General features: G+C 43.2%; 3 non-coding genes and 2 pseudogenes across 3 annotated transcripts; all 5 read left to right on the forward strand.

The window, feature by feature from the left end:
* The first annotated feature begins 28,067 nt into the window (after window positions 1-28,067).
* Window positions 28,068-28,177, forward strand: LOC139377751 (U5 spliceosomal RNA; annotated as a pseudogene).
* Window positions 28,178-33,729: 5,552 nt separating this feature from the next.
* LOC139377740 (U2 spliceosomal RNA) lies at window positions 33,730-33,903 on the forward strand (annotated as a pseudogene).
* A 294-nt stretch (window positions 33,904-34,197) lies between these two features.
* LOC139377752 (U5 spliceosomal RNA) lies at window positions 34,198-34,312 on the forward strand. Its single transcript, XR_011628225.1, has one exon. It is a non-coding gene; the product is annotated as a U5 spliceosomal RNA (small nuclear RNA).
* A 28,363-nt stretch (window positions 34,313-62,675) lies between these two features.
* On the forward strand, window positions 62,676-62,758 carry trnal-cag (transfer RNA leucine (anticodon CAG)). The gene has a single exon. It is a non-coding gene; the product is annotated as a tRNA-Leu (tRNA).
* Window positions 62,759-63,065: 307 nt separating this feature from the next.
* Window positions 63,066-63,147, forward strand: trnas-aga (transfer RNA serine (anticodon AGA)). Its single transcript has one exon. It is a non-coding gene; the product is annotated as a tRNA-Ser (tRNA).
* The last annotated feature ends 8,942 nt before the right edge of the window (window positions 63,148-72,089 follow it).

A 72,089-nucleotide genomic window follows, 5' to 3' on the forward strand; every position in this document is an offset into this window, starting at 1 on the left:
GAATAACTAGGCACCTCGGTTTAATAACCTTGCACGGCTTCTCTTTTTTAAGAGACCTACCGCAAGCGAATTCTACAAGTGAGTTTCCAGACAATACAAAACAGTCATTTAAAACCATTAGACCTTGGTAGTGACACAAATTCGTACTGTTCACATCATGCCACAAATACATCTGCACTTGGATGAGTGGACCGAATGAAAAAGAGCGAGTTCATGCAGACAAAATGTCTAATGGACGGGAGAGCACATTGTCAGATGTCCTCACCCAGCGGCAATGTTTGTTTTCTCCAGAGTTCAGTAAAGTCAGTGCACAAAGCAATACCACGAAAATTGTGATTTCCTCTGACAAATGTAAAAAATAGAGACCAAAGAAGGTAAGGACAGCTGTATGTGAGTATTTGCGCGTGAGTAGATTGGGTGTTGAGGTCGTAGGTACAACTGTAAGCAATTCCGTTCTCAAATGTCTGTTTAATGTGAGAAACAAAATGAAAAACACCTGTTAGACCATTACAATGCGGACTGTCATGCATTTTTACTATTACCAACAAGACAACGAAGTGATACGTGCCATGGAGACTTATAACACTTTCCAACACCAAAAGTTCCCACGCTGAGAGATATTGTTTACTACACTATTATGCATACAATCCAAGTCATACGTTTATTGTCATTCATACTCTTATTTTTAACCGAATATCTTTGCAAAAGTGTTCATTGTGTCAATTCAGAGCTCGGAAATATTGGAATAATGTGTTTAAGGGGACTGACATTCAAGGCGCACAACAGGAGAACACAACAACCACATTTTCAATTGACAATCATTGCTTTAAATGGATGTGGTCGATAGATTTGTATAGGCATATATAAACAATGTATTTAACTTGTAAACCAAGGTTGGATTAGTAGGTCTAACCAACATGCACCTGGATAATCGCGTTATGAATCAGGACGGGCTCCCACGTCCTCAAAAACACATTATGACATATTAAAGAGTTTAATCTTTCACAAATAAAATACATAGAAGCATACCCATTTATAAAGGTTCTACAAATTCCATTTCTCCATGGCAATAGAATGTAAACATTCTATTTTGCGCCAAACATCGCCTACAACTCAATTCTAAGTGCAGCATATTGGAGGACTCCACAGCCATTGATCATTCACGACATTCCTGTTATCTCTAGAGCATCCCGTATATCTATAGCGCTGCATTTCTTCCCCATCTTACCATGGATAGGGTCTGGTGCATTCCGGAGTTCACTTATGGTCCCACAAAGGTAATCTTAGGAGAAATGTATTTTAGCATACTGTAAATGCCGGTGCATAATGTGCATAACAAAGCATCATTATTTTCATCATCTTCAAAGGAATTCTGTAGAAGCAGCCTTTATTTTCAGACTCTGCAGGCCTGCCGGGAGGAAAATATTACAATAAACAGGTAAGATTCATCCCACAAAAACATAAACAACAGAAAGAGAGTTGTATTTCAAGACAGTTTAGAGAAGGTGATCATGAGAGTTCTTAATATCACTTGCAAATTGTGAGGCATGAGCAGTTGTGAAATGTTGCGTGAGGCCCTTCTGAAAGCACATGATATGGTATTTCATGGCACGGTCTCACACCTTACCTCATCTTGCAGAAGAAGCTCATGGTCCACTATCTGCTGCTCCAGAGTCAAGGCAAGATCCCGCCCCATGTCACAACGGAGCACATGAGCAACTGGCTGGTGTCTCAGGGCAAAAAATCCCTTAGGGAGAGGTGAGTACCACGTCAGCACTCACCTTCACTGCCATTCCCTGCCACCAGCAGCACTCCAGGAGGTGTGGGTAAAATAAACAACAGCAAAATCAGAAGCCAGGAAAGTTGAATTACTCTGTGTTTTATTTGAAGGGTGTGGAAGGAAACCCTGGAGGAAGGAAACAACCTCGCTCGGCTGGTAAGAGAATGAGAGTTAGAGACATACTACAAGTTAGTGAGCTCTTTACTAGCCTTTCAACAAGGAGTTAGCACAGCAGAAGACAGTGTTCTCTGTGAGCACATTGTTTAGCTTTGTCTTCTCCTTTTTGTTGATTTCAGCGATCCTAAGGTCCACAGCATCGTGGAAAGAGCTGTGAGGATTATTCTGGGCGAGCAGTCCAATGAGCCCCATAGCAACCTGCTCAGCCCATCTCAGGTGGTGGTGGAGGTGGTGCCCAGGCTCCTCCTGGCCCTGTGGCTTCAGCCAGAGGAAGGCCATTCAGAGCACCCAATCCTAATAAGCGGGATGGCCGTGGGCGTGGTGGCGGCCGTAGTGGAGAAGCTATCCTGCATGTTAAAGGACCCTTCCCCTCACATCCCTTTCTCCCGGGCTGCTGCTTATGACTCTGTGCGATCGATCCTCGGGAGAATCAGTCAGTCTTTCTCCACGGATGACCTGCAGAGCCCTTTTGATATGAGCTCTGTCTGTGCCTTTGTGGCGGACGAGGTGCAGAGCTGCTTCCAGCCCCCTGCAGCCACCCTACCAGTTCCCCCTGTCCTCGCGGTGGCCGTTTCCACCACACTACCAGCTGACATCCAAGCAAGTGAGTAGCAATGATAGAGAGCACTCTGACAGACGCCTGTTCTGATGACATCTTGCTGCCTTGTAGTAGTAGAGCTCATCAGGATTGTTGTTGTCACCCATAACACAGACCCGGCTTCTTCCCACCTGGAGGTTGTGGACATCACCCCTAACAGAGAGGCAGATCAGGATTCTTCCCAACTGAAGGTTGTAGACATCACCCCTAACACAGAGGCAGATCCGGCTTCTTTCCACCTGAATGTTGTAGACATCACCAGTAACACGGAGGCAGACCCGGGTTCTTCCCACCTGACAGTTGTGGACATCACCTCTAACACAGAGGCAGACCCGGCTTCTTCCCACCTCGAGGTTCAAGACATCACCCCTAACACAGAGGCAGATCCGCCGTCTTCCCACCTGAATGTTGTGGACATCACCCCTAATACAAAGGCAGAGTCCATCTCTTCCCTCTTGGAGGTTGTGGACGTCACACCTGAAGAAAGGACTCTCACGATGGACGTCTCCGCCACTCTGCCAGCTGACATCCAAGCAGGTGAGAAAAACTTAGAAAGCACTCTGACAGGTGCCGTTTGTCATGACATCTTAGTAGAACCTTTCAACTGGCCAGTGTTTAGAAGCTACGGTTTGCATTTGTTTACATTCTGGTCCTCTTTTTTCCCTTTCCAGAGGATGTTGCTGTGGTCATCCCGGATGTCACCCCACACGTCATCAAGGACGTGACACTGGATGTTCCATGCAGAGCTAGGAAAGGGGCAGTCCGGCGATTATTTTGCAGGCTTTGGAGGGCAGTGTGCTGCTGCGCCTGCCACAAGGAAGAGGAGGAACAAAATTAATTATTCATCAGACCTTCAGAAATGGGATTGAACCATAGACCATTAAATTATTCGCATTATAATTGGACTCAATTCTGCTTTTCTTCTGTTTACTACTTAATTTCAGAACTTTTTTTATAAACTTTCACTTTGCAAGTGTGGAGTATGTTGTGTAAATAAGTGGGAAACATCCCAATTTAATGCTTTCAATAATTTACTTTGTATATTTGAAAAAAAATATTATTTGACAACAAAAAAACAGAGGGCGCTCAACCAACGTTGAGTTGAGGTGCAACCAAAAATTTGAATCATCATAGAAAAGGAAAAAGCCCAACTCTTGCTCACTATAAAAATGCATTGTTTTATTCAGGCAAGGTTAAAAGATTAACGTTTCGGCCTAGTCTTTGACGATATGCAAGTTGTGTTTACCCAGTAAAAGGGTGACCCACACTCACCCTGGTTCTTGAGGGTTGAAGACAGTGAAAAAATGATCATTAAGTAAATGGGACTTTTCAATTCTTGAATAAAAATCTTTAATGAACATGAATTTAAATACAATTGACTTGAGGATCAGAGCAGGCAGGATGACTGGCTAGCCCTGAAGGCCCTCTGCCTCTACCTCTGTGTGGTTCATCTCAACCAAGAGGTTGTGGGTTGTCTTTCTCTCTGTGGGTGTGAATCACTATGACCTCTCCCTCTGCCTGCCATTTGGCTGATCAGAAGCCTTCTGCTCTTTCTTGCTCACATGAACAGGAGGAATGGCCTCTGGGGTAACCTCCTCTATCTAATGTCTCTTCCACCTCCTCTTTTTGACTGAGGTCACTCGTTCTCTCTCCCTGGGTGTTGGATAGTTCCTCCTCCTCTGTGTCTTTGTGAGTTTGGAGAGAGTTATCCTGTTCCGGCTCCCTCTAAAGGTGTGCACCGTAATCTCTTTTGTTGTGTTGAGGGGTTCAGTGGTTTTGGAGGGAGTCTGAAGTTCGATCTCTAGCGATGAGTGTGGGGGCTGTCCCGTGGTGGTGTCCCCCTCCCTCCTAAGGAGGAGCCACTGAGACATGTGATGAGGCCAAGGAAGATCCCTCTGCAAGGACACATCACAACACTGCTGCTCATTCATATTCAAACGCACCTCAGAGTACGGACACAAACATGGATGCCCCCCCACACACAATGAACTTACCTGTACATATCAGAATCATACATTCGACAGACACCTCAAACATGTTGAGTCAATTCCAGATGCTGGAATGCAGGTGCAGTAGGGTCGAGTATGTCATGATGTGATACCATGTGTACCCCATATTCTGTGTTTGTGTTGATGTTTTTTTTGTATTTTATTCAACTTTTATTTAAACATGGTTTAAGAGACACACTGAGATTAAACATTTATTTTACAAGAGTGCCCTGTAAAAGTTGAAGTCATATTGAACAACTACCAGAGAGAACCTACTCTACATAGGAATTGCATACCATATATTTTCCATACATCAAAATAATACTTTATTGTAAATCAGCAATTACTAACTTAGATAAGGCCTCAAGGCCCCAGTTAATGGTTGAAAATAACTTATGCATATCAAGCATTGATCAATGACACTCTTAGGGATTTGTTGGATCGGTTCGTCTTTGTTTACCTGGACGACATCCTGATCTTCTCCAAAAACCCTTCCCGGAACACATACGGCCCTGTCCCACCTCACTCAAGCAGGTTTTTGCAGGAATCCCGAGACAGACAGGGCATTCATAGAGCTCAAGGGACGTTTCACCTCCGGACCCATCCTCGTTCATCCTGATTCTACTCGCCCCTTTGTGGTACTGCACCCATGCGCCTTTCTCTCCAAACGGTTCTCGCCAGCGGAATGCAACTACGATGTAGGCAACCGGGAGCTCTTGGCAGTTAAGTGGGCCCTTGAGGGATGGAGACACTGGTTGGAACCACTGCTTCATCATCTGGTCTCTTCACTGCACCTGGGTCCAACCTTACCACGTCAAAGTTATAGCATCTCTTAATTAATCCCTTCTCTTAACATGTATGGCCTCAAAACATAATCAAGCAGCTGACCAATTACGCAAGACTTTAGTTCTAAGTTAACTGATAATAATCAACAACTGGATACATTTCTTAATTTCTAAAGTGAAACTATCCTCCGCATTGGAGTACCTCTACAAGTACAAGTTTAACCAGTATTTCAGTTGTTGAAGTGTGGCAGGCCTGTGAGGAAGGATCCTACAGCCATGAGGAAACAGCCCATAGCAGTGAGCCTGGGCCGGTGCAGCTTTGCCCCAAAATGGCTGACCACAGCCAGGAACAGCAGGTTACCTGCAAGAAACCACAACACTACAGTAGCCAGGAATCTCAAATTATAAACGCTGGGTTTTTTAAAACTATAAATGGCATATCAGTTTGGATACTAGGCTGCAACTGGGACAACATTTCGTTTTACAGGGGGGTGTATATTTAAGGGGCTTAATACAGTTGCATTCCAGCCACTAGGGCGTACTCTGGTGAAGCCCATGGGAAATAAATAAATATAGTTGAAGTGAATTGGGAAGAGTAAGAATGAAAGACTGTAAACGGCTGTTACCTGTGCTAACATGATTTAAAGTGAAGTAAACCATACTTTTCGCGTTGTAGTTTACATGATAAGCTCATTGGAAGGGTAACATATACAGGATGTACATAAATGGGCATAAACACGTGAAACAGATAATAAATATATTGACATTTAGGAAATCAAAATGCATCTAAATATAGTTTGTTCTGTCTATGAAAACCTTTTTTTTTTAATTGTTAAAAAAAAATATGTATAAAATATACTTGTCTGTACAGTAAGTAATTGTTGGAAATCCAAAACGCACAAAAATATGTTTTTGTGAAGTCTAAAATAAAATATTTGTGTATAATACACTGCTCAAAAAAATAAAGGGAACACTTAAACACAATGTAACTCCAAGTCAATCACACTTCTGTGAAATCAAACTGTCCACTTAGGAAGCAACACTGATTGACAATACATTTCGCATGCTGTTGTGCAAATGGAATAGACAACAGGTGGAAATTATAGGCATTTAGCAAGACACCCCCAATAAAGGAGTGGTTCTGCAGGTGGGGACCACAGACCACTTCTCAGTTCCTATGCTTCCTGGCTGATGTTTTGGTCACTTTTGAATGCTGGCGGTGCTTTCACTCTATTGGTAGCATGAGACGGAGTCTACAACCCACACAAGTGGCTCAGGTAGTGCAGCTCATCCAGGATGGCACATCAATGCGAGATGTGGCAAAAGGTTTGCTTTGTCTGTCAGCGTTGTGTCCAGAGCATGGAGGAGGCCGTAGGAGGGCAACAACCCAGCAGCAGGACCGCTACCTCCGCCTTTGTGCAAGGAGGAGCAGGAGGAGCACTGCCTGAGCCCTGCAAAATGACCTCCAGCAGGTCACAAATGTGCATGTGTCTCCTCAAACGGTCAGAAACAAACTCCATGAGGGTGGTATGACGTCCACAGGTGGGGGTTGTGCTTACAGCCCAACACCGTGCAGGACGTTTGGCATTTGCCAGAGAACACCAAGATTGGCAAATTCGCCACTGGCGCCCTGTGCTCTTCACAGATGAAAGCAGGTTCACACTGAGCACATGTGACAGATGTGACAGTCTGGAGACGCCCTGGAGAACGTTCTGCTGCCTGCAACATCCTCCAGCATGACCGGTTTGGCTGTGGGTCAGTCATGGTGTGGGGTGGCATTTCTTTGGGGGGCCGCACAGCCCTCCATGTGCTCGCCAGAGGTAGCCTGACTGCCATTAGGTACCGAGATGAGATCCTCAGACCCCCTGTGAGACCATATGCTGGTGTGGTTGGCCCTGGGTTCCTCCTAATGCAAGACAATGCTAGACCTCATGTGGCTGGAGTGTGTCAGCAGTTCCTGCAAGAGGAAGGCATTGATGCTATGGACTGGCCCACCTGTTCCCCAGACCTGAATCCAATTGAGCACATCTGGGACATCATGTCTCGCTCCATCCACCAACGCCACGTTGCACCACAGACTGTCCAGGAGTTGGCGGATGCTTTAGTCCAGGTCTGGGAGGAGATCCCTCAGGAGACCATCCGCCACCTCATCAGGAGCATGCCCAGGCATTGTAGGGAGGTCATACAGGCACGTGGAGGCCACACACACTACTGAGCCTTATTTTGACTTGTTTTAAGGACATTACATCAAAGTTGGATCAGCCTGTAGTGTGGTTTTCCACTTTAATTTTGAGTGTGACTCTAAATCCAGACCTCCATGGGTTGATAAATTTGATTTCCATTGATCATTTTTGTGTGGTTTTGTTGTCAGCACATTCAACTATGTAAAGAAAAAAGTATTTAATAAGAATATTTCATTCATTCAGATCTAGGATGTGTTATTTTAGTGTTCCCTTTATTTTTTTGAGCAGTGTATATACTTGTCTGTAACGTTGATAGAACACATCAAATTAATGTGAACATGAGGACACAAAGGAGAGATTCATTGAAAGATCATCTTTTAATACATTTTTAATGCTGAAGTTTCTAATGCTGAAAAAATCAATGTATTGCAAATCCAATCTGGGCAAATGGCCTGTTGGACAAAAATAAAAATTAGATAACATCCTTGCTACTTCAGTCATTTGCTATGTTAAAGTAAAATCTCATTTAATGATGAATGTTTACAATTTGGAAGGATTTTCCAGAGTCATACCTCAGTAGGGTAGAGTGTCAAGTGGTACAACCATTGGTGCCATGAGGTCAAAGTGTGAAGGAGGGAGCAAGCCAGAGAGCTGTCTAGGAAGCAGTCCAGGCCCACGGCTTTGAGGCTTTGAGTTGGTCCCATCATTGTAATGCATTGTAGGGTATCTGCTGCCCCATAGACCTGCTGGTAGTGGGAAAGGTGTTAGCAGGAGACCACCAGGGACATCTATGATCGGCTGACACGGTCTTGGTTAAAGCAATATTCACTTGCTTTCATAGAGTAAGGATTCACTCCTTTGGGGACACTGCCAGTGATATCCATATGTCCCCATTCGTGGAGGTGGTTGTACACACTTGTTCTGTAAAACACATCAACACATTTTCCAAATTGTTAGTAATATTATCAGTTGAAATACAATGGTTGTTCACTGTTTTTAATTTCATTGAATTTAAGTGTGTACCTCAGTCTTGGGCTCAGTTTTGTTAACCCATCTGTGCAGAGTTGGATCCCAGACAATCTGAGGAAGAAGATATTAGCAATTTTTTAGATTTGAATCCTCTCAATTGTCTCTACATAGAATATAGTGTTAATAACCAGTTCCTTACAGATCTGTCTTTGTCCTCAGGTAGATGAACCTCCTTCTTATTAACTATTCCACTCCCAAAGACCCAGCCTCCACTGTTATTGTGAACAGCAGGGGTCTCGGGCTCGTCCACCGGCCGGCTGCCAGTCTGGCACTGAGGGTTGGCCTCGGAGTGTTCCGGCTTGGTGATGGACATCATAGCAGGATGCTCAACATATCTAAGTCGGACATCTGTAATAAGTGGGAGAAGTCAGGCCACTCTGCTCATGTCACGACACAGAACAATTACTAGCTGACAGGTAGGAACGTCTCGCTCTGATACTCTGTTACAACCCAATCTTAACCTACACGCAGTCACAGGGATTACTGGGAGGTTACTCCAGGACTCTGCCATCGCATTGTTTTGGTTGCAAAATCAACAATTCCCTGCATATTATGTGAGGGCTTACAAATGTGACCAATCGCCAAACTATTTCTGCATAAAATAGTCACATCATCACGCTATCACAACGGTAATTTCTTTACTAATTAGGTACGTTTAAGTGACCTCTTCTCTTGGAATGGAAATCCACAGGTGGAGTACACGCTCCACCATCCCATTTCCACAGTGGTGCCACCATGGGGATGATGGGAGGTGGTTGTGGATGATTGTTTCCATTCTTCACAGGGACACTGGCTGTGAGGAGGATCTCCTCCCTGTGCGCAGTGATGCTAGCTGCTGGGAGGATCCCCTCCCTCTCAGCAGGGACACTAGCTTTTGGGACAATCCCCTCCCTGTGCGCAGGTACGCTGGCCATGAGAAGGATCAACTCCTTTTGTTCAGGGATGAGGCCTGATGCTCGGAGGATCTCCTTCCTCTGTGCAGCAACATCAGCTGCTGTGGTGATCTGCAGGTATAATATAGAGCATATAGTCATTCCCTAAAAAATCAACCACTTGGAATCTATAGCATCATTGACACATAGTACACTGAGTGTATTAAACATTATTAAGAACACCTTCTCTTTCTGTGACACAGACTAATCAGGTGAAAGCTATAATCCCTTATTGATGTTAATTGTTAAATCTTCTTCTCAGTGTAGTGAAGGGGAGGAGACAGGTTAAAGATGGATTTTTAGACAATTGAGACATGGATTGTGCATGTGTGTCATTCAGAGGGTGAATGGGCAAGACCAAACATTTAAGTCCCTTTGAACAGAGTATGGCAGTAGGTGCCAGGCGCACCGGTTTGTGTCAAGAACTGCCATGCTGTTGGGTTTTTCAGCTCAATAGTTTTCCCTGAGTATCAACAATGGTCCACCACCAAGGGGGGGACCTCAATAGGAAGGTGTTCTTAATGTTTTGTTCACTCAGTGTAGATCATTCTCTAGCATATTCTTTCATTTGTATATGTACTGATACTGTAAATACACAAATTATATTAATGTTACCTACAATATATTATAATACCGTAAGCCTCCCTGCTGCAGGGGCATTTCCTCCTACAATTTTGAGCTGATTTTCTTCACTTCAGCAATGTTTTGTATCTTTGTTCATTTTTACATTTATTGTGTTTGGAATGGCACTGTTACTACAGGAGATGATGCTATCATAAAGTATTTGATGTAAGTATGTAGGATAATTACCCATAATGCTCATTGACTGAACATTCAAAATTACCATAGCAATTATTGACGCATTCACATGCCATCGGAAACTTGAAACCTCAGAGTTAAAACGAATGTACGTTATTAGCGTAGAGCTTCCTACTGGTTGATTCTAATACTTCACAAGTGGGAAACTTGAAATCATCATTCCATAACGAGTTAGTGAGTCAGAAATGTCAAAATCTCCTAGTTCCGACTTGAAGGGCCTTCTATGATGTAGGGCAGGTCAGTAACCAAATGATTTTACTGTGCCCAGTCACACTCCTACTTTTATGGTCACACAAGTTGCCACCGGTGGATTCCAAATGAGTAGCCTAACAATTATTTACATGGCCCCAGGTACAATTGCAACCAAATTATTTTTCTGTGAGAAATCAATAATAGTTGCACTCATAGGGTAACAGTCAGCAATTGACAGTGAGCAATGAGCAAGATAAGCATAGACGGCAAGTTGACAATAGCTTATTATTAATGTAAAGAAATTGTATTTCTATGGTTGCAGTCCTCAAAGATTGAATTGCATTGAATTTAATTAATCAGATCCAATGATTTACTGCCCTTAGGGTGGGGTACCGCTAGTCATCATTATTATAATCACCATCTCAATCATTATCACCATACCATCATAGACGTATTCTTCTGTATCTGAGACTCATCTGACACTACCTTAGGAACAATTTTGGGGTTTTCTCACAAAGTTTATAGTTTTAGACTGCAGTTGCAATTTTTTATTTTCACAAAAATGATATCAAACCATTGACATATTTTTGACGATTTCCAACGAACAAGCTAGCTATCGAAATGTTTCAGCGTGTGCCGTTAAGTTAGCCTGCTAACGTCTTCATAGCTAGTAGCATGTAATCAGGACATGACCAAACTGTTGCTGAGATAATGGATGTTGAAACTTCCAAGGAGAAAAGAGGCATTGTTGAAACTCACTCATATGCTTGCAGTGTAAAAAAGGGGGGTGAATGCGATTCATACCCGAATACCCCAACCAAGGAGCAACTTCCAAAGAAGCTGAGAAGTGAACCATCAATGAGCCAGCTTCAGGACAACATCGTCCGCATCCTCACGGCTAAAATCAAAGAGAGTACAGATGACATCATGAATTTGATGTAAAAGAACACTGTCAGTATCGTTAACCTGAAGAAATCGATTGATTTCAGTGCTGAGAAAGTAAAAACTCAGAAGCAGCAGAACGCAACATTGAACATTCAGGTTGCAAAGCAGGAGAAGAAACACACTGAAATGGAGTCAAAAGGTAAACGAGAATGACCGGTATAGTCGGAGATGGAATCTTCGAATTTATGGAATAGCAGAAAAATCTGACGAGAACATCAAAGCAAGGGTGAAGAACATTTGCAGGGCAATAGGAGGAGCGAAATGTTGTTGCAGGTTCTCTGGATGTAGTGCACCGCCTGGGTAGGCTGAGAGATGGGGAAAACAACCAGCCACCACGACCAGTGATCAAGAGATTCATCTCCAGGACAGTGAGGGACATGACATGGAAAAGTGCAAAGAAAAATGACTATTTAAAGAAGGATCTGACAGCATTTGACAAAGAAGCTCGGAATCGTCTGTGGCTGGATTTATCAAGTGAGTTGTGCAGGACTGAGTTTTATTTGCATCTGATAAAACTTTTTATTCTTGAGGAAAGAGCATTGTTTGTGTGAGCCAAACTTATTTTATGGCAGGGAAATTCACACTGACACTTAATGTTACCTTGATGGCTATTAGTTTATACCAATTTATGGTACAATGTTATTTGCAATTGTATAAATATATATATATAGAATTTAGGTCACCCACTTGTGTGGTGCAAAGGACTGTTTTTAGTTGCAACTAGTAAGAACTTTTTTTTGTGAGACCCTGATTCATGTGAACGTATACAAGTTTAATATTCTTCATCTAGTCACTGTGATAGTAAATGTCCATTTCTGTTTTTTCTATTAATACCAGGCGAATCCATAATATTTTCAAGAGACCGGAATGAGGTTTCTAAAACAGTTTCCTGTATTGAAGACGTTTCCTTAGTTTCGGGTTGGAAAATTAATATCAGTAAGTCAGTCTTATTTCCACTCAAGGATTGTGTTTTACAGGAAGTATATGGTATCCCAATTAAAGATAAGGTTACTTATATTGAAATTGTTATATGCAAGGATGAAAACAAAGGAGTGAATTGAACTTTAACTCCATTGAGAAAACAAAGAAGAAATTGAACCTCTGGTTGATGAGAGATATTTCGTTATATGGTCGGGTTTTATTATCCAAAGCTGAAGGGTTATCCAGATTGGTTTATGTCTCGTTATCACTTGACTTACCCCCTAAAATTGTAAAGGATTTAGGATTATTTATAGTTTTATTTGATGTGATATCCACAAAAATGATGTGGATATATTGAAGCAACATCTCAAGACATCAGTCAGGAAGTTAAAGCTTGGTCGCAAGTGGGTATTCCAAATGGACAATAACCCCAAGCATACTTCCAAAGTTGTGGCAAAATGACTTAAGGACAACAAAGTCAGGTATTGGAGTGGCCATCACAAAGCCCTGACCTCAATCGTATAGACAATTTGTGGGCAGAACTGAAAAAGCGTGTGCGAGCAAGGAGGCCTACAAACCTGACTCAGTTACACCAGCTCTGTCAGGAGGAATGGGACAAAATTCAGTAAACTTATTGTGGGAAGCTTGTGGAAGACCAACCGAAACGTTTGACCCAAGTTAAACAATTTAACGGCAATGCTACCAAATACTAATTGAGTGTATGTAAACTTCTGACCCACTGGGAACGTGATGAAAGAAATAAAAGCTGAAATAAATAATTATCTCTAGTATTATTCTGACATTTTACATTCTTAAAATAAAGTGATGATTCTAACTGAACTAAAACAGGGATTATTTACTAGGATTACATGTCAGGAATTGTGAAAAACTGAGTTTAAATGTATTTGGCTAAGGTGTATGTAAACATCAGACTTCAACTGTACCTAGAAGTGCACACTATTCTTATTTTTTTATGTATCTATCTATATATGTATATAGTCAACTATAGTCAACTATACAACTTCTACTACTACTACACTTTATATCATCCAATAATATATAATGAAAAATACTCAACATGAAGAATTAATGCAAATATGTTAATTTCAAAGATTTTATTTGAAATATAGATTAGGTGCTCTTCTTTTTATAGCAGGAAGTAAAGGGACTGGACAAGGCTTTGCCTATAGCTGAAAAGATCCTGGAAATGAGCGAACGCTTCCTTGGTTTCTTCTTGGTGGAGCATACACTCTCTGTTCGGCAGGATTGTTGATCATTGACAATTGCTGGAGAAAAAAATGTAAACATAACATTTTCTTTAACTGACCCTAGTTAGTGTGAAGAATTAGTATTGCATTATTATTATTTAAATTGTAATATTCTACATAATTTACAAATGTTGGGCGGCAGGTAGCCTAGCAGTCTCAATCCGCCTATTTAACGCAGAAGTGTTACATAGGCCCCCCCAGGGCTTAGACTGTTTAGTGCCAAAAAAGAAGGGGATAAAAACATATATATACGTCAACTTATATCTCTCAGATTTAGGACAGACACTTCAGTTCCATGTAGTGATTCTGTTATTTAATGCATTTTGTAACGGTTTTGACTTGAGGTTATTATTTATAGGGGTGCCAGGTAGGTTGTGCCTACCAGAGAAAACATTGGTTTCTCCTTTTAGTTTGGGAGGAAATCCCAGCTGGTCCGTCAAGTCTACACCAATACAAAGGATTTATGTAAAAGTCAGGATGGAAATAAACTTTTCATAAACCCTTAAAACATTGAAAAGAACTTCAAAAACAACTATATTCTTTTGCGTGGGTTGTATTAGCAACATCAATGATTACACACACATAATAATATAACACAATGAGTTCTGGTTCCTCCAGAAATGTCCTGTACCTCGGGCCTAAAAAGAGTCCAGCCCGGTAAAGGAGTTCAGTGAACTCAAGTGACTTTTGTCACGCAATATTTGTCGGTTCATTCCGTGTAGCGTAAACCCAGTATTAATCATACAATCAATATAACAATTATTTTACCACAGAACTTTAAAGCGTATCAACTCTTACTAACGACATAAATCATCACCGTATACATCACATCAAAACAAATTGTTATGTCATGTTAATTACTGATGTCCCCTTTGTCATGCGCAGGTTGTTCTATGTTATTCTGGTACTAACTAGTTTGAGTAAATGTGAAGCTCCAGTTCAATTGCTTGTATTCCGAGTCTTTCTTATTACATAAATAAGTACTAAGTGTTAAGACCCTGCAGTGTGCATCACGAATACAGATGGAGTTCGTAGGAAGAGAGGAAGATTTTGACCTTGTAGCACAACAGCTAGCAAGCAGTGAAGACGAGGGGAGAGCTGACGAGAACGAGGCGGCAGATCAAAGACCCGTGGAGCCGGAGGTAAAGAGAATGGCTAGCATCGGGAAAATAGATGTGTTTGATGACACGCAAGAAAACTGGGCAACTTACATTGAACGACTGGAACAGTACTTCATTGCAAACGACATTGCTGAGTTTAATTGGCCCAAAAACATACAGTTTGCTAAGAGATCTGACTGCCCCTCTGAAGCCCTCAAATAAAACATTCACAGAGGAGAGAGATTGAGCCCAATGGGGGCGTTGCAGGTCAGAGTGCATTATGGGTGGCAAACACAGCAGTATGTGGTGCCTGGAACTGGCCCCCCATTATTTGGCAGGGAATGGCTTTCAAAAATAAAGCTGAATTGGTGTGACTTGAAAATGCTCCACACGTTCCAGTCCAAAGAGAAAGGCACAGACCAAACACTGGAACACTTGCGGAAGAAATACAACACAGTTTTCAGTGATCAGATGGGAACAGTAAAAGGCTTCACAGCAAAACTTGTACTAAGAGATGACGCAACCCCGAAATTCCGCAAAGCCAGATCTGTTCCATACTCCCTGAGACCAAAGGTGGAAGCGGAAATCGATCGCTTGCAGGATACAGGGATCCTGACGAAAGTGGACAGAAGCGAATGGGCCACACCCATAGTTCCAATTGTGAATGTGTGAATGTGTTAGAATGTGTGGGGACTTCAAGGTAACTGTGAATTCAATGTTGCATGTGGACCAATACCCCCTACCACGTCTGGATGACATCTTTGCTGCACTAGCTGGTGGGAAACACTTCAGTAAAATCGATCTGAAACAGGCTTACCTGCAGCTACCGGTTGAAGAGAGTTCCAAACAGTACCTGACAATAAACACACACAAAGGTCTATACAGGTATAACCGCCTGGTTTTTGGCATTGCATCAGCCCCAGCCATTTGGCAACGAACTATTGACCAGATTTTGCAAGGAATCCCAGGAACCCAGTGTATCCTGGATGACATGATCATAACAGGACGCACCGACAAAGAGCACCTGGCTAACCTGGAAGAGGTCCTGAAAAGACTGAAAGAGTATGGTCTACAGGCAAACTTAAAGAAGTGTGAGTTCTTCTGTGGACATGAGATTGACTGCAATGGATTGCACAAAACACAGGACAAAATCGAGGCAGTGGTACAGGCACCACGACCACAAAATATCACAGAAGTAAGATCTTTCACGGGACTGATCAATTACTACAGAAGATTCCTCCCAAACCTTTCAGCAGTACTCCAGCCTCTAAATCAGCTCCTGGAAAAGAATAGGACATGGCGGTGGACAGAGCAGTGTGAAATGCATTTCTGGAGGCAAAACGGCTCATAACATCTGAACAGGTCCTGATGCATTACGACCCTGAAATGCCAGTGAAGTTGGCTTGTGATGCGTCCCCTTATGGATTAGGGGCAGTCATTTCACACACACTGAAAGATGGGTCAGAGAGGCCAGTTGCATTTGCGTCACGAACATTGAATGATGCAGAGAAAAACTACTTACAAATCGACAAAGAAGCACTGGCACTAGTGTGGGGCGTCAAGAAATTCCACGCATACCTCCTATATGGCAAGCGTTTCACACTGGTTACAGATCACCAGCCGTTGCTTTCCATTTTCAGTCCAAAGAAAGGCATTCCGGCAATGACAGCAGCCAGGTTACAGCGATATGCCCTGTTCCTTGCCAGTCATATGTATGACATTGAGTTTAAGCCGTCATCCCTCCACACAAATGCAGATGGATTATCCAGACTGCCGTGTACAAGAGAAAGACAAAGGAGGGTGGATGCAGTGGACATGTTCCATACCTCTCAGCTCGAGGCCCTACCAGTCACAAGCACAGTTATCAAACAGGAGACAAGGAAAGATGTGACCTTGTCAAAAGTGTACACTTACACCATGTCAGGATGGCCAGCTACTGGCAGAAAGGAGCTGACTCCGTATTTCCAGCGGAGAAACGAAATTACAACGTACCAAGGATGTTTGATGTGGGGAATGAGAGTCATGATACCCCAGAAATGCCAACATCTAGTCTTGCAGCAACTACATGAAGGTCATGTTGGAATTGTCAAAATGAAGCTGCTCGCAAGGAGCCACTTCTGGTGGCCAGGTCTGGACCAACAGATAGAAAATATGGCAAAGAAATGTAGTGGATGTTTGGAAACCCTTCACATGCCTGCTCCTGTCCCAGTCCACCCATGGGAATGGCCCGCAGAGCTATGGCAGAGAATTCATGTGGACTACGCTGGTCCTTTTGAAAAGCACATGTTTCTGGTTATAGTTGATGCCCATTCCAAATGGCCAGAGGTGTTTTGCACTGACTCCTCCACGTCAGCTCAGACGATAGAGTGTCTCAGAACAACGTTTGCACGCTTCGGTTTGCCACTGCAGCTGGTAAGTGACAACGCGCAAGCTTTTGTAAGTGACGAGTTTACAAGATTCATGTCAGTAAATGGAATCAAACACTCAACCTCAGCTCCGTACCACCCTGCCACCAATGGGCTGGCAGAACGCTTTGTGCAAACCCTAAAGCAAGGACTCCGTGCAGCAAAACGAGACGAAGGGACTTTGCAAACAAAACTGGCCAAGTTCCTGGCCTCCTACCGAAACACCCCACATGCCACGACAAATGAAAGCCCAGCCGCACTGATGTTCGGGAGGCCTCTCCGCACACAGCTGGACATCATGAAGCCAAACAGGCGTAATGAAGTGCTGAACAAACAAGCCAAGATGCTCTCCGGTGGCCGGGAGCGCCATCTCCAAACAGGACAGGAAGTGATGGTGCGAGACTACAGAAGAGGAGGGAAATGGACAAGAGGGACCGTACACACACAAACGGGATCCAGAACTTACCAGGTTCAAGTAAGCCCAGACATAATGTGGCGGCGTCACATTAACCAAATGCATTCCAGGGAAAACAGCACAACAATCGAGAGAGAACAGGCACAGAGAGCTCCTGAGAGTGACACACAGGGAACTGTAGAGGACGGTGGTGCAGTAGAGAGACCCCAGGCTGAAAGAAGGGAACGTGTTGATGAAGGTGCTGCTATAGCAGACGCTATAATGGAACAAGCACACACTGAGGATGTTCAGGAGCCTCCAGACAATCTGAGGCGCTACCCAGAATGAAGGCACCGTCCACCAGACAGACTAGACTTATAAACAAAAACGAACTGTTCAAGTTCAAATTAAAAGATGCAAAATAACTACAACAAGTTCTGGGAAATGTTTCAGTTGTGGTTTGGTAAAAGTAACTCTGATTGTATAAGAGAAGGAATGTTATGTTCTGTTAATTACTGATGTCCCCTTTAAAGATGGAGCACCCTTGGTCATGCGCAGGTTGTTCTATGTTATTCTGGTACTAACTAGTTTGAGTAAATGTGAAGCTCCAGTTCAATTGCTTGTATTCTGAGTCTTTCTCAGTCTTTCCATATGGCAATTGCCAATTGTAACACCTCAAAAATCCAACAGGGGGCGAGTGCGCTCCACCTGGGTTTTTCATATTGGAAATGCAACCCAAGTCAACATCCAAAAGAAAAATTTTGAAAAAATGATATTTTTTTCAAAAACTTTTTACCCCTTAAAAAAGTGCTTTCTGGGCCTTTTTTCGAATTTCTTTCGCTTTTTTTGTCAATTACACATGTGTAAGAACTGTATGAATATACTTTTGTCCAATTTTGATATCAATTTTTTTTTTTTTTAATTACATGCGCATAAGGCATATGTTTTGTCCATTTGCAATATGATTTCATAGGAAGTCAAAAGTCAAAAGTCAAAAATGTCAAAATTTAGTAAAAAACTTCACACATCCTTAAAAAAGTGCTTTCTGGACCGTTTTTCAAAATTCTTTCAATTTTTATGTCAATTACACATGTATAAGAACTTTATCAACATACTTTAGTCATACTTTATTATCATTTTTTTTTTTTTTTTACTAGTGCATAAGGCATATGTTTTCTCCATTTGGAATATGATTTCATAGGAAGTCAAAAGTCAAAGTCAAAAGTAACGATTTTCCTCCGTGCAACTGGTGATCTGAAATGTGCAACTGGTGATCTGAAATGTGCAACTGGTGATCTGAAATGTGCAACTGGTAACCCCCAAAAAAATAATTTGATTCTATGTTTCCTTACTTTTTCAAAGTCACTGTGCATTTGCAATATGTTTTAATGGGCAGGTACCATCACGAATTTGTCATGCTATAAAAATCCTGCAGGAATGTGAAATTGACTGGCCCGATGAACTCGGGATGGCTTTGCAGTGATTCTGGGTCATCTCAATCGCTCGTTTGGGTTGATTTCAGAATGTCGCTTTTGGTGATGTTTTTTCACTATAGAATCATATTGCAAATGCACGTGCAACTGCTCACCCAAAAAAAAAATGTTTAGATTTTTTTTGTTTATGTTTCCTTACTTTTTCAAAGTCACTGTGCATTTGCAATATGTTTTTTCACTATAGAATCATATTGCAAATGCACGTGCAACTGGTCATCCCCCAAAAATTTTTTTAGATTTTTTTTGTTTATGTTTCCTTACTTTTTCAAAGTCACTGTGCATTTGCAATATGTTTTTTCACTATAGAATCATATTGCAAATGCACATGCAACTGGTCATCCCCCCAAAAAAATTTTAGATTTTTTTTGTTTATGTTTCCTTACTTTTTCAAAGTCACTGTGCATTTGCAATATGTTTTTTCACTATAGAATCATATTGCAAATGCACATGCAACTGGTCATCCCCCCCAAAAAAATTTAGATTTTTTTTGTTTATTTTTCCTTACTTTTTCAAAGTCACTGTGCATTTGCAATATGTTTTTTCACTATAGAATCATATTGCAAATGCACATGCAACTGGTCATCCCCCCCAAAAAAATTTAGATTTTTTTTATGTTTCCTTACTTTTTCAAAGTCACTGTGCATTTGCAATATGTTTTTTCACTATAGAATCATATTGCAAATGCACATGCAACTGGTCATCCCCCCAAAAAATTTTTAGATTTTTTTTTATGTTTCCTTACTTTTTCAAAGTCACTGTGCATTTGCAATATGTTTTTTCACTATAGAATCATATTGCAAATGCACGTGCAACTGGTCATCCCCCAAAAAAATTTTTAGATTTTTTTTGTTTATTTTTTCAAAGTCACTGTGCATTTGCAATATGTTTTTTCACTATAGAATCATATTGCAAATGCACATGCAACTGGTCATCCCCCCAAAAAAAATTTAGATTTTTTTTATGTTTCCTTACTTTTTCAAAGTCACTGTGCATTTGCAATATGTTTTTTCACTATAGAATCATATTGCAAATGCACATGCAACTGGTCATCCCCCCCAAAAAAATTTAGATTTTTTTTATGTTTCCTTACTTTTTCAAAGTCACTGTGCATTTGCAATATGTTTTTTCACTATAGAATCATATTGCAAATGCACGTGCAACTGGTCACCCAAAAATAAAAATTTTGGATTTTTTTTGTTTATGTTTCCTTACTTTTTCAAAGTCACTGTGCATTTGCAATATGTTTCAATGGGCAGGTACCATCACGAATTTGTCATGCTCAAAATTTTTTAGATGTATTTTTTTTTGTTTCTTACTTTTTCAAAGTCACTGTGCATTTGCAATATGTTTTTTCACTATAGAATCATATTGCAAATGCACATGCAACTGGTCATCCCCCCAAAAAAATTTTAGATTTTTTTTGTTTATGTTTCCTTACTTTTTCAAAGTCACTGTGCATTTGCAATATGTTTTTTTCACTATAGAATCATATTGCAAATGCACGTGCAACTGGTCATCCCCCAAAAAAAATTTTAGATTTTTTTTGTTTATTTTTCCTTACTTTTTCAAAGTCACTGTGCATTTGCAATATGTTTTTTCACTATAGAATCATATTGCAAATGCACATGCAACTGGTCATCCCCCCCAAAAAAATTTAGATTTTTTTTGTTTATGTTTCCTTACTTTTTCAAAGTCACTGTGCATTTGCAATATGTTTTTTCACTATAGAATCATATTGCAAATGCACGTGCAACTGGTCATCCCCCCAAAAAAAATTTAGATTTTTTTTGTTTATTTTTCCTTACTTTTTCAAAGTCACTGTGCATTTGCAATATGTTTTTTCACTATAGAATCATATTGCAAATGCACATGCAACTGGTCATCCCCCCCAAAAAAATGTAGATTTTTTTTATGTTTCCTTACTTTTTCAAAGTCACTGTGCATTTGCAATATGTTTTTTCACTATAGAATCATATTGCAAATGCACATGCAACTGGTCATCCCCCCCAAAAAATTTTAGATTTTTTTTGTTTATGTTTCCTTACTTTTTCAAAGTCACTGTGCATTTGCAATATGTTTCAATGGGCAGGTACCATCACGAATTTGTCATGCTCAAAATTTTTTAGATGTATTTTTTTTTGTTTCTTACTTTTTCAAAGTCACTGTGCATTTGCAATATGTTTTAAAGGGCAGGTACCATCACGAATTTGTCATGCTATAAAAATCTTGCAGGAATGTGAAATTGACTGGCCCGATGAACTCGGGATGGCTTTGCAGTGATTCTGGGTCATCTCAATCGCTCGTTTGGGTTGATTTCAGAATGTCGCTTTTGGTGATGTTTTTTCACTATAGGATCATATTGCAAATGTACAAGAGTCAAGTGGACAAGAGTCCATCAGTCAATTAGATATCATTCTGACCACCAAACTGATACAAACTGACACCAAACCCACTTTTTCCAACTCGTTTAGTAGCCAACTATTACATACTTCAGAGCTGGCCCAAAATTCACAACCCCTTCGGTTCAAACCATAAAAAAACCATAAAACACGTAGTTACGTTCTAGCTGCGGGTCCATTTCTTATGTTATGTGTTGGCCTAGCTGAGGCGACCCCGAATCCCAAGTTTCGGCTCGATAGGTCATTTGGTGTCCGAGAAAAACCCTAATTGGTGCTGAAAATCCACTATTTTCCATGACTTGCTACGGGGTCCTTGAATGAGCTATTGGACAGAAACGTTGGGGTCTGTCTATATGGGCCGAGACGTTTGCAATGCACCTAGTCTTGCGACTCTGGGACATTTCTAAATGTCGTCATTTTCGTGATGCAAAAATGAATTGAAGTTATTTCAAATGTACGAGGCTGTTTCTCGGTCCGAGAACCGTCTAGAGCCACGTAACTCACCACGCACCATCTACGGGAGGTCTAGAACAGGTTTCTAAAGTTTCGGAACTCTAGGTCCGACGGTTCTTTTTTAGCTCCAACAAAGCTAAGTATTGGAGCCACTGTCTGTCTCTACGCACCCCAATACGTCCCTCCTTCCAAGTTGTGTTTTAGTGTGATTTTTTTTTCCTTTGAATTTTTTTGGGAAAAATGACTGATTTACAGTTCATGGGGGTTGCCTAATCACACATATGAAGTTTTGGAAAGATCAGACTTTTTTAACCCTTCGAAACAGCCCCTGAGACACCAATTATGGCACTTCCGGTTGGCACAGGAAGTTATAAATCAACACATATCCTCATTGGGGTATGCTGTTACAGAATCCTGAGTTTTAAGTCCTTACGTTAAGAATTGACTGATCTACACAGGGTTGAATGCACTATGTCTATCAAACTGCATGCAGTGTATGGGTAAACACTTTTAGGGGCATTTTAACCACTTCCGGTTGGTCCAGGAAGCTTAGAATCAACACAGGTAGACCTCATAGTGGCCTGATGGACTGGTACCGAAGACAGGTTCATACGGCATTCATAACCCACATAGGCCTCAGGTTGAAATTAGGGGTGCAGGCAATGTATTCCTATGGGGAGAGATGACACTGTAATCTGTGAGATCAAAAAACACTGTTTTACTGTTAAGGGTTAATGCCACACGGTCAAGGTTAGGCTTGTTCAGATCGGGAGGACCTTAGGAACATTCATGTGGTGCAATTTTTCTTCTCACTCTAACGGTTCTCTCACTGTCACCCAAAAGCAAATGACATTGTGGTGCAGGCTTCATTTTGGGCCTACTATTCTAATGCTCGCTGCGCCTAGACCGAGCGAGCTACGGTCAAGCGGGATATCTCGCTGAACTCGGTACGGCCTAGGGATTATGGTAATGCCATTTCCTGCTCTCTGTGTCTTTAAGCACCGCACTTTATCACTCCATCCTTCCTGTGTGTGTGTGAGGGAGCTTTTCTTTGACATCTGTTGGGATTAATGACTGATTTACAGTTCAGAAGGGTTACCTAGTCACACATATGAAGTTTTGGAGAGATGTGACTTTTTTAACCCTTCGAAACAGAGAGTGTGACCCAATTAAAGGCACTTCCGGTTGGCACAGGAAGCTATAAGTAAACACATGTCTTGATTTACATAGCCACTTACAGAATCCCGAGTTTTAAGTCTTTACGTTAAGAATTGACTGATCTACACAGGGTTGAATGCACTATGTCTATCAAACTGCAGGCAGTGTATGGGTAAACACTTTTAGGGGCATTTTAACCACTTCCGGTTGCTCCAGGAAGCTTAGATTCGACACAGGTAGATCTCATAGTGGCCTGATGGACTGGTACCGAAGACAGGTTCATACGGCATTCATAACCCATATAGGCTTCAGGTTGAATTTTGTGGTGCAGGCAATGTATTCCTATGGGGAGAGATGTCACTGTAATCTGTGAGATCAAAAAACCCTGTTTTACTGTGAAGGGTTAATGCCACACGGTCAAGGTTAGGCTTGTTCAGATCGGGAGGACCTTAGGAACATTCATGTGGTGGAATTGTGCTTCTCACCCTAACGGTTCTCTCACTGCCACCCAAAATCAAATGACATTGTGGTGCAGGCTTCATTTTGGGCCTTCTTTTTTTCAAGTTTGCTGCACTCAGAACGAGCTACGGTCAAGCGGGGCGTCTCCTTGAACTCGGCACAGTCTGGAGACTATGGTGATGCCATTTTTTGTGTTGATTTCAGAATGCCATTTTGGTGATGGTCCCTCTCCGTTTAAACATATTGCAAATGTACAAAAGTCAACTAGCAAGTCAGTGTCCATCAGTCAATTAGATGTCATTATGACACCAAATGGATATCAATTGACACCAAACCCACTTTTTCCTACTCATTTAGTAGCCAACTATCACATATGTCAGAGCAGTCCCATAATTCACAGCGCCTTCGGTTTAAAACATAATAAAAAGGTAAAACACATAGTTACGTTCTAGCTGCGGGTCCAGTTCGGACATTATGTGAAGGCCTATGTGAGGCGACCCCGAATCCCGAGTTTCGGCTCGATAGGTCATTTGGTGTCCGAGAAAAACCCTAATTGGTGCTGAAAATCCACTTTTTTCCATGCCTTGCTACGGGGTCCTTGAACGAGCTATCGGACAGGCACGTCGGGGTCCGTCTCTATGGGCCGAGCCGGTTTCAATGCACCTAGCCTTGCGTCTCTGAGACTTTTCTAAACGTCGTCATTTTCGTAATGGTCAAAATGAATTGAAGGTATTGCAAATGTACGAGGCTGTTTCTCGGTCCGAGAACCGTCTAGAGCCACGTAACTCACCACGCACCATCAACCGGAGGTCTAGAACAGGTTTCTAAAGTTTCGGAACTCTAGGTCTGACGGTTCTTTTTTAGCTCCAACAAAGCTAACTATTGCAGCCACTGTCTGTCTCTACGCACCCCAATACGTCCCTCCATCCAAGGTGTGTTTTAGTGTGATTTTTTTTTCCTTTGATTTTTTTGGGGAAAAATGACTGATTTACAGTTCATGGGGGTTGCCTAATCACACATATGAAGTTTTGGAAATATCAGACTTTTTTAACCCCTTGAAACAGCCCCTGAGACACCAGTTATGGCACTTCCGGTTGGCACAGGAAGCTATAAATCAACACATATCCCCATTGGGGTATGCTGTTACAGAATCCTGAGTTTTAAGTCCTTACGTTAAGAACTGACTGATTTACACAGGGTTGAATGCACTATGTCTGTCAAACTGCAGGCAGGGTATGGGTAAACACTTTTAGGGGCATTTTAACCACTTCCGGTTGGTCCAGGAAGCTCAGAATCAACACAGGTAGACCTCATAGTGGCCTGATGGACTGGTACCGAAGACAGGTTCATACGGCATTCATAACCCATATAGACTTCAGGTTGAAATTAGGGGTGCAGGCAATGTATTCCTATGGGGAGAGATGACACTGTAATCTGTGAGATCAAAAAACACTGTTTTACTCTTAAGGGTTAATGACACACGGTCAAGGTTAGGCTTGTACAGATCGGGAGGACCTTAGGAACATTCATGTGGTGGAATTTTTCTTCTCACCCTAACGGTTCTCTCACTGTCACTCAAAAGCAAATGACATTGTGGGGCAGGCTTCATTTTGGGCCTACTTTTCTAATGGTCGTTGCGCTTAGACCGAGCGAGCTACGGTCAAGCGGGATAGCTCGTTGAACTCAGCACAGTCTGGAGACTATGGTGATGCCATTTTTTATGTTGATTTCAGAATGCCATTTTGGTGATGGTCCCTCTCCGTTTAAACATATTGCAAATGCACAAAAGTCAACTAGCAAGTCAGTGTCCATCAGTCAATTAGATGTCATTATGACACCAAACCCACTTTTTACTACTCATTTAGAAGCCAACTATCACATATGTCAGAGCAGTCCCATAATTCACAGCGCCTTTAGTTTAAAACATAATAAAAAGGTAAAACACATAGTTACGTTCTAGCTGCGGGTCCAGTTCGGACATTATGTGAAGTCCTATGTGAGGCGACCCCGAATCCCGAGTTTCGGCTCGATAGGTCATTTGGTGTCCGAGAAAAACCCTAATTGGTGCTGAAAATCCACTTTTTTCCATGCCTTGCTACGGGGTCCTTGAACGAGCTATCGGACAGGCACGTCGGGGTCCGTCTCTATGGGCCGAGCCGGTTTCAATGCACCTAGCCTTGCGTCTCTGAGACTTTTCTAAACGTGGTCATTTTCGTAATGGTCAAAATGAATTGAAGGTATTGCAAATGTACGAGGCTGTTTCTCGGTCCGAGAACCGTCTAGAGCCACGTAACTCACCACGCACCATCGACCGGAGGTCTAGAACAGGTTTCTAAAGTTTCGGAACTCTAGGTCTGACGGTTCTTTTTTAGCTCGAACAAAGCTAACTATTGCAGCCACTGTCTGTCTCTACGCACCCCAATACGTCCCTCCATTCAAGTTGTGTTTTAGTGTGATTTTTTTTTCCTTTGAATTTTTTGGGGAAAAATGACTGATTTACAGTTCATGGGGGTTGCCTAATCACATATATGAAGTTTTGGACAGATCAGACTTTTTTAACCCTTTGAAACAGCCCCTGAGACACCAATTATGGCACTTCCGGTTGGCACAGGAAGCTATAAATCACCACATATCCTCATTGGGGTATGCTGTTACAGAATCCTGAGTTTTAAGTCTTTACGTTAACAACTGAGTTATTTACGGAGGGTTTAGTATGTGTGTGTTATTTCAGAAAATCATAGAAAATCACAGAAATCTCGCAGAGCTCCGCAGCACACTTTAAAAAGATTCGTATGAACACCCTGCAACTGGATCTGTAACCGTTGAAAAAAAAAAACGCCTATTTGTGACCATTGCCAAGTTGTCATTGTTCCGTTTCTCTTAAATGACGATAGATAAATGGCTGGTTCTTTTTTTATTGACACCGGAGGCTCCTTGACTTTGACCTGAAGTGGAAAAATAATTTCTCTATTTCCATTTAGGACCTTTAATCCCAGAAAAACGGCCATAACTCAAAAACCGTCGAGGCCTAGACGCCATCTTGTTCGGGGCCAACTGCCCATTATGCCAAACCTACGCTCACCGAGTTTCGGCTTCGAAATATTTTCCGTTTTCGAGATAAGGCCCCGTCGTGATTCGTGATGTTTTGCCAAATTGCCATATGATTCCGTATGCCCTCTTGTGGGAAATTCCGGGATAGCGGAAAAACGGTCAAAAACTTGTTTATTTTATAAAACGGAAACCGAATGTCCGACAAAGTTCATTTGATGACTTCCCGGTAGGTCTGGCCCTACCGCACGGCCCGACGCCGACCGCGAATTTTACAAACGATTTCGGACGTCTAGTAAGGGACCGTACATTTGCAATATGGACTTTCTCACTGATCATACACGAAATGCCGAAATGTTCCCTTAAGGTATGTTAATGGCCATGGCTGGGCCCGCCTTAATGGATGGAAGACGGGTGGCAGAACATTTGGGGATGAGGTCGGAAAGGATTGTCGGACAAATGCTGGGGAGCTGCAGGAAGGCTCTGTCAGCGGAAGAATGGGGTATGCTTAGGAGCCACAAGAAGAAGGTACAAGATGAAGACGTCTCATTTCCAAGAATAGGGATTACACCAAATATCCCAGAGTCAGAAAGAAAGGCGTTATTGCTGGATTTGAGAGGGTTGGAGGAGGTGGGTTTGGATGAGGTGAATGGGAAGGACTTGTAATAGGGGGTGTGTCAAGGTGTTGAATAAAGATACATTGAAAAATAGAAAAGACACTCCATGGAGGGTAAAATTGGGCATTGATGACAAGGTAAAGCCAGCATGGAGAGCACTGTACAAGCCACCGTTACAAAAGGGTACTGGTGATATGCAATGGAGGGTTTTACATGGCATCATTGTAGTTAATGCTTTTGTATCTGATATTAACTCAGATGTTAGAGATGGATGTCCTTTTTGTAATATAAGAGAAACCATTTTTCACTGTTTTATGGAGTGTGAGAGGATAAAACCTCTATTGGAAATGCTGGAATCTTTGTTTAAAGCTGTAGGGGAGTTTTTCAATAACACTGTTTTTATTTTGGGGTTTCAATATAGTAAACAACAGAAAAGAAAATGACAAATGTTAAATTTTATTTTGGGACAAGCAAAGATGTCAATTTTTCTGAGTAGGAAACATAAGATAGAAACGGGATATGGGCAGGATGTAAGATGTGTTTTTAAAGGTTTAGTGAAAGCAAGAATAAAAGTAGATTTTGAGTTCTTTTCAGCTGTAAAAGATCTATTTGAGGAGAAGTGGGCCTATGAAGGAGTGCTTTGTTTTGTAGAGGGGAAATTATTTTTTGCATATGTTATGTATTTATTTTTTCATTTCTGAAAAGGCAGTGTGTCATTATTTATGTTAACACTTGAGTAAAAAATAAAGGTTTTATAAAAACTCAAACTCTCTCTCTCTTTGTGCCTCTGTGTCTCTCTGTCTGTGACCTTCTTTTTATCCACAGCCCTCGAAAACTTGGAAGAGTGGGTTCCGGGAGCACCCGCGGGAACCCTGCCTAGAGTGCACAGAGTGTGTCTCGGGCCCCGACCTCTTGACTTCCATACGACTCTGGTTTCTCTTCATTACGCACAAGCCTTTTACTAAAGACTTCCGTGGAGAGGAACACTTACGAGTTCAACGTATTTTTGGCGCGGCTTTGCTTCTTGCAGAGCCCGGTATCTTGTTTCAAGAGAAATTGACAGAGATGGGCCAGGATAGTGACTTAAAGACGCATTAGCGACTTTTTCCCAAAAAACACCTGCCTGTCGCCAGGGAAACAAACGGTGGTTGGGTGGGGGTGGAGGGAGAGAGGAGCTGGCTTTTGCCAACCCGCTGAGGTATGTCGAGACCCCCGGGGGTCCGGCGGTTGCAGGGTTCCATTTGTGGGTTATCGCTTCTCGGCCTTTTGGCTCAGATCAAGCTCGGTACTGAGGTGCCCCAGAGCCCGCTGAGTCAAAGGTCGAAGGCCGGTGGGCGTTAATTTTTTTTGGACTCTTTCCGAATATTTCTTAAAACAAATTAAACTACAGCCATACAGATATGGCTGGTAGTGGGAGCACAGGGTCGGTTCCGAGGGCCGGACTAAAGAACACCATTCGGTTTGCATGGAAGAAGGACGAAGAAGTACGAATGCCAAGAGATACATTTGGGAGAACTGTGCTGATGGGGCCCCTGAAACTGAAGATCCCAGAGGTGATGTGTCTCCAAGGCAACACTATGGAAGAGGCTTACGACGTGACTCTTCACACAGAAGGAATGTGTGATGTGGTGATGGACAGAGCAAAAGCGGCGGCTGGGGAGAGGCCTTTGTCATTTTTTGACATAACGTGCCTGGCAAAGACCAACTTTAGGACGATAAATGTACATATGTACAATCCGCATGTGGCGGACAGTGCGAAAGGAGCTTTCCTGGGCCGGTATTGCGATGTGACATCGGGGGCAAGGTACGTGAAGGACTCGTTGGGGTTCTGGAATGGACGCCGCCAGTTCCAGGTACTGCTGAGGCCGGATAAAGAAGGGTTCAAAGGCTTCCTCCATCCCCCGACGGTCTTTTCACTGGGCTCAGACAGGGGGATGCTGTTCTACACCCATCAACCCCCCTTTTGCAAGAAGTGTAGGGAGTATGGGCACGTCACGGCTGCCTGCAGTAAGGGAAATGTCGTTTCTGCAGATCGGGGGAGCATGAGGCAAAGGACTGTAGGGAGCCGAAGGAGTGCCATGGGTGTGGTAGTAGGCTGCACCTGTTCCGCGACTGCCCGTCCCGTCGGCACTCATATGCCGAGGCAGCGGCAGGAAGGAAGCAAGGAGGAGAATCTGTGGGGGAGCAACTGGAGAGGAAGGACCCAGAGACGACGGAGCAGGAGAGACCAACCTCACCAACGCCCAGTCCAGGTGGCAGGGCCGGGAAGAAGGTGTCATTAGAGACGCCAGCTATGCAGAAGCCGGCGGTGAAGAAGGCGGGGGGTGGAATGGAGGAGATGGGATCATCACTGGATGGGGTGGAGGGGCTAGGGGCCCTTGTTGAAATGGTGGGAAACCTTCCAGTGTTGGGGTCAAAGGCAGGGGAGTGGGCCTCACACTCCGGTGTGAAGGAACCGTCAGTCGGGGGGTCGACACAGGAGCCTGAACAGGGCCCCTATGTCGGATAAAAGAAGAAGCGGAAGAATGAGGTGGGGGACCTAGGGGAGGGGGTGGGCAAGCGTGTGATGGGGGCTACTGCTGTGAACCCCCAGTCCTTGCAGGTCTCATCTCTCCCTTTACCCTTAGTGGAGTTGGACATGACGACCTCCGCTCTATCTCTGCCTACGGAGGATGGAGGGTCGCAGGGTGTTTCAGGGGAGCCGGAAACCTCCGCCCCTAACCCTAACCCTTTCCCGGCTTCATGGGTAGATGACATGGGGGTCATAGAGGAGGGGGGAAACAGGATGTCTCTAGTGGGGTGCGAGCAGGGGGCCACATCTGTAGAGGACCTGTATTCTTCAGACGAGGGGAGCATTTTTGCATCCCTGTCGGACGAGATGGAGCAGGGGAGCATCGGGTGAGCCTCCTGTTTTGTTTTTTGTAGTTGTACTTTGATGTTTTCGTTATAGATAAAATTACCTTTGTTAGTGTAAATGTAAGGGAGTTGAGGGATAGGGTTAAAAGAAGGGTGGTTTTAAGTTATTTAGAGGGGTTATATTTAATTAATAATGAATATTTCTGTTAAATTGTTTAGTTTAAATGTAAGGGGATTAAGGGATTTTGTTAAAAGGAGGGCGGTTTTTAGTTTTTTGGAAGGAGTGGGTTTTGATGTTTGTTTTTTACAGGAGGTTCACCTGAGGGATGGAGGGGATGTTGTGAGGTTTAAGAGGGAGTGGGATAAGGGGGAATCAGTTTGGGGTATAGGTGGGGTTCATTCAACGGGAGTGGGGATTTTGTTTGGTAATAGGGAGATGAAGGTAGAGGGCACTTTTGTAGTAATGCAGGGGAGGGTTTTGGGGGTAGATGTCACTTTTAGGGATAGTAGGTATAGGTTAGTGGTGGTGTATGGACCACAGGTGGTGGCAGAGAGGAGGGAGATGGACTTTCTGACGCCCCTGTGTGTTACAAATAGGCACTTGGTGATAGGAGGTGATTTCAATATAGATTTAGGGATAGGGGGGGATAGCAGTGCAGGCGCTATCACCGGGCTAATGGCTTGCCATGGTCTGGTTGATGGTGGCCTGCACACTACTCCGACAATGGCCGGTCCTACATGGCGCAACTCCAGTGGGGTTGCGCGGAGGCTCGACTATATTTTTGTATCCAGGGTCAGTTGTCTGGACGGCTGTTGCCTGCTTTCTTTTCGGACCACGACGGGGTGTTCCTGCAGGTGGGGTCGCCAGTCTGCCTCTTCGGTAGGGGGTACTGGAGGTTAGATCGGGATGTGCTGGAGGAGCAGGCTTTCGTTGACGCCTTTTTTGGTTTCTTTCGGAAGCTTGATGGCCTCCGGTCCATGTGCGAGGGGGTGTTAGAGTGGTGGGATTTAGTTAAGGATTTAGTTAATTAGGGCCTTTATACTAGGATATTGTAAGAGGAAGAAAAGGGAGGAAAGGAGGGAGGTGGATGGTTTCCAAAGGTTAATAGAACTCGAGTACGAGGCAGGCAACCTCGGCGGGTCTATTGACTGGGAGAGATTCTCAGCCCTGAAGGCGCAGCTCAGGGAGCTGCAGGAGCGGAATGCTCGAGCTTTCCTGGAGCGTGCGCATAATGGCTTTCTAGAACATAATGAGACTTGTTCTGTCTGCTATGTTCTTTAAGTCGGTTAGGGCCAGGCAGAGTAGGAAGGTAATGAATGGAGTTAGAGGAGAAGATGGTAGTGTAGCTAGAGAGCCGGAGGAGATGGTCAGAGTGACCACTAACCATTTCCGAGGTTTCTTTAAGGAGAGAGAGGTAGATGTAGAGCAGGGAAGTGTGTTTTTAGAACACTTGTCCCGGCGATTGCCGGAGGACATTAGAGAAGCGATGGAGGCTCAGATCTCCCTTGAAGAGGTTGAGAGCGCCCTCAGGAGGATCGGAAAAGGGAAGGTACCTGGGATGGATGGGCTGCCGGCCGAGTTTTACCTCAAGTTTTGGGGGATACTCGGGCCGGTGCTCCTCGAAGTCTTGAAGGCCATCCTTGAGACGGGGGTCCCGGGGGGATCAATGGCCGTCGGTGTGCTGTCACTTCTTTACAAGAAGGGGGACGCCACAGACCTTGGCAACTGGCGGCCATTGACCATGCTGTGTGTAGACTACAAGTTGCTTGCAAAGGTCCTAGAGGATCGGTTGCGTACAGCCCTTCCCTACGTCGTCCATGAGGATCAGACGTGCAGGGTAGAGGGTCGCTCTATCAGGTGGAACCTGCAGTTGGTCAGGGACTCCATCGCTTGGGTGGAAGATAGAGGGCTGCCTTTAATGGTAGCAGCGCTAGATCAGGCGAAAGCCTTTGATCGCGTGAATAGATCCTTTCTTTACAGGGTGTTAGGTAGGTTAGGATTTGGGGAGAAGTTTATAGGATGGATCCGTACTTTATATGTCGGAGCGGGGTGCCGGGTTAGCGTAAACGGTCACATGGGTGAAGTTTTTGACCTCTCGTCAGGGGTCAGGCAAGGATGCCCGTTCTCGGCTCTCCTCTTCGTTCTGTACATGGAGCCTCTGGGGGCTGCCATTAGGGCAGACACAGGGGTGGCTTGTTGATCCCTGGAAGCGGTGGTTTGCGCGTCAAGTTGACGCAGTACGCCGATGACACTTCCCTGCTGTTATGCAAGGACTCGTGCCTGACAAGGTCCCTTGCCATTATTGGGGACTTCACCCGAGCGTCAGGGGCGGTTCTGAACCACGCAAAGTCTTCCGTAAAATTTTTCGGAAGATGGCACGGCAGGACGGATGTGCCCGGGGGCTTATCTCTCTGTGAGGGGGCCCTGAGGATTCTCTGGGTCCATTTTGAGACCTCTGGCTCAGCGACGCTGAACTGGAACATGGGTATTGCAGTGGTACAGGAGAAGCTGGCAATGTGGAAGGCTAGGTCTTTGTCTTTTATGGGCAAGGTCCTGGTCCTAAAGGTAGATGTATTGCCATCTCTTTTGTACTTGGCGTACATCTACCCATTGCCTGCTTGTCTGAGGAGGCCTCTAGTGAGGCTTGTGTTTCAGTTCGAGTGGGTCGCCAGGGCTCGCATGCTCTGTCCCATCGGGGAGGGAGGTAGGGGGATACCACATTTCCCCCTCAAGCTGGATGCAATTTTTGTTTCGTTCTTGTTGACGGAGCTTGCTCATCCAGTGATACACCCGTCTGGCTACCTCCTGCAGGTGTTCTTCTCGTATCAGGCGAGAAGCGTAATGGTGTGGTCTAACACGGGTCCTCGGGCAGAACAGCTGCCGTGGCACTTTGGTCATGCGGCCAAGTGGCTGCGTGCGCACCCCGAGGTTGAAGTTGCCCGAGTAGGTTTAGATCACAGACCACAGGCACCTGTACGAGGAGGTCAGACAGGCAGGGAGTCCGGCGCCTGTAGCGGGCATCTCGGCAGGGGTCTGGGAGGGAGTGCAGGCGCGTGGCCTGGACAACAGGCTCAAGGACCTGAATTGGTTGAGCCTCCACAAGTGCTTGCCGGTACGTTCCATCATGTACCGGCATAGCTTGGCGCGATCCCCCACCTGTACAAGATCCACTTGTGGCAGGGAGGAGACTGTGCGTCATGCCTTTTGGGACTGTGCCTTTGCCGGAGTAGTATGGGCTAGGGCACGGGTGTTGTTGGGATTGGTAAGAGGTGATTTTGTGTTGACGTGGGCAAGGTTAGAGAGAGGTGTAGGGAGAGCGAGAGGTACGGATAGGGATAGGTTTCTGCTCTGGCTTCTCATAAGTCTCTTTAAACAGGGGCTGTGGGAAGCCAGGCAGAACTTTGTCAAGACAGGGAGAGATTGGGGGGTGGAAGAAATAGTGAGGAGGGTGGAAGGAGATTTGAGAGGGAGGATGAAGAGGGAGGAGAGGAAGTGGGGGCAGCATGCTGCCCGGGAGAGGTGGAAGGGGGGTTTAGGGCTGGGTGTGATTTAGATTTGTAAGGGGATCGATTATGACGGGGAGATAGGGAAAGGTAGTTTGTAGGATGACGGGGAGGGTGCTCCCCTGAGGTTTTTGTTTTGGTGTTTTTGTTTGTTAAAAAATACCATTGTTTGAGTTTGAATGAGAAATATGTTTTTGTAAAGAATGAATGGTATTGAACGTAATAAATTATTTTTCAAAAACAAAAATCTGTTCTTATCAGTTTAGTATCTGATACGTCCCCCATCGGGGGACTACATATTAAATGGATTTTTCGAACAGGGATTCGGAAATGGGGCTTGCTCCGTCCGCTCCACGCATTGACCCGGTATTGCAGTACCTCCGGGAACGGTGCAACACTTTTCTCCCGTTGTCAAGGAAAAATACAAATGCACAAAGCTATGTAAAACAGCTAGCTAGCAGAAGAAGAGAAGGAAAGAAAAAATAAGAAACATCCAAACTGAAAGGGCTACGCCCCCTTCAATGGGGTCCCCCATTTCACTAAATAAACATTTTGGCCAGGATAGTGCGTGTGTGTGTCTCCGTCTCTGTGTCTGTCTGTGACTTTTTACACAGCCCTCGAAAAGTTGGAAGAGTGGGTTCGGGGACCACCTGCGGGAATCCGGCCTAGAGTGCACAGAGTGTGTCTCGGGCCCCGACCTCTGACTTCCATTATGCACAAGCCTTTCGCCTTTTACTAAAGACTTCTGTGGAGAGAAACCCTTATGGGTTAAACATATTTTTAGAGGGGCTTTGCTTCTGTGAGGGAACACCCCCCTGAAATGGACACAAATGAATGGGAAGTCATTGGCACTGGACAAACCATATACACGGTGTCCAATACCACTCAATTCGGCGTCGTTTCGTTCAAAGTTGATAGCAATGCCATATGGCAAATGCCAGGTGTAACACTTTAAAAATCCAATAGGTGGCGAGCGCGCTCCACCGTGGTTTTTCATATTGCAAATGCAACACATGTCAACATCCAAAAGCAACATTTTGAAAAAGTGAATTTTTTTCAAAAACCTAGCAACACCTAAAAAAGTGCTTTCTGGACTGTTTTTCAAAATCTTTCGATTTTTGTGTCAATTACACACGTATAAGGACTGTATCAACATACTTTAGTCATATTTTATCATTTTTGAAAATGAATTTTTTACTTGTGCATAAGGCATATATTTTGTCCATTTGCAATATGATTTCATAGGAAGTCAAAAGTCACTCTTTTTGGCCAAATGCCATAAGAAATGTCCAAATGCAATATGAAAGATTTGAAAATGCAAAATCAGGATGTTAAGTCCATTCACCATCACAAATTTGACATGCCCAAAAATACTGCAGAAATGCAAAATTGACTGGCCCGATGAACTCGGGATGGCTGGGCAGTGATTCTGGTTCCTCTCCATCGCTCGTTAGGGTTGATTTCAGAATGTTACTTTGGTGATGGTACCTCACATATTGCAAATGGACAAGAGACACCAGCAAGTCACCGTCCATCAGTCAATTAGATATCATTCTGACACCAAACTGATACAAACTGACACCAAACCCACTTTTCCCAACTCGTTTAGTAGCCAACTATCACATACTTCAGAGCTGGCCCAAAATGCACGACGCCTTCTGTTCAAACCATAATAAAAACGTAAAACACATAGTTACAGTCTAGCTACGGGTCCAGTTCTGATGTTATGTGTAGGCCTAGCTGAGGCGACCCCGAATCCCAAGTTTCGGCTCGATAGGTTATTTGGTGCCCGAGCAAGACCCTGATTGGTGCTGAAAATCCACTTTTTTCCATGCCTTGCTACGGGGTCCTTGAATGAGCAATCGGACAGAAACGTTGGGGTCCGTCTATATGGGCCATGGCAGTCGTAATGCACCTAGTCGTGCGACTCTGGGACATTTCTAAATGTCGTCATTTTCGTGCAAATGTACGAGGCTGTTTCTCAGTCCGAGAACCTTCTAGAGCCACCTAACTCACCACGCACTATCAACCTGAGGTCTAGAACAGGTTTCTAAAGTTTCGGAACTCTAGGTCTGACAGTTCTTTAACTTCTTAGAGATAGGGGGCAGCATTTCCACTCTTGGATAAATAGCATGCACAATTTTATCTTCCTGCTACTCATGCCAGGAATATATTATATGCATATGATTAGTAGGTGTGGATAGAAAACACTGAAGTTTCTAAAACTGGTTCAATCATGTCTGTGACTATAACAGAACTTATGTAGCAGGCAAAACCCCAAGGAAAAACTGTTCAGAATAAAAAATAAAAAATTCCTCTGACAGTACCCTCAGTTGTCTTTGCCAAGGGAAATTAGATAGCGCCCATTTTACTGGATGTCACCAGTCTTTGGAATTGGGTTGAAGTTAATCATTGGTGAAACGAAGAAGAGGCACATCCTGGAAGAACTTTACACTGTTGAGAGTTATGCAAGAGGGAAAAAGGGGCATGTCAGAATACTTTCTCTATCGAATACAGTTTGCCCCGTCTACAATTTGATCGATTATTAACTTCTTGGATATAGGGGGCGCTATTTAAATTTTTGGATGAAAAACGTTCCCGTTTTAAACAAGATATTTTGTCACGAAAAGATGCTTGACTATCCATATAATTGGCAGCTTTGGAAAGAAAACACTCTGACGTTTCCAAAACTGCAAAGATATTGTCTGTGAGTGCCACAGAACTGATGTTACAGAAAAAACCCAGATAAAAATACAATCAGGAAGTGCCGCATTTTTTGAAACCGCCTCATGACAACGACTCCTTATATGGCTGTGGAGGAGCTAGGAGTCAGCTTACCTTTTCCACGTTTACCCCAAGGTGTCTGCAGCATTGTGACGTATTTGTAGGCATATCATTGGAAGATTGACCATAAGAGACTACATTTACCGGGTGGTCGCTTGGTGTCCTCCGTCGCAATTATTGCGTAATCTCCAGCTGCAGTATTTTTCCGTTTGCCTCGGATGAGAAACCGACTGCCAGGAATGATTTTTCATCGAATAGAGTTGACTGCATTTTCGGGTTTTTTTCTTAGCCAAACGTGAACAAAACGGAGCTATATCACTTACACAAATAATATTTTGGGAAAAAATTAACATTTGCTATCTGAGAGTCTCGTCATTGAAAACATCCGAAGTTCTTCAAAGGTAAATTATTTTATTTGAATGCTTTTCTTGTTTTTGTGAAAATGTTGCCTGCTGAATGCTAGGCTTAATGCTATGCTAGGCTATCAATACTCTTACACAAATGCTTGTGTAGCTTTGGTTAAAGCATATTTTGAAAATCTGAGATATTGGAGTGCCAACAAAGAAGCTCATCAAAGGTAATGCATGTTTTATATTTTATTTCAGCGTTTTGTGTAGCTCCGGCTACGCTAATTATTTTGTTTACAACTCGTTCAGGTGGTTCAGGGGGGTGCATGCTATCAGATAATAGCTTCTCATGCTTTCGCCGAAAAGCATTTTTAAAATCTGACATGTTGGCTGGATTCACAACGAGTATAGCTTTAATTGAGTACCCTGCATGTGTGATTTAATGAAAGTTTGAGTTTTATCGCGTTTTATTTTAATTTGGTGCTATGCATTTCCCGAGGCTATTGGCCACTTGAGACGCTAGTGTCTCAATATCCCTAATTAAAAGTTGAATGCACTATTTATCACAAACTGCTGGTTGGGTATGGAAAAACACGTTTAGGGTGATTTTAACCACTTCCGGTTGCTTCAGGAAGCTTAGAATCGACACAGGTAGACCTCATAGTGTCCTCATGGACTGTCATTGAAGACAGGTTCATAAGGCATTCATAACCCACATAGGCTTCAGGTTGACTTTAGAGGAGCAGGCAATGTATTCCTATGGGGAGAGATTGTAATCTGTGAGATCAAAAAATCCTGTTTTACTGTTAACCTGTTGCGACGACCAAACCCGGATCCGGGATTCTATTTATAGACCTAAGCTCATTACCATAACGCAACGTTAACTATTCATGAAAATCGCAAATGAAATGAATATGCTCTCTCTCAAGCTTAGCCTTTTGTTAACAACACTGTCATCTCAGATTTTCAAAATATGCTTTTCAACCATAGGAAAACAATCATTTGTGTAACAGTAGCTAGCTAGCGTAGCATTTAGCGTTAGCATTAGCGTTTAGCAGGCAACTATCACAAAAACAAGTAAAGCCTTCAAATAAAATAACTTACCTTTGAAGAACTTCTGATGTTTTCAATGAGGAGGCTCTCAGTTAGATAGCAGATGCTCAGTTTTTCCAAAAAGATTCTTTGTGTATTAGAAATAGCTTCGTTTTGTACATCACATTTGGCTACCAAAAAAAAAAAAAAAAAAACGAAAATTCAGCCCTCAAAACAATCAATCCTCAAGGTGTTTTTCCACATATCTCTTCGATGATATATCCTTCGTGGAAGCCTGGTTTCTCCTTGCTCTCAAATGGAAAAATAATTGCACCTGGCTTTACGCTCCAATTTCGACGCAGGGACACCAGGCGGACACTTGGAAAATGTAGTCTCTTATGGTCAATCTTCCAATGATATGCCTACAAATACGTCACAATGCTGCAAACGCCTTGGGGAAACGACAGAAAGTGTAGGCTCATTCCTTGCGCAATCACAGCCATATAAGGAGACAATGGAAAACAGAGCTTCAGAGATTCTGCTCATTTCCTGGTTGACGTATCATCTTGGTTTCGCCTGTAGAATGAGTTCTGGGGCACTTACAGACAATATCTTTGCAGATTCTGAAACTTCAGTGTTTTCTTTCCAAAACGGTCAATAATATGCATAGTCGAGCATCTTTTCTTGACAAAATATTGCGCTTAAAACGGGAACGTTTTTTATCCAAAAATGAAATAGCGCCCCTAGAGATCCAAGAAGTTAAGGGTTGCACAGATCGGGAGGACCTCAGGAACATACCTGAGGTCGAATTGTGCTTCTCACCCTAACGGTTCTCTCACTGTCACCCAAAATCAAATGACATTTAGGGCCAGGCTTCATTTTGGGCCTACTTTTTTCACGTTCGCTGCACTCAGAGCGAGCTACGTCAAGCGGGGCATCTCGTTGAACTCTGCACGGCCTAGAGAATATGGAAATGCCATTGCAGGCTCTGTGTGTCTTTAAGCACCGCACTTTGTCACTCCATCCTTGCTGTGTGTGTGTGTGAGAGAGCTTTCTTTGACATCTGTTGGGAGAAATGACTGACTTACAGTTCATGGGGGTTGCCTAATCATACATATGAAGTTTTGACTTTAACCCTTCGAAACAGCCCCTGTGACACCAATTATGGCACTTCCGGTTGGCACAGGAAGCTATAAGTAAACTCATATCCTGATTGGGGTATGCCTTTACAGAATCCTGAGTTTTAAGTCTTTAAGAACTGAGTTATTTACAGAGGGTTTAGTGAGTGTGTGTTATTTCAGAAAATCACAGAAATCTTACAGAGCTCCGCAGCACACTTTAAAAAGATTCGTATGAACACCCTGCAACTGGATCTGTAACTGTTTAAAAAAAAAAAAAAACTATTTTTTAACACCACCAATTTGACATTGTACAATTTCTCTTAAACGACGATAGATAAATGTCTGTTTCTTTTTTTATTGACACCGTAGGTTCCTTTACTTTGACGTGAAGCGGAAAAATTGCTCTATTTTCATTTTGGACCTTTAATCCCAGAAAAATGGCCATAACTCAAAAACCGTTGAGGCCTAGACGCCATCTTGTTCGGGGCCAACTGCCCATAATGCCAAACCTACGCTCACCTACGCTCAAGTTTCGTCTCCCGAAGTCTTTTCCATTTTGGAGATAAGGCCATGTCGTGATTTGTGATGTTTTGTACATTTGCAAAATGATTCCATTCGCCCTCTTGTGGGATTTACCGGGACAGCGGAAAATGACCAAACTTTGATTATTTTATAAAACGGAAACCGAATGTCCGAGAGAGTTCGTTTGATGACTCTCCGGTAGATCCGGCCCGACGCCATCCACTAATTTTACAAACATTTTCAGACGTCTGGTAAGGGACCATACAATTTGCAATATGGACTTTCTCACTAACCATATGGCGAATGTCAAAATGTTCCCTTAAGGTATGGCAGAGCCCGGTATCTTGTTTCAAGAGAAATCGACAGAAATGACGCAGAGACTTTTTGCTCAGGCGTTTGACTTCAATCCGGCTGACCGGTTTATTTTTCCACTCAAAGTAGTCGCTCGGGCAATTGAGTTCAAGCTCGACGACGGACAACTGGCTTATTTCCCGGGTTTTGAACAAATAGTGGCACTAGGCGTGAAGAGCTAGTGACTTAGACGCATTGGCAACTTTAAAAAAAAAACACCTGCCTGCCTGTCACCAGGGAAACGTTGGGTGGGGAGGAGACAGATTTTGCCAAACCGCTGAGGTCTGTCAAGACCCCGGGTGCCCGGCGGGTGCAGGGTTCCATTTGTGGGTTATCGCTTCTCTGCCTTTTGGTACTGAGGTGCCCCAAAGCTCGCTGAGTCAAAGGCCGGAGGACGTAAGAGAGAAATCCAGGTCTTTTTTTTTCACAGTAAGAACGTGTATTACGAGTTTTTCCGTGAGGAGATGGCCAACAACAGCAGCGTTGGGTCGGTCCCCAGGACTGGACTAAAGAATACAATTCATTTTGCTTGGAAGAAGGAAGAAGATACACGCTTGCCAAGAGATAACTTTGGAAGAACGGTTTTGATGGAGGCCTTAAAAGTCAAAGTCCCAGAGTTTATGTGTCTGCAGGGAAATGCTATGGAGGAAGCATATGAGACTTTTCATACAGAAGGTATGTGCGACGTTATAATGGACAGAGCCAAAGCGGCTGCTGGAGAGAGGCCCTTGTCTTTTTTCAATGTAACGTGTCTGTCTAAGGCTAATTTCAGGACCATTAATGTACATATGTACAATCCTCATGTAACGGATATCGCCATAAGGGCATTCCTGGGCCGTTTTTGTGACGTCACATCGGGGGCAAGATATGTGAAGGACTCTTTGGGGTTCTGGAATGGCCGCCGTCAGTTCCAGGTGCTCCTTAGGCCAGATCAGGGAGGTTTTGATGGTTTCCTCCATCTTTTCCATCTTTTCACTGGGCTCAGACAGGGGGATGCTTTTCTACACCCGTCAACCCCCTTTCTGTAAGAAATGTAGGGAGTATGGGCACGTCATGGCAGCCTGCAGTACAGGGAGATGCCGGTTTTGCAAATCGGGGGATGATTTGAGGCATGAGACTGTAGGGAGCCGAAGGAGTGCCACGGGTGTGGTAGTAGGCTGCACCTGTTCCGGGACTGCCCGTCCCGTCAACAGTCATATGCTGAGGCGGCGGCAGGGAGAAAGGACCCTGGGTCTTTCCCAGAGAGGAAAGATCAGGAGAGACCATCCCCAACAACACACATTCCAAGTGCCAAGATCAGGAAGGAGTTGGCGTCAGGACCGCCAGCAGAAGAGAGGAAGGAGTCCGATATTCAGCAGCCGGAGGTGGAGGTGGTAGGGGGCAGAACGGAAGAGCTGGGGTCCTCACTGGATGAGGTGGAAGGGCTAGGGGCCCTAGTAGAGATGGTGGAGAATCTACCAGTCCTGGGATCAAGGGAGGCCTCTGCCTCCATTATGTTGCTCCCACCCGGTCAGGATGGGGAGTAGCCATCAGGCGAAGGGGCAATCATAGAGCTGAAGACGGACCCCTATGAAGGAAAGAAGAGAAGGGTGAAGCGGAAGGGTGGGGTGCAGAGGGAGGTGCGGGGCTTAGGGGAGGGGGCGGGCAAGCGAGCAATGGGGAAAAAGACAGTGAGTTGCCCCCCCTGTGTTTGCACGACTCATCTGTCCCTGTGCCCCTAGAGGATATTGACAGTACGATCTCCACTCTGTCTATGGGGAAGAGGGGCTGCAGGGGTTCTCTGGGAAACCGCAAGCCGGTGTCCCAAACCCAATCCCGGCGTCATGGGCAGAGGAAAACATGGAGAGCCTAGTCAGTGGCGAGCAGGGGGCTTTTTCTGAAGAGAACCTGTTTTCGTCGAACGAGGGGAGCATCTTTGCATCCCTGTCGGAGGAGATGGAGCAGGGGAGCATCGGGTGAGCCTCCTGTTTTGTTTTTGGGGAGTTAGGAGAATAATATTTTTGTTTCCTTAGTGTAAATGTAAGGGGTTGAGGGATAGGGTACAAAGAAGGGTGGTTTTTAGTTATTTAGAGGGTGTGGGGTTTGACTTTTGTTTTTTACAGGAGGTTCACCTAAGGGATAGAGGGGATGTTGTGAGGTTTAAAAGGGAGTGGGATAAGGGGGAATCAGTTTGGGGTATAGTGGGGGTTCACTCTTCGGGGGTAGGGATTTTGTGTGGGAATAGGGAGGTTAAGGTAGAGGATACTTTTGTTGTTATGCAAGGGAGGGTTTTGGGGGTGAATGTCACATTAAGGGATTGTAGGTATAGATTAGTTGGGGTGTACGGGCCACAGGTGGTGGCAGACAGGAGGGGGATGGTGGACTGTCTGACGCCCCTGTGTGCAACAAATAGGCAGTTGGTGATAGGGGGAGATTTTAATATAGATTTAGGGGTAGGGGGGATAGCTAGATGGGATAGCTAAATAGGAGGCCTGCACTCTACTCCAACAATGGCGGGTCCCACTTGGCGCAACTCCCGGGGGATTGCGTGGAGGCTTGACTATATTTTTCTATCTAGGCCTTTGGGTCAGTTGTCTGGTTGGCTGTCGTCTGTATTCTTTTCAGAACACGACGGGTTGCTCCTGCAGGTGAGATCTCCAGTCTGCCTCTTCGGTAGGGGGTACTGGAAATTAGATCGGGATGTGCTGGATGAGCAAGCTTTTGTTAATGCCTTTATTGGTGTGTTTCGGGGGCTTGAAGGCCTCCGGTCCATGTGCGAGGGGGTGTTAGAGTGGTGGGACTTAGTCAAGGTAAGGATTAGGGTCTTTATTATAGGATATTGTAAGAGGAGAAAAAGGGAGGAAAGGAGGGAGGTGGATCATATCCAAAGGTTGCTAGAGCTCGAGTACGAGGCGGGTCGGTCGCCTGGGAGAGATCCACTGCTCTGAAGGCGAAACTCAGGGAGCTGCAGGAGCGGAAGGCTTGAGCTTTCCTGGAGCGTGCGCATAGTGGCTTTTTAGAACATAGAGACTTGTTCCGCTATGTTCTTTAAGTCGGTTAGGGATAGACAGAACAGGAAAGTAATGTACGGGGTGAGGGAAGAAAATGGTAGTGTAGCTAGAGAGCCGGGGGAGATGGTCAGAGTGACCACTAACCATTTCCGAGGTTTCGTTAAGGAGAGGGAAGTAGATGTAGAGCAGGGAAGTGTTTTTAGAACACTTGCCCCGGCAATTGCCAGGGCAAAAGCCTTTGATCGCGTGAATAGATCTTTTCTATTCAGGGTGTTAGGTAGATTAGGATTTGGGGAGAAGTTCATAGGATGGATACGTACATTATATGTCGGAGCGGGGTGCCGAGTTAGTGTAAATGGTCACTTAGGTGACGTTTTTGACCTCTCGTCAGGGGTCAGGCAGGGATGCCCGTCTCGGCTCTTCTCTTCGTTCTGTACATGGAGCCTCTGGGGGCTGCCATTAGGGCAGACACAGGGGTGGAGGGCTTGCTAATCCCTGGAAGTGGTGGTCTACGCGTCAAGTTGACGCAGTACGCCGACGACACTTCTTGCTTCTTTGCAAGGACTCGTGTCTGACAAGGTCCCATGCCATTATTGGGGACTTCACCAAAGCATCGGGAGCGGTTCTTAACCATAACGGGGCCCTGAGGAGTCTCACAATTTTTGTTTATTTTCTGTTGACGGAGCTTGCTCATCCGGTGATACACCCGTCCGGTTACCTCCTGCGGGTTTTCTTCTCATACCAGACGAGAAGCGTAATGGTGTGGTCTAACACGGGTCCTCGGGCGGAACAGCTGCCGTGGCCATGCGGCCAAGTGGCTGCGTGCTCAACCCGAGGTTGAAGTTGCCCGAGTAGGTTTAGATCACAGGCACCTGTATGAGGAGGTCAGACAGGCAGGGAGTCCGGCGCCTGTAGTGGGCGTCCCGGCAGTGGTCTGGGAGGGAGTGCAGGCGCGGGGCCTGGACAACAGGCTCAAGGAGCTGAATTGGTTGAGCCTCCACAAGTGCTTGCTGGTACATTCTATCGGCATAGTTTGGCGCGACCGCCCACCTGTCCAAGATCCTCTTGTGGCAGGGAGGAGACTGTGCGCCATGCCTTTTGGGACTGTGCCTTTGCCGGAGGAGTATGGGCTAGGGCACGGGTGCTGTTAGGAATGGTAAGAGGGGATTTTGTATTGATGTGGGCAAAGTTAGAGAGCTCTAGGGAGAGCGACAGGGACGGATAGGGACAGGTTTCTGCTCTGGCTTCTTATGAGTCTCTTTAAATAGGGACTGTGGGACGCCATGGTTAAGACAGGGAGACATTGGGGGGTGGAAGGAATAGTGAGGAGGGTGGAAGGAGATTTGAGGTGGAGGATGAAGAGGGAGGAGAGGAAGTGGGGGCAGCATGCTGCCCGGGAGAGGTGGAAGGGGGGTTTTGGGCTGGGATTGATTTAGATGGTTTAAGGGGATAGATTAGGGTTGGGGTGATAGGGTAAGGTAGTGGTTAGGTATGATGGGGAGGGAAGATGCTCCCCTGAGGTTTTGTTTGGTGTGTTATTTGGTTATTTAAAAATGCAATGGATGGAGAATGAATGATAACTATAATTTTGTATTGTATCAATGGCATTGATTGTAATCAATAATAAAAAATAAAAATAAAAACTCTTCAACAGTTTAATATCTGATACGTCCCCCATCGGGAGTCGGAAATGGGGCTTGCTCCGTCCACTCCACGCATCGACCCGGTATTGCAGTTCCTCTGGGAACGGTGCAACACTTTTCTCCCATTGTCAAGGGGAAAAATACACAAAGCTATGTGAAAAGCTAGCAGAAGAAGAAGGAAAGAGAAAAAAAATAAGAAACATTCAAACTGAAAGAAGGGCGAAGCGCCCTTCATGGGGACCCCCATTTTCCAGCCATTTCACCTGCAAAGAGAAGGCGGCCATTCTCAAACATTCAGGTTTTTCCCTTGTGCCGGTTGGATTTAAAGATCATCACTGTGCACATTTACAATCCCTATGTGGGAGATGACAGATTCGGGGCTTTCCTATGCCGGTTTGGGAAAGTGAGTCCTGGGGTACGGTACCTACGGGATCTGGTCAGGGAGGAGACAGTTCCGTGTCGGACTGAACAGGGATCCGGAAAGTTGGTTCACCCACCAGCCTATTTCTCCATTGGAGCGGACCGGGGTTACCTGTTTAATTCAGACACTGCCGTAGCTTTGGTCATTTGGCCACGGGGTGCAACCTGCTGAAGTGCAGAAACTGTGGGAAACCAGGTCAAGGCGCAAGTCTGCAATGGCTGTGGGAAGCAGGGCCACTTGTTTAAAGACTGCCCAAATAGACAATGAGCCTATGCGGAGGCAGCCGGTGATGGCCTCGAGGAAGGTGCTGCGGGCTCTCCTCTCCGGCCAATAGAGGAAGTTCTTAAGGAAATTTGAGTGGCAGCAGCGGAGGTGGTGAAAGCCCCAGGGGAAGCTGCAGTAAAGGAGGTCCGAATGGGACTTGAGGAGATGGAGCTGCTGACTGGAGCCTGGGAGGATAGTCTGCTGAGTGAAATGTCAGACGACTCGGCTACCTGAACCATTTCGTGAAAGATGAGGTCGTCTTCGGCTAGCGGGTCGACTGGATAGGTATCTTAGGACAATAGAGAGTCTGGGATGGTGTACAAGGGGAAAAGGAAGAAGAGGAGGGTCACTGACCGGGTGGTGGTGGAAAGCACAGGAGGCCATTGGTGGCCATCTCCAACCGGTTTACAATGCTGAACCCTGATACCGGGGATGAAGGGTCAGATGTGGGGGCTGAGACCCAGGATCTAGCTGTTTTGAAGTTTATTGCACTGGCGGTCTATGAAGCCTCGATGGGGGGGTCTGGGGAACAGGTCCAGGGGTTCTGTTTGGTTCCTGCGCTTCCTGGGACAGGCACCTCGGAGATGGACACGAATCCTGAGGAGGCTTCAATGGACTGTGCACAGGTACTGTCCGGGGGAGACCACTCTTCCAGTCCTGTGCAAGCATCGCAGGTCTGTGGACAGGTACCAACCTGTGTGGACTCCTTTTCCAGCCCTGCCGAACAGTTACCTGGAAGGGGTGAATGGCTTTGGGATGGGGGTGGCTCCTGTCTGACAGACTGCATTGAGACCCTGGGTGATCTTGTTTAGTTCCTTCCTTTGTATGGCCCTTTTTACAGTAGTAACAGTGAATGTAAGGGATTAACCTTTGTGTTAGGGGGCAGTATTTTCATTTTTGGAGAAAAAAAACGTTCCTGTTTTAAAATGGGATATTTTGTCAGGAAAATATGCTAGAATATGCATATAATTGACAGCTTTGGATAGAAAACACTAACGTTTCCAAAACTGTAAAGATATTGTCTGTGAGTATAACAGAACTGATGTTGCAGGCGAAAGCCTGAGAAAAATCCAATCCGGAAGTGCCCCAGGTTTTGAAAGCGCTGCGTTCCAATGACTCCCTATTCAGCTGTGAATGTACCATCAACAAGCTTACGCTTTCTACGTATTCCCCAAGGTGTCTTCAGCATTGTGACGTAGTTTTACGCATTTCTGTTGAAGAATAGCTGTAGGCAGCCACATTGCGTAAGTGGTCACATGGTGGCTCCGAGAGAGATTCTCGCGTAAAATACAGAGGTAGCCATTACTCCAATCGGTCAGAGTGAAAAACTAATTGTCCCGACTGATATATTATCGAATAGATATTAGAAAAACACCTTGAGGATGGATTCTAAACAACGTTTGCCATGTTTCTGTCGATATTATGGAGCTAATTTGGAATATTTTTCGGCGTTGTGGTGACCGCAATTTTCCGGCGATTTCTCAGCCAAACGTGAAGAACAAACGGAGCTATTTCGCCTACAAAATTAATATTTTGGGAAAAAAATGAACTTTGGCTGTCTACCTGGGAGTTTCGTGAGTGAAAACATTCGAAGTTCATCAAAGGTAAACGATTTAATTTCATTGCTTTTCTAATTTCCGTGACAAGTTTGCCTGCTGCTAGCAAGGCATAATGCTATGCTAGGCTATGATAAACTTACACAAATGCTTGTCTAACGTTGGCTGTAAAGCATATTTTGAAAATCTGAGCTGAAAGGGTGATTACAAAAAGGCTAAGCTGTGTTCCAATATATTTCACTTGTGATTTTCATGAATAGGAAGATTTTCTAGGAAGATTTGTGTCCGTTGCGTTATGCTAATTAGTGTCAGATGATAACGGTCCCGTTCACGGGCTGGGCGTCACTACAGGTTAAGGGATATGGGGAAGAAAGGGGTGTTTCAGTACCTTTCCTGTGTCTCCTTCCAGGTTCTCTTTTTACAAGAGGTTTATTTAATCTACCCATCGTGTCTGAGTTTTAAAATGTTTTACAGCGAAAACACAACATATATTTATGTTAGATCACCACCAAATCCAAAAAACACACAGCCATTTTCCACAGCCAAAGATAGTCACAAAAGCAGAATTAGAGATAAAATGAATCACTAACCTTTGATAATCTTCATCAGGTGACACTCATATGACACAATAAATGTATGTTTTGTTCGATAATATGCATATTTATATCCACAAATCTCGGATTACATTGGCGCCATGTTCAGAAATGCCTCAAAAATATCCGGAGTAATTAGAGAGAGCTACGTCAAATAACAGAAATACTCATCATAAACTTTGACGAAAGATACAAGTTTTACATAAAATTAAAAGATACACTTGTTCTTTATGCAACCGCTGTGTCAGATCATACCATGCAATAATCTGGGACGCGGTCAGAAACACACAACATTTCTCCGCTATGTTGGAGTCAACAGAAATACGAAATTGCATCATAAATATTCCCTTACCTTTAATGATCTTTCATCAGAATGCAGTGCCAGGAATACTAGTTCCTCAATAAATCGTTGTTTTGTTCCTTAATGTCCATTACTAGTGTCCAATTAGTTACTTTTGCTAGCACGTTTAGTTCACATGTCCAAAAGCTGGCGCTGGTCCAGGCAAACTCGGACGAAAACTTCAAAAAGTTATATTCCAGGTCGAATAAACTGGTCAAACTAAGTATAGAATCAATCTTCAGGACGTTATTATCATATATGTCCAATAACGTTCCAACCGGAGCATTCGTTTTTGTCTACAGAGTAATAGAACGCATGGTGATATCATGAGGAATGCGCCTAACAAGGTACTTGCATTCTGCCAGACCACTGACTCAAATAGCTGCCTTCCGGGCCCCACATCACACTAGAGGCTTCATTCCACATTCTACTGACTGTTGACATCTAGTGGAAGGCGTAGAAAGTGTGAACAGATCCATATCTTACTGGGATGTGAATAGGCGAGGAGTTGAAAATCAACCAGCCCCAGAATTTCCACTTCCTGTTTGGAAGTTTGCCTGCCCTATGAGTTCTGTTATACTCACATACATAATTCAAACAGTTTTAGAAACTTCAGAGGGTTTTCTATTCAATAGTAATAATAATATGCATATATTAGCATCTGGAACAGAGTAGGAGGCACTATGGGCACGCATTCATCCAAAGTCAAAATGCCGCCCTCTATCCCTAAAAAGTTAAAACTTGGTCACAAATGGGTCTTTCAAATGGATAAATGACCCCAAGTATACTTCCAAAGTAGTGGCAAAATGGCTTAACCCTCCCGTTGTTCTCATTCTGTATACACCCCGTGTGCTCGACCCGCCTTGACTAAACCCCCATTTAGCACATGTGTGACAGTATGCATGTGCACAGCCTTTACAGATATATTTCTTACACCTGCAGCACACAGTATGTGTTTTACAGTCATTCTTTGGTGGGCGGATCTGACACCTCTTACTTGCCCCATCTGGGGAAGTGGCTGGGGGCTCCTCAGGTTGCTCATGAGATCTAGCCCTCTGAACAGCTTTCACAACTGCTGCAGATGCGTCTGTGTAGTGGAGATGCTCCCTTCTTTCGATGAATGTTACAAGTGCCTTTCCCAGCTGCTCTTGTTGCGCTTACGAGGCATCCAGCTCGGGTTGATCTCTCTCCATATCACAATGGCATTGTAGGAGGAAACATCAATGATGTTGTGGACGATGACCAGGGGCCAGCGGGCAGTCACCCTTCTGCTGCTGTACGTTCCAATCACCTTATCTAGGTTGTCCACACATCCTTTGTTGCAGTTGTAGTCTAGGATCATGGCTGGCTTCCTGTCCTGGCGATGGCTAATTTCAGCCTCTGTGTGCAGTGTGCTCAGAAGTAACCCATTCTTGCTTTTCTTTGGGAGGTAGGAAACTAGAGTGGTAGTGGGCGTGAAGGCAAACTTTGATGAGAAGACCTCTCTTTCCTTGGATGCAAGCAGTGCAGGTGGGAGCTCAGACTTGTCCTTTCGAACTGTGCCCACCATGGTGACATTCCTCTTCAGGAGCTGCCGTCCGAGTTCATAAGAAATTGTCACGTGACATTGTGACCCCTCAGTCTCTCTGTCACATCAAGCACAACCCACATCCCCTGGTTCTTCTCTGGGCCTCCACTGGTCGGCTTCCTGGTGTAGACTTGCATCTTCCAAGCGTTGCTGGATTTGGCGTCGCAGGTCCACCCATAACTTGATCCCATATTTTTCTGGCTTGCTGGGCATATACTGCCGGAAAGGACAATGACCTTTGGCAAGAAGAGATTAGCATCATCAGTAATTATTAGCATCAGTGTCACACAGAAACAGTCACAGAAGTCAGTGGTGAAAATCACTTTTAATATATATATACAGTGCCTTGCGAAAGTATTCGGCCCCCTTGAACTTTGCGACCTTTTGCCACATTTCAGGCTTCAAACATAAAGATATAAAACTGTATTTTTTTGTGAAGAATCAACAACAAGTGGGACACAATCATGAAGTGCAACGATATTTATTGGATATTTCAAACCTTTTTAACAAATCAAAAACTGAAAAATTGAGCGTGCAAAATTATTCAGCCCCCTTAAGTTAATACTTTGTAGCGCCACCTTTTGCTGCGATTACAGCTGTAAGTCGCTTGGGGTATGTCTCTATCAGTTTTGCACATCGAGAGACTGACATTTTTTCCCATTCCTCCTTGCAAAACAGCTCGAGCTCAGTGAGGTTGGATGGAGAGCATTTGTGAACAGCAGTTTTCAGTTCTTTCCACAGATTCTCGATTGGATTCAGGTCTGGACTTTGACTTGGCCATTCTAACACCTGGATATGTTTATTTTTGAACCATTCCATTGTAGATGTTGCTTTATGTTTTGGATCATTGTCTTGTTGGAAGACAAATCTCCGTCCCAGTCTCAGGTCTTTTGCAGACTCCATCAGGTTTTCTTCCAGAATGGTCCTGTATTTGGCTCCATCCATCTTCCCATCAATTTTAACCATCTTCCCTGTCCCTGCTGAAGAAAAGCAGGCCCAAACCATGATGCTGCCACCACCATGTTTGACAGTGGGGATGGTGTGTTCAGGGTGATGAGCTGTGTTGCTTTTACGCCAAACATAACGTTTTGCATTGTTGCCAAAAAGTTCAATTTTGGTTTCATCTGACCAGAGCACCTTCTTCCACATGTTTGGTGTGTCTCCCAGGTGGCTTGTGGCAAACTTTAAACAACACTTTTTATGGATATCTTTAAGAAATGGCTTTCTTCTTGCCACTCTTCCATAAAGGCCAGATTTGTGCAATATACGACTGATTGTTGTCCTATGGACAGAGTCTCCCACCTCACCTGTAGATCTCTGCAGTTCATCCAGAGTGATCATGGGCCTCTTGGCTGCATCTCTGATCAGTCTTCTCCTTGTATGAGCTGAAAGTTTAGAGGGACGGCCAGGTCTTGGTAGATTTGCAGTGGTCTGTTACTCCTTCCATTTCAATATTATCGCTTGCACAGTGCTCCTTGGGATGTTTAAAGCTTGGGAAATCTTTTTGTATCCAAATCCGGCTTTAAACTTCTTCACAACAGTATCTCGGACCTGCCTGGTGTGTTCCTTGTTCTTCATGATGCTCTCTGCGCTTTTAACGGACCTCTGAGACTATCACAGTGCAGGTGCATTTATACGGAGACTTGATTGCACACAGGTGGATTGTATTTATCCTCATTAGTCATTTAGGTCAACATTGGATCATTCAGAGATCCTCACTGAACTTCTGGAGAGAGTTTGCTGCACTGAAAGTAAAGGGGCTGAATAATTTTGCACGCCCAATTTTTCAGTTTTTGATTTGTTAAAAAAGTTTGAAATATCCAATAAATGTCGTTCCACTTAATGATTGTGTCCCACTTGTTGTTGATTCTTCACAAAAAAAATCAGTTTTATATCTTTATGTTTGAAGCCTGAAATGTGGCAAAAGGTCGCAAAGTTCAAGGGGGCCGAATACTTTCGCAAGGCACTGTATATATATATATATATATATATATATATATATATATATATATATATATATATATATATATTTAATATCTCTAAATGGAACCAGTTGCTCATCCACTGTCACGTCAGGTCCTTGGTTGTAGAGGTTGGGCTGCCGCTCAAGCCACTTTTCCCAGACCTCTCAAACGGCTGCCAGTTTGTCTGTCCCACATCTTGCAGGTCTTGACTCATGGTCATGAAATCGTAGCAGTCTTGAGTAAGTGTGAAATACTTTTAGTTGCATGTTGGCACGGAAAATGGCCCTTCCACTCCCTACATCCCATAGACTAGCAGCAGCCTCACCTCGGGACATGTATACACCTGCTAAGATTAGCAGCCCTATATAGGCATGCAGGTCAGTCTCATCCATCCCTTTCCAGCTGTCTCCAGATTTGTCATGTCCAGGATGATTTTTTTATATTTGCCGGTGTGATAAACAGGTAGAATGTTGAGTCCATGTCATGGGCATGGGAAACGGCATACGTTGTGGGTCCTGGGGTCATCTACATTACCTTATGTTCTGCCATTCTTCCCTGTTTGTGATATGCCACTGAGGACCATTTGATTTTGCCATTTTTTGACAGGAAAGTCTCGCTTTCAGCGTGAGAGATATTGTCTTCCTCTGAAGATGATGCATCATGCTCTGGGTTGTAATTCCTCCCAATCTTCCTTTTCTGACACATCCTCCACTTCCTCTTCAGAATCAGCGTAGACTTGATGGACATTGAAAATATCCTTTTCTAGAACCTGTTCAGCAGTGAAACGCACAGTAATGGCTTCAGCACCTTGGACAAGATCGCATGTACCCATGACAATATTAGTATCTGTTGTTTCGTACAGCTTGCACGGGTACATTAATAAAGGCAACATTTCCCTTTTGTAATATTGCGGTCAGTCTAGGACAAGTCATCAAATGTCAAGTTGCATAATATCATGGATGTGATTGTTTTCACTGCTCCACGTGTCATGACATGCACGGACATGTACCCATTCACTTTTGTAATTTTGGGGTCAGTCTAGGACAAGTCATCAAATTTCAAGTTGCATAATGTCATGGAGGTGATTGTTTTCACTGCTGTTGTGTCGGGTCAAAATGATCCAACGACAGAGGGAGGGTCAACACTGTGTGGTGTCAAAATGACCCGAGGACAGCAGGAGGGTTAATGAACTGTCCACAACCAGGGAAGTTAGTCTTGGAGGGGGGGCGGTTTAAAATCCATACCCAAAACGCACACCGTCCACAACTCAGGCAATATGGAGACATTCTGTACAGGATGCAGGGGTCCTTGGTGATAGGGGCCCAACACGATATATTAATGACTAAACTAATGACAGTAGCAAAGGCACTCCAATGCAGAATAGTGAATAATGGCATATGTTACATCAGCGTGTTTCGATACACTCAGGTATTATGATACAAGAAAGGGGAATGACGACTCAGACATTGAGTTTGTTAGTGGCAACACATGTAGAGAGCTGCAGCTCAACCCTTTTAGAGCTGCAGTTGCGCAGCTTCTGTGCATGAGGCTAAAGGTGCAGTGCAAGCAGCAGTCTGTAATTGCTACAAAGCAACGATGGTACATATAGGAGCATTTTGAGAATGGGTTACCGTTCAGTGTCAGAATATGTAATCAAATCCAAAAGGAGCTCTCTAGGTAGTTGGGCGACCGAAGTGGAGATTCAAGCAGCAGCAGATTGTTTGGGTGTAAACATATATACATACTACACCGACCGTTGGCTTGAATACAGTTGTAATGGTTTACAGGTGTCTAACAAGGGGATTTATTTTGGAGAATTATGGGAACCATTATGAGACAGTTGTTTGCGTCAAGAGGCCTCAGATGCAGTTTTGTTAATGCAAAGTAGATGCAAGTGGGAACAGTGTTACACCACAAGCATTCAAGTCTTCAGCCTCCAACTCGCCCGATTCCGAGAGAGCATGGCGAGCAACAAGGTCCAGTGAATACGATGATTGGATGTGTGAGGATGATCCCGGATACTGGCAAGAGGACGATGAGCATGACCACGAAGAGTGGTACCACGATGAGCATGAACACTAAACTCCGGGTGATGACTTGGAGGATACCAGGGACCACGAAGCCGAAACTCGTCACCAATACAATTCCAAAAACAACCTTCTGGATGACGACGAGGTTTACGACGACGACGAGGTTGACGACACGGTTCGTGCTGAGGAGGCTGCGAGACAAAAACAGCGCAAGATTAAATGGTCACTGTTGAACAGATCATGGCTTTCATTTTTAGAATGGCTGGGTGAACACTGGTGGGGCTCGGTCTCTGAAGAGCAGATTAGCTCTTTCATGGATACACCTAAGATTCGCGCTGGAGATATTGTTATCGCAGCACACTTTGGTGACATGCCCGGAGGAGTGTGTTCGGTTACGGTGAAGACCAACAACGCAGTCATGACATTTGGTGTGTTCATCCGTCACGACTTGATACAAGTTGATTTTTCAAATCCTATTGACATAATAGATCTCGTTTGTAAACTGGGAGAAGGGCACTTGCTGCCTAGACAGAGGAAAATAATTGACTACTTTTCTGTGACACATATAGTGGAAGAGATGTTACATGATAAAGGTGCTGAAAGGTGCATGGTGGGGAGCTTCATACGGCAGTTCCAAAAGGTCACCTGAGCACCGCGAAGTGATACAGAATCTACGAATGAAGGAAAAACTGTACGCCGACCCAGGTGCAGCAATGCATTATATGGATAACGAGAGTTTGGGATACCTGTTCAAGATTGTGACTGCCAAGGGAAAGAGATTCAAGGTGACGTTTGATACATTGGGGTTTACGATTGGGACAAGTGCATGCTTCTCTAAGATCACAAGTGTACTGTCCTACATCAGCATGGTTGAATAAGTCGCCTTTGCAACTCGACCCTGTTCCGTGATGCAAGCGAACCTGAGCATCGGGGATGAAGACATGGAAGGTCCACCGCGTGTCACAGAGTCGCCAAGAAATCTGTAGATTACTACAGATGGAAGTTGGTAACATATGTAATCACTGTTCTATCCCTGTTTCACTATGTCATTTCAAAAGTCCTTGTGTTGTAGTCATCAATATGTGAATAAAGACAAAGTATTTCTGAAACTGAATGTGATCATTCACATTTATTGACAGAGTACATTACAAGTATTCACTTTGTCAATAAATCCATACCCAAACCGTAACTGTCCACAACCAGAGAAGCAGGGGCAGCATTCATTTCCAAAGAACATAAACTTTATTGAGCCCAGAAAGGAATAAAACGTGTTCTTCTCCTTAGTCCTCACTACATTGGAACATCGTCATCCCCCTGCTCTTCCTCATCATCAGCCATGTAACTTGAGAGAAAGACAAATAATCACATTAACAAGAGGTCATACACACAGGCAAAGTGTCATCACCTTATACATTTCCAGATCTACCATGTCATCTTTTTGTTCAGCTGGGGAAGAGGAGGCAATGCTGGATGAGGTTGAGGTTGTGTATGGTTGAGGACCTCCGGGGGCACCAGTGGACGCTCTTGTTGTACCACAGGGTTTTCAGGTCCCTCGCCGTCAGAGGATAGTATGTAATCGCTCTCCTGAGATGTGTATTATATGCATGGGATAGAAATATCACATAGACATGGTATAACAATGCATGAAACATGATTGAAATAGATTGTGAATGACTATCTGTGTACCTACAGAATGGCTCAGGGTTATGGTAGATGCCTGTGGTGTGGAGATTAGCGTCATAACCATACAAGATAAAATATTACGATTAGCATGTTGTATAAACAAGGTGTGAGTAACGTAGGATATAATCATGTGTATCCTACGTCGCTGTTGTCGGTTTCTATACCACTCTCCTCTGACATCATTACAAGTGTGAAATGAACAATGAGTTGAGTCAAAGAGATACAGGCCTACGATTGGCTGGTAGAATGTGACACATTCACTAGGTGTTACGAAGCGGCCATTGCGTCAGTCGAGTCGGTGGGATCCTGGGGTAGATGGCGGGTTACTAGGGAGGAGAGGATAGGAGGTCTGCTTCGGTTATCCGAGGGGTTTGGTGAGAACGGGCAGCGAGCTGTTGTCAGAGTGACTGACTGGGCAGAGTTTGCTGCGCCGAGATAATGTTTCCCCAGCATCACTTTCTTGACTTCTGGTACTAAACCATGAGACGGTTTGCTGAGGAAGCTGTTTGTAAATACTGGGATGTGACGGGAGAGGAGCGCGCGCTCTTGAGCTTAACCGTTATATACTTCCTCATGTGGTCCCGGTGACCCTCGTATAGACATCTAGATATTGTGGGCTTTAACTGGTGTAGCCTCCTTCCCAACCTTTCGGTGTCAGCTGCGACCCAATATGACAAGCCTGCCTCCCTTGTTGTTAATTGTTGTTTTCTTCTCGGTCTTGTTCTTTTTCTCATTCACATTCTTCTCAACTCGATCCTCGCTATGTATCCAGTCACATCGGTGGTGTCGTGGTCTGATATAAAGTGCCTGATCAGTGATGTGCACTACACTGTGACAGTTTACAAGAGTAGTCAGCTTCATAGGAAGGGTGATTGTAGTCGAAAGTTACCTAGATAACACATATCTATCTCTGAAGCGCACATAGTCCTCTCACAACCCCTGTTTTGACTGTATGTCTCTTTGATTACATTGTTCATCACAACCATGTTGAATCAGACTCCGGAAACCATTCATTCTGCTCCTCATATTCCACTGATAGTCTTGATGTGATTATTTTCTCATTTCTGTGGTACCCAGTTGTCATTATGAAAGTAATAACGCGCATCTCTGTCATTCGCTAGATGCCTGGTGGGCTGCTGCACTTTCTTCAAGAATGAGTGTCTGGACAAAGTCTACCACTGCCCTATCTGCAACACTTCGCTGGTTGAAATAAAGAAGTGAAGTGTAGCAGCCATATGGTCCGGACAACTGTACGGTTTCATATGAACCTAAACGTGTGAATATGCTCCCATTCATAATATTTTCTGTTGAACGTCTGTCAATAAAGAGACCAGACTCCAAGAAATTGGGTCCTTGTCATTTATTCACATAGATACCACAGGTTGATCCACGACACACACGTCTATATCACTGTGACAAGTGAGAAAACACAAAGGGGGATCGCCCAATCACACAGGAGCCTATTCTTCTATTTGGACGATTGTTCCCTTGTTGTGGCCAGTGTATTATTCAGTTCAAATAACTAATAAAAAAAAAAGACAAAGAAAACGTGTTAAATAACTCATTCGAAGGAGACGTAGGGTCTATCCTGGAGGGACTGCTGTGGACATTGTTTTAATTTCTTCTGAAGCGCCGGGTCAGGTCAGCTGATTTTGTGTATTGCTGATGCAGCTCCTGACAACTGGGCTGTAACCACAACACACAACACACTCAGAGGTCCTTGAAAATATGAATAATAGCCATAACAATATACCAACTTCTCCGGAGACCTGCAGGCTGTCAGCCTGTAGGGCGTGCGGTTTAGGTGCGTTCCAGCTCTAGGCTCCCTTTGTTTCTCAGCTCAGGTGGAGGCGGAGACGTTAGAGAGGGTTGAGTTCCTTACATGAAGCTGGATTGTGAATTGTAAGGGTTGATGCTTCTGCTCATGTAGTCTCGGGCTGAGGGTATGGTCACAGTTTCCGGGATGTCTCTGGACATCAACCGGGATTATTTCATGCTTCCCCTTTAGGACGGTCGAAGTCAGCACCATGGTCACCACGTACATGATGTAGATTATGTTGAACACGGCGATAGCACAACATGTTATGCAGCCCCTGAGCATGGCTGATCAGAGGTCGGTAAAGCAACTCCATGCAGCCCGCGATCACAGCCATGAACAGCTCAGTGTTCATTATGATGAGGTACGCCAGCACGGTCCTGGTGCTCTTGGTGGACTCCGGACCCCTGTATGAGCCCTCAGAGCTGACCATTTTCCGTTTGCTCTTGGAGGCGAAGTAGCTGAGCACTATACTCACGACCATGGCCAGGCACCCGAGCGTGATGAGGGCTATCCCCGAGTGGGTGTAAGAGTACTCGTAGTCGGGTCTGCCCTCGGAAGGTGACGACTTGGAGTCTGCGTCCAGCTTGCCCGTGGTTCTCGTACCGTGCTTGTTGTTGATGAAGTACAGAATGTTGTTAGGGATGGTCAGAAGCCCCACAATGAGAGAGGTGATTTGATTAGATTTTTTTAGGATCTCTTTTAGTCCCCATTTGGACTAATCTTCCAAGAGTCCTTAACATTAAAATACAATTTATAATACAAACACACTTTCACATATAACACACTATTACAAACATACATAATACACTAGCATAATGACCCAATAAATACTCAATCTAAAAAAATATTTATTCTTCATCTACTATAGTCCCACAACATTTCTATATGCTATATTTAAATGTTTTTTAAATAATGTTTAAACTTATATATTGAAAGGTTTCTAGTTTGCTCAGTTAATTTATTCAATTTCTTTATTGCTCTAAATCTAAATGTTCTTTTGCCCATTTCATTTTTTAAAACATTCCTTGCTGCTTTATTCTGTGCATTCTGCAGCCTCCTAACTTCACTAGATGATGCATTTCCCCAGACCACCGAACAATAGTTCACTTGACTCTCAACCAATGCCTGTGTTATTTGCTGAAGGATTTTCCCTGGTAAATATTTAGCTATCCTTCTGATTATGCATAATGTTTTAATATTTTTTTTTACATAGATTAGTTATTTGAGACGACCATGATAAGCAGTTGTCTAGCTGCACTCCCAGTAGTTTGGTTTCTGCCACTTCTTCAATTTGTACTCCTCCCATACTTAATTGTATCCCATGCTGTTTTGGCCTTTTCCTAGTTGAACAGACCAACATAACTTTGGGTTTCTTGGTGTTTAAAGCAAGTTTGTTTTGGCAAACCCATTTCCTGATAATCTCCAAATCTCCTTGCAAAGCTTGCTGTACCTGTTGAACCGATTGTCTTGCTGCATAAATTGTAGTATCATTTGCAAATATAGTAGCTTGAGTTACAACCAAGGCATAGGGAAGGTCGTTGGTGTATATTAAGTAGAGAAGTGGCCCAAGGCAGCTGCCCTGCGGTATTCCACAGTTTAACGCATTAGGGGAAGAAAATTAACCATTGATATAGGTGGACTGTTTCCTGTCAGTTAGATATGACTGTACCCAATTCAATGCTACCTCCTTAAAACCATAATGCATTAATTTTGTCAAAATAATTTCATGATCCACTAAATCAAATGCTGCACTGAAACCTAAAAATAGTACACCTACAAACCTGCCATTATCCATAGCATTGAGCCACTGGTCAGTCATGTCAACCAATGCAGTGGTAGTGGAATGGTTTTTGCGATAAGCATGCTGATTGGCTGTAATCCGATCATTCTTTTCCATATACTCCCACATTTGTCTACTTACAATACCCTCCAATATCTTACTGAGTGTAGGGAGTAGACTAATTGGTCGACTATTGGCAGGAGTAATGGGTTCTTTGCAGTCTTTCGGAATAGGACACAGTTTCGCATGCTTCCATACATTTGCAAACAACCCCTTTTCCAGTGACCAATTAAATATGTATCTCAGTGGAACTGCAATCTGGGGAGCAGCACAGCGAAGCAAAAAATTGTCCATAAGACCATAACCTGTAGATTTACCATCAGGTAATGACTTCAATAGGTTTAACACCTCCTCCACTGACAACGTTTGTAGACTAAAAGAGCAGATCTTATTGCTCATAATATGATCATCAATCCATTGGACAATAGCTTGTTTGGAAGAATTTATGTCTACATTGTTGCTTAGTAATTTCCTTTTCTGTGTAAAAAAATCTGCAAAATGATTGGCAATATCAACTGGTTTTGTTATTATTCTCCCGTCAACCTCCACACTAGATGGGCATGATGAGATAGATGTACCAAGTAAGCCCTTAACTGTTTCTTCCATACCTTTTTAGAATCATTTTTACAATCAGTAAAAGCATTGTTGTAAAATAACTTTTTTTTCCTTCGATTCAATTTAACTGCATAATTACGTAATGTTCTATAATTCTGTTCATCAATTTCTAATTTTGACTTGGCTGCTAAGACTTTTGCCATATTTATTTGAGAAAAAGCCTCACCCAGTTCATCATCAATCCATGGAGATGGACGGGCACTAACTGTTCTCTTTCTTATAGGGGCATGATGGTCCATTACCTCAGTGAGCAAATCAATAAAATATTCTGTAGCGTGATTTAAATCATCCTCTAGCTAAATCAGCTCCCAGGGTACAGCAGCTAAATCATTTAGAAATAACTCATGATTAAATGTTTTAAAATTTATTTTGACCACAATCCTAGGGGGTTTCTTTGAAACCTTGGTGTTCATGGTTATGGTCACAATATTATGGCCTGTCCTGCCTACTGGCATTGATCTGGCTTTTAAGCATCGCAATGGTATATTACAGAAAATCAGATCAATGCATGTGTCTGAACGATGACCCAACTTAATTGAAGATCTAGTAGTATCATTAACCATTTGTTTCAAACCACAGTTCTTAGCATATCTCATCAATTTTGTTCTATTCGAATTATTGTGATCCTTCCAATTTATATTAAAATCCCCCAAGATAAATACATCTCTGTTGGTATCTGTGGCCTGGTCAAACCCAGTACATAAGTCATCCAGATAGGACACCTTAGAGCTAGGAGGTCTATGCACACATCCTACCAATATGGGTGCCTGGTGAGGTAGATGTACTTGAGCCCATAGTGCCTCTATTTGACCTACATTAAGGTCATCCCTCCTCTTAAAAGGTATATGATTCTGAATATACAGTGCAACACCCCCACCATTCCTGTTCCTGTCCCTTCTCAGTTGACTATATCCTTGAATGTTCATTTGCCCATCATTTACAGATGCATCTAAATGCGTTTCGGTCAAAGCCAAAATATGAATATTATTTATGTTGACCAAGTTAAAAACCTAATGTATTTTGTTAGGAAGGCAACATACATTAACCTGAGCTATATGCAGCCCTTTCCTTATCAAGTGGAGATCAATATAGCATGTATTTCTTATAGTTGAAGTTGTCATGATACACTACAACACACGAACTCAGTTTTAAACATTAAATTAAAATAACCAGGGAGTTACTCTAGAGTCCTGATACAGTTGCCCGTTGAAATAAAGTTTATCCATCACCATGGAGACTCGTTGATTCAGGCAACGCATTTCCTTCATGATGGGATATAGTTTTTTTCTCCTTTCATTGATCTCAGTGGGGAAGTGATCATTCATTCCAAAATCAGTGTTTCTGAGTTCTCTCCCCATGTTCTTCGTCATTTCCTTTTGCTTAAATTTATCAAAACATGCAATAATAGCCCGTGGCCTATTTCCAGAGGCCTTGCCTATTCTATGGACTCTGGAGAAAGTGGCATTGCGCACAACATCGGTGGGCAGTTTTAGTTGAGTTGACATAAAGTCTCGAACTGTGTCCTCACAGCCTCTGCTGTTGTCATTCTCCGGTATCCCTGAGAATATTAGATTGTTCCGCATTGATCGACACTGTACATCAAGCAATGATTCTTTAAGTAGTTTGTTCTCCCTTTGCACCACCTCCACCTTGCTATGAATAGAGTCTACAGTACCTTTCAGCGCAGTGTTCTCTTTCCTTAGATCATCAATCTGACATTGGCTGAATTCGAGACTGGCACATGATGCATTGATGTCCTCTCGTAATATATCCAAGATATCAAGTTTGGCAAGCCTTTCATTAATGGATTTTAACAAGTCAACATCCATATCAGTAAACCTCTCCCCACTCGCCACACTCGCTCTTACTAGGGGATGGTTTGGTTCCATCGTTGATACCTATTGGCCAACCTGGTTTTGTTTTGTTTTGTAGATTTGGTTGGTTGTCCTTGACAATGCTTGAATCCTCCTAAACCAGCGACATGTTTCTTTGAGTTCGTAAGTATCTCTCGTCAATGAATCGTTCAAGCTCTTCAATGGATTCTAAATCATCCAGTGTGTTTACCGAATTAACAGACAAACTGTTCAGCTAAATTCTTCACTATTCAGCTCGTTCAGTCCTTAGCTTATTGATGAGCTTCATTCATGATTAACGGCGATACGCATCAAAAAATACTGATGATGACAGCGATGGAGGCTCCGAGCTTGTCCCTGAAACGGGGCATGCTCAGGATGGTACAATTAGGGCGGCTGACATTCTGCTGTTAAACAGATCCTTACTCATGGATATCAGAGACTCGAAACCTCCCAGGCTCAGTTTCTTGCGATTCATATCTCTCGTGGGGGATCCCTGAGTTCTTATTTTCCCATTTCTGGGTTGTCCTTCCTTACTTACTCACGTTGCGACACTAGGAGTAACTTAACGGTGCCACTTTCTGTTTCTCTCAAAGTGATCTGGTTATCACAGCAACCTAACAATCCTAGAACATTTAAGGGGGCTGAATAATTTTGCACGCCCAATTTTTCAGTTTTTGATTTGTTAAAAAAGTTTGAAATATCCAATAAATGTCGTTCCACTTCATGATTGTGTCCCACTTGTTGTTGATTCTTCACAAAAAAATACAGTTTTATATCTTTATGTTTGAAGCCTGAAATGTGGCAAAAGGTCGCAAAGTTCAAGGGGGCCGAATACTTTCGCAAGGCACTGTAGCTGTTTTCGCAGAATATTAAAAATACGATAGTTATTCACTACTCATATTAACTAGGTGTCATTTACATTACCTTAAGTCATTTATTTTTCAACTGGATTTTACAAAGGTGCATGACATGCAGGCGCTAAAAAGTTGTCAGGAGTGGATTTCAAACCATGCCTATAGGGGAGTCTGCGTTCTGAATGACTTAATGGTTATTTTCAATGCAATCATGTTTTTTCTTTTTCTTTTAAGGTTTAACAAGGTTTCTCACCTGTTACCTGTGGCTTGACTTTAGATGTGGCCAGTTCGATTACCCTGCAGACTATAAGAGTGTCTTCAGAATACGGCCATTTTGACATGAATTTAAAAATGCCTCAGATGGATTCTGCGAAAACAGCTAGTTGATGAGAGGCTGAAAGAGAATTGCAAGAATCGCGCAATTTCACATGCGGGCCACAAACAGGCAAATAACAAAAAGCATCTCGGAACACACAACTCGTCGGTCGTTGTCAGTGGATTGTATTGGCGGGAAGAACAAAAATATCGTCTGCAGGTTAATCGAAGTCGCCGCATCTAATGTCAAGTCACAGGTGAGCTGCCTTGTTAAACCCTAAAAATAAATAATAACACGATTGCGTTGAAATGACCCATTAAGCCATTTGTTAAGATTTCCCCCATGTGGACCTGTTGTCACTCTTACCCTGATGGTTGCTGATTTTCGGTCTTATCTGAGGAATTTTATCATTTATATCAGAATGGCCATATTCTGAGGCCAGTTTAGCGCTCATTCAATGACTATTTACTACTCTTTCCATTGAAGGCCATATTGAGGTTAAATCAATTACAGGACTTTTTAATTGATAAAAACAAATGACTATTGAAAGTGCAAGTCAGTATCGTGCATAATTGTACTGGTCTCTGTGGTGATTTTAGAGCGTTGTCCATATTTCAACTTTTACCGCATACTCTTTAACCCGATACCCAGTTACTGTGCTGTAGTCAGGATGGCTGAGCGGTCTAAGGCGCTGCGTTCAGGTCGCAGTCTCCCATGGAGGCGTGGGTTCAAATCCCACTTCTGACAGTTGTTTAGTGCCTCTCAGGAGTCATGCTGCATAGCAGTAATAATAAGAATGATGAAATGACAACTTCACACAGTGAAATGACAATTCATAATAAACACTCTAAAATGCAGACCTTCTGGAGGTGAGCGAAGATCAAGGTTAAATAAGAAAACAGCTGTACTTAATAACGAATGAATTAGGGTAACATTTTGTGTTATTGCATTATAATGAGTTACGGCATTATCTTTCTGTTGTTAAATTATCACTTTCTGTAGGCTATGCCTTTTGGCCCATTCACTCCTAACAAGCCTGTTTTCTTCTGTCAACGTTGTCGTGGCCGAGTGGTTAAGGCGATGGACTAGAAATCCATTAGGATCTTCCTGCGCAGGTTCGAATCCTGCCGACAATGAAAATGCATTTTTTTGACCCCTCCTAGGTGGAAGTTTAGTCGTGTTTCTTATACCAATCGCATCCTCTCAGATCTCCACAAGTACATAGGGATTAGTTGTCCATTTGGGATTGGACTGCAGGCCATCTATCCCACTTCACACCTTTACACACCTGGTTATCCAGCCTTCTAGCTCTATAGGACACAGTAGCATAGGTTACAGGTTTGTAGTCAAGCCACAGATTTCAGGTGAGATCCCATGATACACTCAACAATACAACAACACGATTCTCATGAATAACCATTAAGCCATTTGCTAAGATTTCCCCCATTTTGACATGTGGAAACCTGTTGTCACTCTTACCCTGACGGGAAGCTCCAGACACTTTTTTGGTCCTATCTGAGGCATTTTTAAATTCATGTCAAAATGGCCATATTCTGAAGACACTCTTATAGTCTGCAGGGTAATCGAACTGGCCACATCTAAAGTCAAGCCACAGGTAACAGGTGAGAAACCTTGTTAAACCTTAAAAGAAAAAGAAAAAACATGATTGCATTGAAAATAACCATTAAGTCATTCAGAACACAGACTCCCCTATAGGCATGGTTTGAAACCCACTCCTAACAACTTTTTAGCGCCTGCATGTCATGCACCTTTGTAAAATCCAGTTGAAAAATAAATGACTTAAGGTAATGTAAGGGAATACCCCCCTGAAATGGACAAAAATGAATGGCAAAACATTGGCATTGGACAAACCATATACACGGTGTCCAATACCACCCAATGTGGCGTTGATTCGTTGATTGCAAATGCCATATGGCAAATGCCAGTTGTAACACTTCAAAAATCCAACAGGGGGCGAATGCGCTCCAACGGGGTTTTTCATATTGGAAATGCAACCCAAGTCAACATCCAAAAGCAAAATTTTGAAAAAAATATTTTTTTAAATATTTGTTTTTGAATTTTACACCTTTTTCTCCCCAATTTCGTGGTATCCAATTGTTGTAGTAGCTACTATCTTGTCTCATTGCTACAACTCCCGTACGGGCTCGGGAGAGACGAAGGCTGAATGTCATGCGTCCTCCGATACACAACCCAACCAGCCGTACTGCTTCTTAACACAGCGCGCATCCAACCCGGAAGCCAGCCGCACCAATGTGTCGGAGGCTACACCGTGCACCTGGCAACGCTAGGCCAATTGTGCGTCGCCCCACGGACCTCCCGGTCGCGGCCGGTTACGACAGAGCCTGGGAACGAACCCAGGGACTCTGATGGCACAGCTGGCGCTGCAGTACAGTGCTGAATTTTTTTTTTTTTTGTCAAAAACTTATCACCCCTTAAAAAAGTGCTTTCTGGACCGTTTTTCGAAATTCTTTCGATTTTTTTGTCAATTACACATGTGTAAGAACTGTATGAATATACTTTTGTCCAATTTTATTATCATAATTTAATTTTTTTAATGACATGCGCATAAGGCATATGTTTTGTCCATTTGCAATATGATTTCATAGGAAGTCAAAAGTAAAAGTCAAAAATGTCAAAATTTTGTAAAAAACTTCAAACATCCTTAAAAAAGTGCTTTCTGGACCGTTTTTCAATTTTTTTTCGATTTTTGTGTCAATTACACATGTATAAGAACTTTATCAACATACCTTAAGGGAACATTTTGGCATTTCGTGTATGATCAGTGAAAAAGTCCATATTGCAAATGTACGGTCCCTTACTAGACGTCCGAAATCGTTTGTAAAATTCGCGGTCGGCGTCGGGCCGTGCGGTAGGGCCAGACCTACCGGGAAGTCATCAAATGAACTTTGTCAGACATTCGGTTTCCGTTTTATAAAATAAACAAGTTTTTGACCGTTTTTCCGCTATCCCGGAATTTCCCACAAGAGGGCATACGGAATCATATGGCAATTTGGCAAAACATCACGAATCACGACGGGGCCTTATCTCGAAAACGGAAAATATTTCGAAGCCGAAACTCGGTGAGCGTAGGTTTGGCAAAATGGGCAGTTGGCCCCGAACAAGATGGCGTCTAGGCCTCGACGGTTTTTGAGTTATGGCCGTTTTTCTGGGATTAAAGGTCCTAAATGGAAATAGAGAAATTATTTTTCCACTTCAGGTCAAAGTCAAGGAGCCTCCGGTGTCAATAAAAAAAGAACCAGCCATTTATCTATCGTCATTTAAGAGAAAAGGAACAATGACATCTTGGTGATGGTCACAAATAGGCGTTTTTTTTTTTCAACGGTTACAGATCCAGTTGCAGGGTGTTCATACAAATCTTTTTAAAGTGTGCTGCGGAGCTCTGCGAGATTTCTGTGATTTTCTATGATTTTCTGAAATAACACACACATACTAAACCCTCCGTAAATAACTCAGTTCTTAACGTAAAGACTTAAAACTCAGGATTCTGTAAAAGCATACCCCAATGAGGATATGTGGTGAATTATAGCTTCCTGTGCCAACCGGAAGTGCCTTAAATGGTGTCTCAGGGGCTGTTTCGAAGGGTTAAAAAAGTCAGATCTGTCCAAAACTTCATATATGTGATTAGGCAACCCCCATGAACTGTAAATCAGTCATTTTTCCCAAAAAAAATCAAAGGAAAAAAAAATCACACTAAAACACAACTTGAATGGAGGGACGTATTGGGGTGCGTAGAGACAGACAGTGGCTGCAATAGTTAGCTTTGTTGGAGCTAAAAAAGAACCGTCAGACCTAGAGTTCCGAAACTTTAGAAACCTGTTCTAGACCTCCGGTCGATGGTGCGTGGTGAGTTACGTGGCTCTAGACGGTTCTCGGACCGAGAAACAGCCTCGTACATTTGCAATACCTTCAATTCATTTTGACCATTACGAAAATGACGACGTTTAGAAAAGTCTCAGAGACGCAAGGCTAGGTGCATTGAAACCGGCTCGGCCCATAGAGACGGACCCCAACGTTTCTGTCCGATAGCTCGTTCAAGGACCCCGTAGGAAGGCATGGAAAATAGTGGATTTTCAGCACCAATTAGGGTTTTTCTCGGACACCAAATGACCGACCCCGAAACTTGGGATTCGGGGTCGCCTCAGCTAGGCCAACACATAACATAAGAAATGGACCCGCAGCTAGAACGTAACTACGTGTTTTATGTTTTTTTTATGGTTTGAACCCAAGGCGTTGTGAATTTTGGGCCAGCTCTGAAGTATGTAATAGTTGGCTACTAAACGAGTTGGAAAAAGTGGGTTTGGTGTCAGTTTGTATCAGTTTGGTGTCAGAATGATATCTAATTGACTGATGGACTCTTGTACATTTGCAATATGTTTAAACAGTGAGGTACCATCACCAAAAGCGACATTCTGAAATCTACCCTAACGAGCGATTGAGATGAACCAGAATCACTGCAAAGCCATCCCGAGTTCATCGGGCCAGTCAATTTCACATTCCTGCAGGATTTTTATAGCATGACAAATTCGTGATGGTACCTGCCCATTGAAACATATTGCAAATGCACAGTGACTTTGAAAAAGTAAGGAAACATAAACAAAAAAAATCAACAACAATTTTTTTGGGGTGACCAGTTGAACGTGCATTTGCAATATGATTCTATAGTGAAAAAACATCACCAAAAGCGACATTCTGAAATCTACCCAAACGAGCCATTGAGATGACCCAGAATCACTGCAAAGCCATCCCGAGTTCATCGGGCTAGTCAATTTCACATTCCTGCAGGATTTTTATAGCATGACCAATTCGTGATGGTACCTGCCCATTAAAACATATTGCAAATGCACAGTGACTTTGAAAAAGTAAGGAAACATAAACAATTTTTTTTTATTTTTAGGTGACCAGTTGCACGTGCATTTGCAATATGATTCTATAGTGAAAAAACATATTGCAAATGCACAGTGACTTTGAAAAAGTAAGGAAACATAAACAAAAAAAATCTAAAAAAAATTTGGGGGGGTGACCAGTTGCACGTGCATTTGCAATATGATTCTATAGTGAAAAAACATATTGCAAATGCACAGTGACTTTGAAAAAGTAAGGAAACATAAACATTTATTTTTTATTTTTAGGTGACCAGTTGCACGTGCATTTGCAATATGATTCTATAGTAAAAAAACATCACCAAAAGCGACATTCTGAAATCAACCCAAACGAGCCATTGAGATGACCCAGAATCACTGCAAAGCCATCCCGAGTTCATCGGGCCAGTCAATTTCACAGCATGACAAATTCGTGATGGTACCTGCCCATTGAAACATATTGCAAATGCACAGTGACTTTGAAAAAGTAAGGAAACATAAACAAATGGACATAATGAAATCATCATTTTTTTTTTCCCGGTTACCAGTTGCACGCGCATTTGCAATATGATTCTATAGTGAAAAAACATCACCAAATGGACATGATGAAATCAACACAACGAGTGATGGAAATGAACAACTATCACTGCCCGGCCGTCCCGAGTTCATCAGTTCAGTCAATTTTGGCCCCCAAAAAAATTGCCTTTGGACTTTGACTTTTGACTTCCTATGAAATCATATTGCAAATGGACAAATCATATTCCTTATGCACAAGTAAAAAAAAAAAAATTATGATAATAACATTTTACAAAAGTATATTCATACACTTCTTACACATGATTGATTGTCTTAAAATCGAAACAATTTCGAAAAACGGTCCAGAAAGCACTTTTTTTAGTTTTTAAAGTTAAAAAAAAACAACAAATTTTCGACTTTTGACTTCCTATGAAATCATATTCCAAATGGAGAAAACATATGCCTTATGCACAAGTAAAAAAAAAAAAAAAATGACAATAAAGTATGACTAAAGTATGTTGATAAAGTTCTTATACATGTGTAATTGACACAAAAGTTGAAAGAATTTTGAAAAACGGTCCAGAAAGCACTTTTTTAAGGATGTGTGAAGTTTTTTACCAAATTTTGACATTTTTTACTTTTGACTTTTGACTTCCTATGAAATCATATTGCAAATGTACAAAACATATGCCTTATGCGCATGTAATTAAAAAAAAATAAAAATATGATAAAAAAATTGGACAAAAGTATATTCATACAGCTCTTACACATGTGTAATTGACAAAAAAATCGAAAGAATTTCGAAAAAAGGCCCAGAAAGCACTTTTTTAAGGGGTGAAAAGTTTTTGAAAAAAATATCCTTTTTTCAAAATTTTTCTTTTGGATGTTGACTTGGGTTACATTTCCAATATGAAAAACCCCGGTGGAGCGCACTCGCCCCCTGTTGGATTTTTGAGGTGTTACAATTGGCAATTGCCATATGGCATTTGCCATATACTTTACACGAATCAACGCCGCTTTGGGTGGTATTGGACATCGTGTATATGGTTTGTCCAATGCCAATATCTTGCCATTCATTTTTGTACAATTCAGGGGGGTATTCCCTTACTTTAGTGAACTTGCACGAGACATTGCATGCCAAGAAATTGCACAATACAGCATTGCAATAGCCTATAGCCTAAATCTGTTGATTACTGATGCACGTTTCTGACTGTCTGCGTGGTCGCCAACATGCCTACTTATGCCTGGCTTTGCCCCTTCCATTTCACTCTCTCTATTGCTGACTTCATCTTTCTTGGCTGTGAAAGATCCAAGAATTTGTGTTCTTGAAGTAGACTACGGAAAATAGTTGCACATTTCTGACTGTCTGCCTGGTGGCCAACATGCCTACCTATGCCTGGCTTTGCCCCTCCCATCTCTCTCTCTCTCCATTGCTAACTCCGTCTTTCTTTGCTGTGAAAGATGCGAGAGTTTGTGCTGTTGAAGTAAACCATGGAAAATAGTTTCCTCCATTGCAGAAAATACTAAATCTTAGGAGTCGAGGAGTCCATTCCACCAAGCTTGACACCCAAAAATTGTAGTTGACACCGTGAGTGGACAGACTCAGATTATTTTGAAGTCGACTCCCCACCACTACCTGTGAGATTGAGTCTGACTAGTAGCAGCTTTGTCTTCTCTTCCCTAGCAGTTGAAACTCAAACATTGAAAAACAACGTAGCTTGTGAACAAAACAATGTAAATAGCCAAGAAACACAAGGACCAAGTCTCCCTCCAGTAGTCTTTAGTTTCAAGTAAATTAGACCAACTTTTATTCCTATGCGCAGCGCTTCTAAAAATGTATCTTTCACTCAGATCGTCATGTGTGCACAACCCCCAGCCAGACAGTGTTGCAGCACAAGGTGGGATAGGCTATATAGAATTTGTAGTTCTTTGACTTTATACGAGTCATTTACCAGCTATGTAACAAAACAGCAGAAATACAGCTACTGCAGCATGTATTTTACTGTAAATGTGATCATGCTTGACTATTTTGATTTACAAGTGAGTGAAATGCTGGCACTGTGGAGCCCTGACCACCCATCAACGTGGCTAGTGAAATAGACATCTTACCCAACACTGCCAAAATCTACCTGCATTTGGCAGTGGGTTAATTTTAGGCCCTGAACACATTCTGATTTACAATAAAAGTGACCACAACATGACCTTAAAAGGGTTGTATTAGATTGTGTAGAAATGAGCTTTAGATGACCCAGAAATTCGTAGGGAGGACCCCCAGACGTCCCACCACTTCTAAAACCGAAGGCCTGCCCCTGGCTCTGAGTACATGTCCTGGTAATCCATCTGGCCCTGTAGCCTTGTGGAGTTGTTAAGAGCCACTTTATAGCTGCCTGGTGCTTTTCTCTGAACCTGAAAGTGCCTAATACTGGACGTGCCTGATATCTCGTGATAGCTTCAGATGTCGGTGTTGAGCAAGAAGAGAGAGGTCCAAAGGGCGGCGAAGTAAGTCAGGCAGACAGTTGAAGACTCGATGTGTCTCTTCGGTCTAACCGTACAAAACCCTTCCCATAGAAGATAACGTTTCCTGATAGGTCTGTGCCTGAGAGAGAGACGGTGACAGTAAATCAGAGAGAGACACGTTCCGTAAATGTGATCTGTAATGTATGTTGCGTGAGACAAGCAACTTGATCACATTTGTAGAGACAAAGTCAGTAGGTATCTGAATTGGAGCTTACATTTTCATGGGTTGCAACTCCATCACGCGGTCAAGTCATTGGCATTGTTATCAACGTTCTACAGACACATTGATGTCCGAAAGTAAATTACTTTGAATGGGAGCTATGACTGTTTCGCCTAAATTACACTATAGTGGCTTCGAAATACGATGACATTGCTTTAGTAGGAAACGACTGCCATTATCATCATGTCATCGAATTTACTTTAGACAGATGGAAATGTTGTCATTAACTAGCAATGTTTGTAAGAAATTTTTTTTTGGTCTCCACTTAATCTCTTAGCTAGCTAGCTAACGTTACACTGCAACTAAAGTCAATTTGGAGACATCAAAATGAAGACACAAGGTTTTGCTGCTACTAAGTTGCCGCCTTTAGAAATTGCATCGCGTTTTTAAGCCACTAAATGCACTTTAGACCAAATCTTCATCAGTGCCTATTGAGGAAGTATTGAGTAAATGTTCAGCTGGCCTACCTGGCAGTCCAAAAACGAACGTTCAAAACAATATTGTGATGAAACGGGCAACCCATGTATAGCTCAGTAGTCTCAGAACCCAGAACCAAATTTTGCATGCATGCTGGCAATCTACTAGATTTTGTTCTGGGGGCAGACCAACCTGGTCTCAGAGCATTTTGTATTATTATAGTTTTTTATTTATTTCTATTAACCTTTATTTAACTAGGCTAGTCAGTATGTATTCTGTATGTAAATCCGAGACACTCCAGTTAGAATGATATGTTACCTTTCTTATGGTATGTCTTAACCTGTTGCGACGACCAAACCCGGATCCGGGATTCTATTTATAGACCTAAGCTCATTACCATAACGCAACGTTAACTATTCATGAAAATCGCAAATGAAATTAAATAAATATGCTATCTCTCAAGCTTAGCCTTTTGTTAACAACACTGTCATCTCAGATTTTCAAAATATGCTTTTCAACCATAGGAAAACAATCATTTGTGTAACAGTAGCTAGCTAGCGTTAGCATTAGCGTTAGCATTTAGCAGGCAACTATCACAAAAACAAGTAAAGCCTTCATATAAAATAACTTACCTTTGAAGAACTTCTGATGTTTTCAATGAGCAGATGCTCAGTTTTTCCAAAAAGATTCTTTGTGTATTAGAAATAGCTCCGTTTTGTACATCACATTTGGCTACCAAAAAAAAAAAAAAAAAAAAAAAAAAAAAATTCAGCCCTCAAAACGCAAACTTTTTTCCAAATTAACTCCATAATATCGACTGAAACATGGCAAACGTGGTTTAGAATCAATCCTCAAGGTGTTTTTCCACATATCTCTTTGATGATATATCCTTCGTGGAAGCCTGGTTTCTCCTTGCTCTCAAATGGAAAAATAATTGCAACTGGCTTTGCGCTCCAATTTCGACGCAGGGACACCAGGCGGACACTTGGAAAATGTAGTCTCTTATGGTCAATCTTCCAATGATATGCCTACAAATACGTCACAATGCTGCAAACACCTTGGGGAAACGACAGAAAGTGTAGGCTCATTCCTTGCGCAATCACAGCCATATAAGGAGACAATGGAAAACAGAGCTTCAGAGATTCTGCTCATTTCCTGGTTGACGTATCATCTTGGTTTCGCCTGTAGAACTTACAGACAATATCTTTGCAGATTCTGAAACTTCAGAGTGTTTTCTTTCCAAAACGGTCAATAATATGCATAGTCGAGCATCTTTTCGTGACAAAATATTGCGCTTATAATGGGAACGTTTTTTATCCAAAAATGAAATAGCGCCCCTAGAGATCCAAGAGGTTAATTTCTGGTTGTCCATCACCCATTTTGTAAGATATGTTACAATTCTGCAAAACGTACAATATGTTACAAATTTGGTTCACGTATTATATGTTACAAATTCTAGCTAGGTGGGTAGCGTTAGCTACCTGGTTGGCATTAGCTAGGCTAGGGG

The sequence above is a fragment of the Oncorhynchus clarkii genome, chromosome 20 (assembly GCF_045791955.1).
Source record: "Oncorhynchus clarkii lewisi isolate Uvic-CL-2024 chromosome 20, UVic_Ocla_1.0, whole genome shotgun sequence".
NCBI classification, from domain to species: Eukaryota; Metazoa; Chordata; class Actinopteri; order Salmoniformes; family Salmonidae; genus Oncorhynchus; species Oncorhynchus clarkii.